This window comes from Salvia splendens, chromosome 11 (genome assembly GCF_004379255.2).
Source record: "Salvia splendens isolate huo1 chromosome 11, SspV2, whole genome shotgun sequence".
NCBI classification, from domain to species: domain Eukaryota; kingdom Viridiplantae; phylum Streptophyta; class Magnoliopsida; order Lamiales; family Lamiaceae; genus Salvia; species Salvia splendens.
In genome coordinates this window covers 5,629,483-5,680,739 of record NC_056042.1, presented here as the reverse complement: position 1 = coordinate 5,680,739, position 51,257 = coordinate 5,629,483, and the positions used below count along the sequence as shown (strand labels likewise).

The 51,257-nt window shown below is 37.1% G+C and overlaps 5 protein-coding genes across 5 annotated transcripts; 2 read left to right on the top strand and 3 right to left on the bottom strand.

Annotated features, from left to right (window-relative positions):
* Window positions 1-10,279: 10,279 nt before the first annotated feature.
* On the top strand, window positions 10,280-15,147 carry LOC121753980. The gene is made up of 5 exons (XM_042149293.1): window positions 10,280-10,465; window positions 12,382-12,443; window positions 13,250-13,340; window positions 13,980-14,073; window positions 14,146-15,147. The coding sequence occupies exons 1-5, from the start codon at window positions 10,365-10,367 to the stop codon at window positions 14,764-14,766; spliced, it is 969 nt and encodes a 322-aa protein (XP_042005227.1). The 5' UTR covers window positions 10,280-10,364; the 3' UTR covers window positions 14,767-15,147.
* Window positions 15,148-17,717: 2,570 nt separating this feature from the next.
* Window positions 17,718-20,190, top strand: LOC121753566 (beta-amylase 3, chloroplastic-like). The gene is made up of 4 exons (XM_042148777.1): window positions 17,718-18,271; window positions 18,388-18,598; window positions 18,810-18,920; window positions 18,998-20,190. The coding sequence occupies exons 1-4, from the start codon at window positions 17,745-17,747 to the stop codon at window positions 19,787-19,789; spliced, it is 1,641 nt and encodes a 546-aa protein (XP_042004711.1). The 5' UTR covers window positions 17,718-17,744; the 3' UTR covers window positions 19,790-20,190.
* Window positions 20,191-20,685: 495 nt separating this feature from the next.
* Window positions 20,686-23,994, bottom strand: LOC121755901 (probable serine/threonine-protein kinase PBL19). Its single transcript, XM_042151342.1, has 5 exons — window positions 23,348-23,994; window positions 22,574-22,834; window positions 22,094-22,216; window positions 21,071-21,547; window positions 20,686-20,985 (listed from the first exon to the last, which is right to left on the bottom strand). The coding sequence occupies exons 1-5, from the start codon at window positions 23,711-23,713 to the stop codon at window positions 20,974-20,976; spliced, it is 1,239 nt and encodes a 412-aa protein (XP_042007276.1). The 5' UTR covers window positions 23,714-23,994; the 3' UTR covers window positions 20,686-20,973.
* A 14,519-nt stretch (window positions 23,995-38,513) lies between these two features.
* On the bottom strand, window positions 38,514-42,362 carry LOC121756243 (novel plant SNARE 11-like). Its single transcript, XM_042151737.1, has 10 exons — window positions 42,002-42,362; window positions 41,775-41,867; window positions 41,036-41,129; window positions 40,893-40,930; window positions 40,677-40,765; window positions 40,038-40,117; window positions 39,506-39,562; window positions 39,320-39,412; window positions 39,158-39,232; window positions 38,514-38,922 (listed from the first exon to the last, which is right to left on the bottom strand). Exons 1-10 carry the CDS (start codon window positions 42,061-42,063, stop codon window positions 38,833-38,835), a joined length of 771 nt encoding a protein of 256 aa, XP_042007671.1. The 5' UTR covers window positions 42,064-42,362; the 3' UTR covers window positions 38,514-38,832.
* Window positions 42,363-43,414: 1,052 nt separating this feature from the next.
* LOC121756057 (novel plant SNARE 11-like) lies at window positions 43,415-48,252 on the bottom strand. The gene is made up of 10 exons (XM_042151515.1): window positions 47,876-48,252; window positions 47,594-47,686; window positions 46,469-46,562; window positions 46,361-46,398; window positions 45,827-45,915; window positions 44,991-45,070; window positions 44,478-44,534; window positions 44,292-44,384; window positions 44,059-44,133; window positions 43,415-43,823 (listed from the first exon to the last, which is right to left on the bottom strand). Exons 1-10 carry the CDS (start codon window positions 47,935-47,937, stop codon window positions 43,734-43,736), a joined length of 771 nt encoding a protein of 256 aa, XP_042007449.1. The 5' UTR covers window positions 47,938-48,252; the 3' UTR covers window positions 43,415-43,733.
* Between the last annotated feature and the right edge of the window lie 3,005 nt (window positions 48,253-51,257).

Genomic DNA, 51,257 nt, shown 5'->3' with positions numbered 1-51,257 from the left:
AGAAGTCATTTCACTAATTGAGTTTCTTTCCCATTTCTTTTCATTTTAATTTCTTATTGTAATGAGATAAAATTATTTTGCAAAAAGAATTAAACTACATGATTTATTTCCCTTCGTTCTACTAAGTGATAGAACTCTTTTGAGCATATAATTTAAGAAAATAAGATTTTTCATGTTAATTGGAAAAAGAATAAAGTAAGTGAAAAAAATAGTTAAAATAAATAAATAATTTCTTCGTCCATGATTAAGTGTCTCGAGTTTGTTTTTTTGTCTGTCCACAACTAAGTGTATCATTTATTTTTTACTTATGATAATGGACCACACATTCCAATAACTCATCACAATCACATTTTATTTTAAAACTAATGTACTCCATAAAAGTATGACTCACACTCCACTAATTTTTTCTACCCACTTTCTGCTATTAACCTCTGTCTCATAAAAATATGGGAAAATGATATGATACGAGAATTCAGACAAAATTAGTAAAGTAATAGAGATGAAGAAAATGGTAGTTAACGTAGTGTTAGTGGATAATGAGACTCATATTATTAGTAGTGTTTAATGGTGATATAAATTGTAAATAATGTTAATGTATAAGGGTAATAAATTATGATAAGTTTCCAAAAATAAAATACACATATTTTTGTGGCACAGATGAAAATGGAAAGTGTACATATTTTTTATGGGATGGAGGGGGTATTATATTTATTAAAACCCGTGTCAAGTCAACATTACACATTTAATCGTGGACAGTAGGAGTACTAATTAAGGTAGAAAATAGTAAATGAGTTTTTTTTGCTAAAAATGAAAATTAATCGTTTGTAGTTCAACAATCGCAAAAGGAATATCAATCATTTGCAATAGAACGGATGAAGCATTTCATTTTTTAAACTTTATGGCATGGACAAAATTTTGTAATTTAAATTGTTATTATATTTTTTATGAGGATATTGGTCGAAAATATCATACTACAATAAATTTTAGCCAAAATGTGATATCTTCAATATCATGATTCATGACAATATGACTGTATTATTAGATAAGGGTATGTTTTGTATGAGTGAAAGTTGAGAGAGAAGTAGATAAGATGAAAGGAATTAAGCCCCAAACCATACAAATTGAGAGGCACTTGGAACTCACGTCAACCTATCCTATTCGTACGGACAATGTGACTTATTGCTTATCACTTGGCCCCATCTACAACTTGATCAATATATGGGGATTACATCTGTGTTCATTTTATCACCTCGCCTTTTCTTTTCTTTTCTTTTCTTTTTGTTAAGTTAGGATGTGCATGTCCAAGGACGAAACTCGTTTGTATAAGATGTGGCATTATAAACTCATTTTTTAGAGCGAACCACGTAAGTAATACCTAATCTTTCACTTTCGCACATAAACAGTATCTGATCTTTATTTTATATTGTTTTTGGTACCTTGACGTTGAGGTATAAACTTATGCCAACTCGACCATCAATAATAATTGAGATATCTTGCGGGGCACATGTCAAAGCAATGTTTGCATATGCTAATCTTGATGCACGTAATTCTTCTACGATTTGGTTTATGGTGTGCAACAAATCGTCGATAGTGATGGGGATGGATCAAATTTTTGTCAAACAATAAAAAAATTCTCTATCTAGATTATAAAATTGATAATTTCGAAACCATTCAGATTTCATGTGATCGACCAAGACAACCACATACCATAAATAATTAACGATATATATAAGTAAAAAGATGAACCAAAATGGAGTATTTTTTAACACAAAGAAATTCAACTTGTGGAGTCATCACTAAAGAATCAAGGGACACCCGATCACGAGTTCAAAATTAAAGAATCACTTGATAATCTAAACAATGAGATAGGTAAATTTAAGAGAAGTTTTCGTAATCTATTTTATCATTTATTAGTTCTTATCGACATACTCTACCACATTACTAACTACCATAAAAAAAATACTCATGTACTTTTAAAAAGTAATCACCAACAACCATAGACCATAGTAAATCATAAAATATAAATAAAAAATACTTTATCAGTTTAAAAAAATAATCTTATTTATAGATGGTGCAGAGTTTTAATGAAAGATTGATAAATTAAGACAAAATGAGAAAAAGTGATAAAATGAAAGAGATTGAGGAATATGAGAGATGAAAAAAGGAAGTAAATATGAGGGAAAAACTTTATAAATGTGATTACTTTTTACTAGCCGAGATCGATCTATTTCTATTTGATTTACTAGGACATGTGTCGATCATATACATGCTGTCTCCTTATTTGCTGGTGATCCAGCGGTCACCGTTTCTCGTGCTTTCTCTGTATTTATGCACGTTTCAACTACATGCTCCTAAAGGCTGCTAAACTATATAAAAATAGTATTCTTTCCGATCCCACTGGCTTATTATTTTTGACGTTACACTTCAACAGTATCAGTTGGAATATACTCCTATTGATGCGAATCAAATTGTACATTTTTATTCCCCTAACTTTACATGATTTATATAGTTTGATGCTTGTAAAAGTATATTTTATGGTGTAGGAATGAAGCTCGAATGGTGAAAAAGTTGTGCAAGACTGCCCAATATGACAGCAGACTGCCCAGTTTGCGTTGTGAGTCCAGAAAGCTCTCAAAATGAGGCACCCGGCCGGGTGTATTTTATGCCTAATAAAATACCCGGCCGGGTATGATGTTTAGAACACGAAAATTCCAGCAAATCCTCAAAATTGGGCACCCGACCGGGTGAATTTTATGCCCAATAATCCACCCGGCCGGATGGATCAATTATAACCGCAATATTGCAGTTAAGTGCGGCAGTTTCCTTTCCCAAGAGAAAGAGGGTGGCAGAAGAAAATAAAAGGGGGGACGACAGAGAAGGAAGAAGAGAAAGAGAGGAGGAAGAAGAGAAGGAAGAAATTCCGACCAACATTCCGACAATCCATCTCCATATCTCCATTCCACTCAACAAGAGCATGCTTCCTACGGTTTTAATTGTTATTATTACCATGTGTTTAGGCTAAGCTCTTTACGTTGCTCCTAATTTATGAAAGATGTGAATTAAGTTTGGATTCTATGGATTAATATTAATTTATGATCTTTTCTACGGTGTTTTTTACATTGAATTATAATTCCGGCCTGATTTATGATTCGATCTTGTCTTTTAGCCAATGTCTCTTTAACTTGGTTAAAAGGTGGAAACATAGATAAAGAGTTTGAGATTCGTATCGTGTTCAACGTATGAATTTTGGATAAGTTAATTTACATGTCGTTACAATAATTGTTGGATATTTACTATGCTTTTGTAGGAATGTTTAATTGATTTTGTAAATGAATCATGTACGTTGGAGCGTAGAAGTTGGATTAGAGCTGACTATGCGTCTGTAGGAGTGATAATCCGACGAGTACGAATTTGATCTTAGTGTTCAGCAAGGTTAAATTCAAGCATCTATGAACATGTTCAGTGTGAGTAGAATGAACGAGATTATTACAACTTTCATTAGATTAATCGTTAATCCATAAGTTAATTGGTCCGTTAAGTTAATTCACATCTGGAGCATATTAGGAGCAACGTTCTCTATCTCTTGAGTTTCTCTATTTTCATTCTTTAGTTTTCAATTTGTTTATTAATCTTATCAATCTCGAATTAAATAGCATACGCCTCCCTGTGGATCGACACTCGAAGTACTACAATCGGCTCTGTATTCTTGCAGATTCGTTGTAATATTAGAGTCAATTTATTAAACTTGTGTGAACTGTAACATTAATATTTGAACTCTAAAATTACACATCAGCTATAAATGCTAATGGACTCTATATTTCATTAATCTTTTTCACTCACATTTTATTATAAAAGTAAGACTCATATTTTACTATTTTTTTCATCAACTTTCCTTTATAGAAGTATTTCTTAAAATGAAATCCATATCGAACTCAAATGAGACTCCTAAAGTGAGACGGAGGGGAGGGGGTTCTGGGATGTGGATTTTATTTCGTTGAAAGACGAATGTGTGACATGCGTCTCTTATAGAAACGCATGACGCTCATGCGTCGAAAGGAAAACGTGTTTTACTAATGCGACGTCAAATCAACGCATTCGGCACATGCGTCTTACTTGAAAAACGCATGACAGGCGTTTCATTAACAGCAACGCATGTGCGTCATGCGTCACTCCCTTTGTGGAATCAATAAAAAAACTACCCCTTTTATGGAATGTTTAAAGTTCTCTAAAAAAAAGAATTTTCTGGTGGAATGAGTTAGTAGAATGTGGGACTCTATTACCATTTATGGTAAAAGTAAACCGAGACTCTTATTCGCGGATGGACTAAAATGGAAAAACGGGACACCTATTCGCGAATGGAAGGAGTATATAAATGATTGACATCTCATGTTTGGACTATGGATTTTTTATGTGTTTTAGGATGAATACATCTAAATTAAGGATGCTTACGGATGATGATCAACAATGTGAGCATATTATAGCAGTACTATGGTTGTAATTAATTTCGAAACATCTTGGTCATATTATGGCGGTATACTATGCTACTGGCAATATATTACTCTATCCATTCCACGATAGGAGACACATTTGGCGTAGACACGGGTTTAAAAAATGTAAAGAATAGTGAGTTGAAAAAGTTAGTAGAATATGTGGTCCACTTTTTTATATTAAATTCTATCGTATGCATATTAGTAAAATAAAATACAACAAACAATCTAACAAACACCCGTCGCACAGTTGTGTTTTGGCTGCATATTAGTAAAATAAAATACAACAAACAATCTAACAAACACCCGTCGCACAATTGTGTTTTGGCGTCCGATGCTCCGTCCACGGTGTTTTTATGTCACAATTAATTAATCGGTTCAGAAGATAGAGCAAATACACAAGTGCATCTTGATCATTGCAATAGCACTAGCACTAGCACTAGCACTAGCACGTTGTAAAGACATAACAATGAACTGTTGCTATAGAAAATTATCATTTTTTCCACTCAGATTATTTGTTGTTCTCTTCAGAGTTGATGAGCATCTTACATATGTACGTGTATGTGATATTCATCAATTTTAATTGAATTGAACTAAATAAAAAAAAAAAAAAATTGTCACCTTGTTAATTGTGTTTTTTAGTTCAGTAAATTATACAACGAATTCAATAATTTTATACGTTCCTAGTTTATATTCAGTAAATAGGTTCTATGGTGAGGTAAATAGTGAACATAATATTAATGCAAAATATGAACTAGCTATTGAATTTAAATGAAGCGAATGGGTATATATAATAGTGAACTAAATGACACATTATGAACCACATCAATTTTCTACAATTGCTCATGAACACTTGAAGTTTACAATAATTCTTTCTACATCTATGTCCATGTTTTTGCTACTAAACATATCAATGGACTTTGTTAGAACAATCACTAAACATAAGGATTAGTTAGAATGACTAAGAAGTCGAAAACTCTTAAGAGTCTAGCCATGTAGAGTGGCTAGTTCCACACAACTTCTTTCTCGGTCACATGGGAACTTTGTCCAAACCAAACACACCAGTAATGTAACAAGCAACTCGAATGCCTCACCAAATTAATAAGTTGATCACTTTCCCAAAAAAATTACTTTCGCTATGTCATATTTAAACTGATTTCGAAGTGAAAAATATAAACAAACACAAATTCTCAGATATTAAAAGTAATCAAACTGACTTCCAGATTCCATACCAAACTTCTCCATAATTTTCCATAATATGCATCAACGCAATGTAATTTAAACTCATTTCCAATACCAAACTTTCCCATAATTCACCATCATTTGAGAAAAAATAATATACTACTCCAAACAAACAACACATTGTACTTAATTAGTGAGAATTTGAATAATTTAATAACATATCTAACCCAACTTCACAATCAACAACAGAGAACCAGCAAAACCCAAAATTTTATGGAAACTGAAAAATCAAAGCTCCATACTGTTTCTTCAATTTTCTTTCCATGCAGGTCTTATAGAATATCAAGAAAACAATAGAATATCAAGAGAACAGTACAAGAAATCATCTACGATCAATATAAATGTTGGAACAATACTCGTATTTAACAAGAAAATATCCACAATTAATATTCTATCTGACCAAAGAGAAGATAAAATCTAATGCAACCTTTAAATCGTAGATACAAGTCGCATGCCAAAGTTGTGCAATGCCAGATTGTAGCACTGACACTGGTAGAGGTGGGTAGGTACGATATACCCTACCAAAACCACCATACCGTATATCTTACCGTAAATTCGGTATGAGAAAAAATCATACCTTTACCTTACCAAAATTTTCGTTATACCTTATTTTTGGTATAGCGAATTTCCGTACCGATACCGTACCTCATTTTCGGTATACCGTACCGAAAATAGAGGGATACTGAAAATTCGGTATTTTCGGTACTATAAGGCCAGTATTTCGGTATTTTTCACCAACCATAGGCACTGGCAGCTCCTTGCAGTAGAATAGGGTATAACAGAGGTTGCTTCTCAAGTGTACATCACAATCCACTTCCGAGGCTTATAGTGAACAACAATAATTAGTTTTAAAAATCTGCAATAAATAAAACAACAGGATACAAGTGACTACTCACCGTTGAATCATTAAAGCAGTACCATGTCTTACGGACACGGACAAAACTCAAGTAGTGGTCTAAATGGCACGTGCACAATCATGCCAAATAGGGTGTACTTTGTGTCCACATGCAAAACGATAGACAAGGAATTTGATAACAAATCAAAACTACCATGACTTTAAAAATGAACAAACTACAAAACTTATATAGGAATTGTCAGTGACTCAAAACTTGAAGTGAAATTCTTCAGTACTATGAGATAGAGAAATGAAAATATTTGGTACATGCATAGTCACTTCTTGGACAATTTTGCTCTTGCCACAATGATCACCAGTACACGTAGAAAGCCGGGAGGACCTTGTGTATGAGTTGAGGGCATCCGGCAGAGTTGCATCCTTGAGTGGGAAGTGATAAACTAGAAATTCACCGTCCCTTGTAGACAACTTTTTACAATGTTTGCAAGTGATATGCAAGGAAGAAAAAACCTCTTATACATGGTTATTATCATAAAGTAAGCTAGGAATGCAAGTATGCAAAAAATAATGAAATAATAGTTTTTACTGTGTAGGTTGACAATCCACCAAACACCCGTCTCACGAGGGTGTTTTCGCGTCCAATGCTCCGTCCACAATGGTTTATGTCACAGTTAATTAATTGGTTCAGAAGATAGAGCAAATACGCCATTGCATCTTAATCGATATCCATGGAGAACTTATACTTTAAAAGACACGACAATTTGTTTGCATCAGTTTCAATGTTTTCATTAATCAAAATGAACAGCGACTTGAGGTAGCATCTCATACATGAAGAATCTGTATCATTGTAAGATTTTAGTTAGTCAAATATATAAAGCAACTCAAAATTAACAATTGCGATACGACTTACCATAACAGAACTTGGAGGAAATGATATTAATGAAGAAATCATCCGTATGGATCATACATTGGTTCACAGAGTTAGTAAAACTAGAACTTCTATCTTACTTAAGCTTACTGTGCCATGATAAGCTTCAATGACAAGCTTCAGGTCATCTCTTAGTTCGGCAAGGCACAAGATCTACTAACTTGACATTTTTCTGCAATAATAAACATAAAATTAATAATAGAATAGGAAAATAGAATTAGGAGGTAATCCACACAAATTTAGAAGAATTAGAAAATGTAATTAAATATAATAGAAACCAGCAATGTAAATTGAACCTGTTCAGTAGCTCCATCCATCTCACTTTTCAGTAGCTTCATCCGTCTTACTCTACACTTTAGCATCATGTATCGCAATTTCAATAGCTCCAACCAGGTCACTTCCCTGGTAGTAGAATAGAATACAAGGAGGTTGCTTCATAATTGCATCACAATCCACTTTCAAGACCTATACTTAAAGAAAAATAATAATTAGTTTTAAAAATCAGCAATAAATAAAAATAATGAGATAACAAGTCAGTACTCACAGTTGAATCATCAAAGCGGTACCATGTCTCACGGACACGGACAAACTGAAGTAGTAGCTGGACTCAGTGCCAAAAGGCACATGCAATATCATGCCAAATAGGGAGTAGTTAATGTCCACTTGCAAAATAATAGAGAGGGAACTTAATACCAAATCAAAATTGCCATGACTTAAAAAATAAACACAATAAAATGAAAACATAAATCCGGAATTGTCAGCGATGCAAAACTTGAAGTGAAACTCTTAGGCACTCTGAGATGGAGAATGAAAATATTTGGATACTGCAGAGTCACTTCATGGACAATTTTGTTCTTGCCACAATGATCACAAGTACCGGAGAAAGTCGGGAGGGACTTGTATATGACTTGAGGGCATCTTGCTGAGAGATGAATCATTGACTGAGCTAGAAATTCGTCTTGGTTTGTATAGATTTTACAATCTTTGCAAGTGATCTGCAAGTAAGAAAAAAACTTTAGGACACGTCTACAATCAGAATGCAAGCTTGGAAAACAACAAATAATGATATACTAATAGTTTTTACCGTGTGGGTGGAAATCCACCAAACACCCGTTGCACGAGGGTGTCTTGGCGCCCAATGATCAATCCACTATGGTTTAAGTCACAGTCGCAGTCGCAGTCGCAATGGTTTAACCCTAAACCCTCACTTAGCTGGTTCAAAAGGTAGATCAAATACTCATGTGCATTTTGGTCGATGCCCATGGGGAAAATATCGTTTGAAAGGGCAGCAAGTATAGTAGCATTAGTTTCAACTTCTCCATTCATCAATGTGAATAAGGATTTCGCTACATCTTATACAAGAAGGATGTCCTCCATTTTCATAATCGAAAAAAAATAATGTGATCAAATATCAGTTTGTCAAACACTAAAGCAACTAATTACCATAGCAGAACTTGGAGGAAATGATATCAGATAAGAAATCCTTCGCATGGATCATACACTGGATCACAGAGTTAATGAAACAAGATCTTCTAACATTCCTTAAGCCTAAATTTGTCATTTGTCGCGCCTCCAGCGCGCCATGTAGAATAAGTTTGTGTCGGAAATCTATTGGGTTGGGTCGAATGGGAAATGTACACAATTCAATAAAATTCATGACTTTTTATGCAACATTTAACTATAAAGATATTTTTCACATAATGGTGTACCAATATCGTGGACTTCGATCGTCCACCATTCACCTTTATCCATTTACAAAATTTGTTTTAAACTTTAATCACACTTCTTTGGCAAAACGCATCCTTAAGTCTTTGTACTTTGATTGTTTATTTCAATAGACCCTTTTAATTTTTTCATTTTAGTAAGTCCTTGTATTTTTATATTTGATATATTCCATCTAATATCCTAGTTGGAAAATATGAACATAACATAAATATTAAAAAAAGATAAAAATAAAAACAAAAATAAAAAAAACTAAAGAATTCCAAATCGTTAAAAGAAATTTGTTGTTTGACTATTTGAAGAATTAATATTCGAACTTCAAATAATCAAACAACACATTTCTTTCAATGATTTGGAATTCTTCAATTTATTTTGTTTTCATTTTTATCTTTATATATATATATATATATATATATGTTATGTTCATATTTTCAACTAGAATATTAAGTGGAATATATTTAAATAATTAATATATGATATGTTATTTTATAACGGAAAAGTTAACGGTTCCGTCAAATAAGAATTGAAATATATCGAATATAAAAGTACAAGGACTTACTAAAATGAAAAAATTGTACAAGGACCTATTGAAATAAACAACCAAAGTACAAGGATTTAAGGATGTGTATTGCCCAATTCTTTAGAATATAGTATATATTTTTTAATATTTTATGAATTAGATCAATTTTACAATCAGAAGTAAAATTAAGGTGTTAATTGAAATATATTTAGACCTCCTCTCATACAATTGACAGAATAATTGTTCTTAAAATCACGAATTTTAATTTATCACACGTCATTTAAACTTTAAATAATAAATTACAAAATTACAGTTTTTTGTAATTGTCTAGTAAAAATTAATTTGATGTGACGAAATCAAATACTAAAGTGATAACAAAATGTCTTCTAACTAAAAAAATACACCATTTTAATAACACCAAAAGTGAAAAAAAATAAAAACCTAACTCACACTCTTATAATTATCTCATAAGGGCTGATAATCTATAAGATTAGGATTTATAATTTTGGGTCATCAATTTTAATTTTGTGTATTATAATAATTTCTTATTTAAATTGACAAGTCAAATTTAATTGGAATTTCGAATTCGGAAAGAATCGACCGCCTGATTTGATGGCGGCCTCATCCCCAGTCAAGAGCAGCGGCGGCGCCACCGACGTCGCCGCGCCGCCCTCCCCCAAGTGCATCAAGTGCGGCAATGTGGCGCGTTCTAGGTAAACCCCTTCCCCTTTTTCTCATCGCAACCTTCAATGTAGGGATTTCTGCGTTCGCTTTCCAGATTCCAGTTCCTAAATCAGTCTAGTGTTGTACCCCGCGCTCCTAGAAGTTGTACTTCGTTCTGTTTCTGTGGCATAACTCTGCCCCGATTCAAGCACACCCTACTTCATGTTAATCAATGTTTTCCCAATTGCCCCTCTTTAGCACCTTCATACGTGAATTGCAATCAAGGGAATATCAGTGATTAGATTTTGTTGACTAGAAGGAGGTCAGTGGTTAGAATCTTATATTACCTCATATGTTAAAAGCTCTGAACTTTAATTGGTGTAAAAGATTCTCATGTACATAGGTGAGGTGACACTATTCGCACCATCACTATATTGCTTGTCAGGCCTAGCACGATGGTACGAAAAACCTAGGGAATTTTATACATGAACTTTGTGTTTCTATTTGCACAGTTGCACTCAGTCACTCTTATTAGGGAATCTAAGTGTTTCTGAATCTGAAGTATGCCATTCTATATGTGCAGTTAGTAGTTAATTATAGGATTACATATGTATGTTGTAAAATAGCTGTAGTTTTAGTCTAATAGTGCAGTTAAGAAACTTTGCTGTTGATTTTATTTAAATAGAGCTGCTGACATGTAGTAAGTTCTTAGATTTGATGTTTTGAAGATTATGTTGCATAATGGATTAATGGTTCATGTAATACATGTCTTCACTGAAACTCCTAAAGTTGTTATCACCAACTACTGCACCTTGTTTTCATCTATGGGATCATTTAATAGCTTATGTCTCAATGTGTTAAGTCATAATTGTATCTGAGTCAGCTTTTTCACCAAATTTCAATCTTTAGGAATCGTGCTTGAACTTTTAATTTTAGGATTCTTGGTTACTGAGGACAGAAGGCGTAATTGACTAATTGTTGCATTCGAACTCAAGGTGTTCCAAATAAGAATAGAAGAATGAAAAGTGATTCTAGTATGCCTGTGCCAGGGTTCTAGAAAATCGTTTGATGCATGTCAGGAAATGAAACACAATTAGCATTATAATTTAATAAGAAAACTCTAAGTGGATTTGCCTCTATGGATGTTTTGTTTATTTATCCTTGTCCAAGAGGCTGCTTCACAAACATACTTAAAAATCTAACAGACGTTGTCATATGTAGTATGTACTTTGTTCTCCTCTATGACCCCCCTTTTGCTTTACTGATAGTACTCTATTAGTTTTTGAGAAAAATGTTCTTTGATTCTTATTGAAAGAATATGTGCAGCCTTTAGTACAAGAAAATAAAATGTGCCTTTTCGAAATACTGATAGGCAAAGAGAAATTTGGTATTCTAATCAATTAGATCCAAGCTAAACAAGAATAAAGATTTTATAATCTGATGCATATCATTGATATGAAAAAACTATAGAAAGTTAGAAACCATCGCAATTTCTCACATATCAGGTTGGATCTTGACCCATTTCCGAAAAGAATGATGTATATAGGAAATGTCCATAAGATGTGCCTTTCTCGAGTCCCAACGGATGCCTAGGTGTCCACCTCTAGCCTCTATGATGCTCCTTTTAACTGCTATGGAACTATTATAGTAGGAGACTACTTATCTCATAAATTATACAACCCCTCGATGCATGATTGACAAGCTGAGGTTTTTGTCCCTTCCCCAAGGACCCCAACTATAGATGCAAAGAGTTGCAGCTTAAAATTTAGTTTGCTATCGCAGTAAATTTCTTCCCTTTGAAACAAAGATTGGATAGATGTGGTTGACTGTTTACATATATGAAAATATCATTTTCAAGTTTGCTCCGTGTTTGCTGATGTTGCATACAATTTTCTATTCCATCTATTGAGTTCATAACTGATTCCCGTGTCCTGGCTAATATTCTTGATGTGTGTCAAATGTGCAGATGTCCATACCAGTCATGCAAGAACTGCTGTGCAAAGGCACAAAATCCTTGTCATATACACGGTATGGTAACCCAGTCTCATGCTACAATCTACAATCCTTTGATTAGGAATTTAATTTTTGTGTGTCCCTCACAACATTTAAAACTGTAGTATCTCATATCTAAGAAAAAAATTAGTTGAATATTGACTTCCTACAATCCTAAACTTAAAAAAAACACTCATCAGAAAGATGAATGTTCATGATTCCCTTCTTCACTATGCATCATTTGTTAAGATTTATCTCATCATTAAGACACTAGAATATAAAGCTTGGTTTTTGATGTTATCTGAATGTGGTAAGTATTTAATATTACTCTATCTAAATACTTTTTCGTTAGCACTGGACTGTGCCTGATACCAAATTAAGTAATTTTCAAACCGGTGAACAAAACTCTTCAGCACTGTTCACATTGATAGAAATGTGATAGGATCACAGAAGATAGTATATTAAGAGATTTTTTCCAAATGATCTAGGGTTTATGTAGTGGATTTTAATCTGTATGGATATGCTTATACTCTCATGGAGAGAAGGTGATGTGCAAATTAGTGGCTAAACCAATGGAGGCAGATAGACAGCCATAGGTTCTTGGTGGATCTAATACCTAATTGCCTCCTCGAGGAAGCCTCTTCTACGGTGACCATTCTTAGCTACCCCTTAAAGATCCACGAAAGTATAGTACCTAACCTAGGTCAACCATGAATCATATTGGGTGGGGTTCTCTTTCTCATTCTGGCCAGAGGGTTAGTTGAAAACATTGTTTCTTTTCTCCAATACTTACAAGCTCAACTATACCTACTCAAGTCATTGAATTATAATTGTATTTGCAGTGTTGAAAGGAAACTCATCCTTTCCAGACAAACTGCCCTCTACCAGCTCCCCTCTCTTTGACCAGCAATCGTCTGATGCATCTCATTCAGGGTAAGTTGCAAAGCTAGTTGTTCAGCATAATCCATGTAGAAGATTTCTTTGTATGTGTCATTGTGTTTTATCTTTCATGTTTATTCAAGATGCATCATAATTACTGCAAGTTGGCTGCCCTTGTCAGCCCTTATATTTGATCTATTTGTAGATATATTTATACTGAATATAGATCTTTAGTACTCCCTCTGTCCCATGGAAGATGACCCCTTGGGCGGCACGGGATTTTATGCAACTTTATTTTGTGTGTCAAGTGGAGGGAGTAAAGTAAGAGATTAGGAATAAAGTAGTGATAAATGTGTTTCCATTTTTAGTAATGGGTCATCTTGGTTGGGACAAACCAAAAAGGAAAATGGGTCGTCTTCAGTGGGATGGAGGGAGTATTATATTGCTTGATATTACCATAGTAAGAAAGATGAGATTACCTCATTGTCTATTTTTCTATGTTTGTTTGATACTTTATCATGCATCTCCCACTTCACATTGTATAGCTCTTTTTTACTTATTTTTTTAGTTGCTGGAAGCCAGGAAGTTGTTAATCATGGGAGTTGAAGTTTGAAACTGTGTAGCTTAGGCTAACCGACTTAGTCTTTAATCTTCTATTGAACATCCTTAAAACTAGTAATTTCCTTATTACAGGAATTTTAACAGGCTTCGCCAACTTTCTAACAACTTTGCGCAGTTCAGTAACGTACAGACACCATTTCGATCGAGGAAGCCATTGACTAAAAAGGTGAGAAACTTTCTCCATTGAAATAATCTATTCATGGCCTAAAATCCTTTCGTATTTTCTTTACATGGTCAGGATGCACAAGTCATCAACCAATGGAGGTTCTCGAAGTTGAAGGAATTTAGGGATGAAAATATTGAAGCAGAGAGTGTAAGTTTTGATCGATACATGCAAAATGTTGGTTTACAGGAAGAGGTTTTCCGGGTGAGCTCTGAGTTTGATGAGCAGTCTTCTAGTGAGAAGTTGAGTTCCAATGGTGATAACAATGACACGATGGCTCGTGTCTTGAAGTTGAAGCTCAGATCAAATCCAGCAACAACTGACAACTTGAGAAAAAGGATTCAACACATTGTAGATCAAGGATTGAAGAAAGTAAGAAAGCGGGGAGACGTCAGTGATACAGAAGGAGAGGGCGAGAAAGCCACAGACTTAACTGATCTCATTGATAGGTTAAACAAAGCACAAAATGGGGATGAGCTGAAAGTGTGTCGGGAGAAGGCATCTCAGGTGGTTCCATGGAATACGAAAAAGAACGAAGCGGAGGCTGAAGGCGAGCGGGAAAATGATGATTCCTGTATCACACAAGAATCCCATTTCCCCACACCGAAGTGGGTAAATCAACTCACAATTGATCAAGAAGCTCTTTGCCGAATCGATGCACAATTTTCTTCACTTGAGGAGGTACAAGATTTGTAGGTTGAATTTGATTGTTTTCATCCACATTGGGGGTGTTCGGTTTGCAAGATTCTATCCGATATTAAATTTGTAGTGTGTTTGGTTCATTAGATTCAACCCTTCAACTTAATCCTAGATGGATAGTCTCATGATAATTAGTCATAGCCTCCCCCTCCAACTAAAATAATCCCACAACTTAATCCTAGACGGATAGTCTCATGATATTAGTCATGGCAACCGAACGTCACCATTGTACACTAGCTGATAGATAGTCAATGTGATTGATATTTTTTCTATCCAATTTTTTCAAAATGAAGGGATTAAAACTAGGGTTGTTAATTTTCTTTAATAGGAATGTATTAACTTGAAATACTAATGAATTTTTTGTATGATATGTGTAAACTTATTGTATACCAATTTGAAAATATTGGTGAAATATTTTCTGTATGTATAACCTAATCACCACCAATTTGTCTGCAATCATTCGATGATAAAATTGATATTAAGCTTCGAAATCCCTCAATAATTGTGAATCTTAGCATTGAAGTGAATATCCAAATCTGGACTTCAAACAATCAAACCCTATGCAAGCAAGCAAACACTGAACGGTCAATTTTCAAATTAAAAGAAATTTAAAACATATTGTAGTTCTCTAAAATTTTGAGTCTGGTTTACAACAAATTGCAATTTATACATTCATGCTGTCAAATTATACTTCAACCGCATAGACAACACACATATGGGTGCAATGTTTATACACAAATGGAGAAAGGAAATACTCTCAATCTAAAATCAATAATACAATTGGTACCTAATAATTTGCAATACAATACAAAATTTATACACAATCACATATGAAATTAATTGGTTGGGCTAAGTATTATTAGGCTTCGTGTTCTTATTGGGTTGACCCGTTAGAAACCTTATAATATTGGATTGGGTTTGTGTAGGGTTGAGTTCGGGTGACCATGAAAAATAATATTACTCCCTCCGTCCCCAATGAGTATGCACTTTGAGTTCGGTACGAGTTTTAATGTAAGAGAGAGATAGATAGAGAAATTTTTTAAGCATTGTTAGTGGAGAATGAGTCTCACCACATTAGAGAGAAGAAAGTTACAAAATTAGAATGTTCATACTCTTTGGGGACGGACAAAAATGGAAATAGTGCATACTTTTCAGGGATGAATGGAGTATTATTTTTATTCTTTAAAAAAAATAATTTTAGTTTCAGGTTTTGAAAATCAAGTGTAATCATGTAATATCAGGTTTTAATCACGTAAATCGAGTTTTAATAGTGTGATATCATATTTCAATCATGTAAATCAGATTCGGTAGTTAGCGGGTTGTTAGCATATCCTGTCAACCCATATTATGTCGTGCCGTTAATAGGTCCGTAACGTGTACGTGCCGGGTTTGGGTTTGAAGGTAGTAGGTCGGATTTAGGTTCAGGTCGGATTTAGGTTGAGAGTTTTCTTAACAGGTCGAGTTCGTATTAAACTTTATTAGTTTGGATCGTTATCAGGTTTATCCGATAACCATAGGCGAATCTAGCATTAAGCTAGGAGGGGCAAATGCCCCTGCTCGTATTTCCCTGTGTATGCATAATTACATTTAACATTTCACTAAATGCATATATGAATTCCTTGCTCCACTCCTACCGATAAGAATCCTACTCGTACGATTTGTCAGTGCTAGACTCCTGGGTAAAATGCAACTTTCTGCTCCACAAAATATAGCAAATGTTTATTCTTTATCATCAAAGTTTCAACACTAAGAAAATAATATTTGTCACTTTCTATAAACAAGAAAATGAATCATTGAAAAAATAGCAATTACGGGGTGGAGAAATTTTTCTATAAAAGCGAGTGGGAGGAAATTTCAAAATAAAGATAAGATCCTCTCCTACCACTAAATAAAGTCATGGTATACATTGCCACACCATTTTTGTTGCTAACATCCAAAACCTAAGAAATAATCCCACCAAACTGTCAATGTTAGGCAGCTGGCCTTAGTTTATTTTCTTGTACAATCAAATTGCTAAACTATGATCACCATTCACCAACAATATCTGCACACTTTTTTCATTTTAATTCACTTTTTGGAACACACTTTAATATGCTTTGATGTTGGTCTATATGAGCCACTTTTAGAGTTGTAAATGAACCAAGCTTAGCCATCCCCTGAGTTATTCCAAGTTTGGCTCTATCTTATAAGCTTCGAGCTCATTTAATGCAGCTCGGTTAAAGGCACACGCAACAAGTGGTTGTCCAACTCAACTACGTAGACAAACAAGCATAGACTTTGGCTAGAGCCACAAATTCCAGCCCAAAGGAAGATCCTTTTTTTCATGCTTATCCTAACACACAATTTAACAAACAAAATTACAAAATGTCAGATTATTCTCACCCACTCATATTCAGTGTCTTGTTTAACAAAGCCCACAAAAAGAGAAAGCCACTCATTAGTCATCCCACAGATATGGCTGAGACTCAAAACACCTAATTTTACTTCAACACTTTGGTTTAACCTCTTCCACATAGATTCCTCAACCAAAAATATAAATAAATATCTGGAGGCACTAATAAATATCTTTCTTGATATCATTTGAGGAAGTAAATACACTCAGGGTTAAAATATAGTAACAAAGTTAAAGCAAAGTGATTAACAACATTTTATGTGTATGATAGTTTCAAGGGCAGAGTGCATTGTAATATAACTATGCAACTTTCTTACCACATGATCAAGTCAAACAACATGTCTGCAATCATACATCTAATTATGTAGGAAAATCATGAAATTACAGCAGATTCTTTCACCCTGTATGAGGTGTGAAAAGTGTAAAAGAATACTTTGAAAAGGTTTGATCTTTTGCACTTTTTTTCTCTTCAAACTAGAGCCCACCAAAATTGTCTTGTTAGTGTCAGCAATAGGTTATCTATCTTCATATATAAACACCAGCACCCTTCATACTTTCCATACCTCTTTTCTCAGGAAAAAAAATGGCTTTAACACTTCATTCTTCCACCTCATTTATCAAATCCAAAGATAACAGAAGTTCTAGAGCTTCTGATGAATTCACTAGTGCGGTTAGCTTTACTCAGATGAAACCGCCTTCAAGCCAGCACCGAGCAATGCATGTAGCCCAACTTTCACCGGCAGAGGGAATCTCCTCACGTTCAGAAGAAATGAATGATCTGGTGGAGAAACTTCATGGAATGACAGCTCCTCATAGCCACAGCAATTCGAGGGTGCCTGTTTTTGTCATGCTACCGCTTGACACGGTATCTGTAGGTGGGAACCTTAACAAACCAAGAGCAATGTTAGCTAGTTTGATGGCCTTGAAAACCTCAGGAGTTGAAGGGGTCATGGTGGATGTGTGGTGGGGACTGGTGGAAAAAGATGGACCTCAGAAATACAACTGGGAAGGCTATGCTGAGCTCATGAACATGGTCAAGAAGGTCGGTTTGAAGCTTCAAGTCGTCATGTCTTTTCATCAGTGTGGAGGCAATGTTGGAGATTCTTGCTCGTAAGTCTCGTATTACCTCTTTCTCTGATATGATCTACTTACTATGCATAAGTTTAGCAGAAGATATAAAGATGAATATTCATGAGTAACACTATTATCTGGTTTTGTCATTGCAGTATTCCTCTACCACCATGGGTGCTTGAAGAGATTAGCAAAAATCCTGACCTTGTCTACACGGATAAATCAGGTCGTCGCAACCCCGAGTATATATCCTTGGGTTGTGATTCAGTAGCTGTGCTTAGAGGAAGAACACCAATCCAGGTCTATTCTGACTTCATGAGGAGTTTTAGAAAGAGATTCAAGGACTACATTGGAGAAGTTATTGTGGTAAGGGTTCTAATGCTTTCTAGCTGTATTACCTTTACCTCATCACTTATTAATGAATCACTCAATGATTAAGACTTCCAATGGTAGTGCAAAATGAAATAAGAGACAAGCTATTGGATTGGTGATCTTTGCTCAAATAGTTCCTATGATATAACTAGATCATACTAGGCTTACGAAAATCCTTAAAATCCAATTTGTTTTGTTTAATCAGGAGGTTCAAGTGGGGATGGGGCCCTGTGGAGAGCTGAGATATCCTTCCTATCCAGAAAGCAATGGCACATGGAGATTTCCTGGAATCGGGGAATTCCAGTGCTACGACAAGGTAATTCCTTAACGATTATCGCACAAAATGGATTCATATTCTTCGTGTGTCATTACTGAATTATGTATCTAAAACAGTATATGAGAGCATCACTAGCAGCAGCAGCAGAGGCAATTGGGAAAGATGAATGGGGACAACGCGGGCCTCATGATGCTGGACAATACAACCAGTTTCCTGAAGATGCCGGCTTTTTTCAGAGGGACGGTACGTGGAATAGTGAGTATGGGCAGTTTTTCATGGAGTGGTACTCCAGTAAGCTACTTGACCATGGAGAAAAGATCCTCGGAGCAGCAAATATAATATTTCAAGGCAGTGGAGCCAAACTATCCGGAAAAGTGGCCGGGATTCACTGGCATTACAAGACAAGGTCTCATGCAGCAGAGCTAACAGCAGGATACTACAATACCAGGCATAGAGATGGCTACCTACCGATAGCAAGAATGATGGCAAAACATGGTGTAGTCTTCAACTTCACTTGTATGGAGATGAGGGACGGAGAGCAGCCAAACGAGGCTAACTGCTCGCCGGAAGGTCTAGTCAGGCAAGTCAAGATGGCAACTAAACTTGCAGGAACAGAGCTGGCAGGAGAGAATGCACTGGAGAGGTATGACGGAGGCGCATTTTCGCAAGTGTTGGCGACTAGTAGATCGGATTCAGGAAATGCATTGAGTGTATTTACTTATTTAAGGATGAACAAGCGGTTATTTGAAGCAGACAACTGGAGGAATATGGTTGAATTTGTCAGAAGCATGTCCGAAGGAGGTAGAACCACAAGGCTTCCGGACAGTGACAGGGTCGGGACTGACCTGTATGTCGGATATATCAAGCAAAAAAATATGAGGAAGGAAAGTGAAGCAGCTCTTGTATAGTTGCACACATGTATATATGTTTAGGTGCATAAGTAAGACAAGCATGTATTACAAGAATATACAGATCCATGTAGATTAAGCATAAGCCAGACAATGAATATGGTTGCAGGACTATCTCGGTAGAAGATGGGAAAGAGTTATGAGCCCTCGAAGCAAGACATAACTGTTGCAAAAGGGCTTCAGCTAAAGGCAACTACCAGAAGTGTCCAGTGAGAACTGGAGAAGTTCATTTAGCTTTTGCTTATGTGCATAAAGCATTTCTATTTGTTCTTTCTTTATGCCTGTAGACTTTTGTTAAATGTGTCCTATTTTTGGGATTATATGAATAATTGTGATCATAGTGATTCTGATTGTCAAGAAGAAAACAAAGCTCATATGTCAATCTAATGATTAATTGTTTACATACTTTTTGTACTTTCTGAACAGCCTAGAAGCAACAGCACTTGATCATTATGGTAATGGTTCTTTCCATATTACAATAGCATAGAAATAACTTCTTTCCTAACATAATTACTAGCAACCAATGAATCAAGTATGGAGTTGTGGCTGTTTCAGAGATGGTACATCGAGTATTGAGTAGGAACTGGCCTCTTAGGAGGATAAACGTTGTCAAGTTGTTTCTTTATTTTCTGCAATTCAGTTTGGGATTTCGAACTTGCTCGGTAGCAACAAGAACTGCAAGGGATCTATGGCCGTGCAGCTTCACTTTCGTTCTCACAATTTACTTTTATGAGAAAGAAGATGCATGTGCAAAGTTGATGACAAAATGGCACTTAGGTAACGGTCCGAAATGATGATAGAAGGTGATTCTCAGTTTGCAGATGGTTAAAATCATCTTCAGTAAAGTGTACATCGAAAATATGTACCAATATGGGTGAGAAGGAGCGAGAGAGTAGTTGCAGGGCAATAAAAGAAATAAATACTAATGAATATACTTACAATCAATCAAAGAGGTAGTTGCTACAAGAATGAGCTTAACTCTTCTCTCCCCACTTTCTAATAATAACACTCTTCTATTATATGAGCAACAAAAATGAATGCAAATTGTAGCCGCACAGACTGGCAGATTCTGTCGTATTTACTAGTAAAACCCCTCAACTTCGACGGAGACTGACTCAACCTCTACATATATGTAAGAGAAAAAATGTTCTTCATTATGTATTTTGCATCAAAACATCCATGAATCAACCTTTAGCCTGTCCGGAAAAAACAGAGGTGATTTAAGTTTACGAGGACATATACTGTAAATTCTTTAGCTTAACCAAATCATGAATGACTTACCTTAGCCATTTGAGGCACCTGTCTGGAAGTACCAGCATCTCCGCTTCTTTTGAATGGCTTATTCAGGGCAGATGGAGTAGGTAAAGATGAAGGGGAGTCTGTTGGAACTGAAGAACTCCTTTGGGATTCTTCCAGTGCTTGCTTCAAGATCTCCACTACTTGACTCATACTTGGCCGATCTTTTGGAGTCTTGTTCAAGCAGCTATCAGCTAATTTTGCGATTCTTCTCGCAGCGGGTAGGGAATATTGGTTTTGGAGACGTGAATCCATGATCATGCTAAACCTCTTACCATCCACAGGGAACTGTTTCACCCATCCTAGTAGTTTCTGTTCTGCTGATGGGAGGTTTCTGTCAAAGGTCCGTCGCCCTGCGAGTATCTCATATAGGACAACTCCAAAGCTCCATATATCGCTCTTGACTGACAAATGGCCGGTCTCAACATATTCTGGAGCAGCATATCCACGTGTGCCTACAGGCTAACATCGAAGGAGGCAAAATCAAGAAACATGAGATCTAATGAGAAAAGACATGTACGCTAAATTAACTTCGGGTATATGACTTCTGCAACTGAAGCACTTAGTATGTCAGGAGTATTAGATAAGGAGCATATAGTATTGATAACTGTAGCCTCAATAAGAATAAAATTGCAAATATCTAGAAAAGTGGAAAATTACTGAGCAATCTACGAATTTCATTAATGTATCTGTAGAATAACATTAAAGAGATATCATATATGTATTGGAGAGAAACATATTCTGTCATAATATTGCTTCACTTAATAGATAACACAGAGTCATTACAAGATATGTTCTATTTAACATAAATATAAACAAACTCTTTGACAGTATCAAACTTTTCCTTGTCCAGCGACAAAAAGAAACAGAACAATGCTTTCAGACTACAACATTGAGATTGAATTTACCCCCCAAGCAAGGAAGTCTTTAAAATCAATGGTTTTCAATAGTTTCTAAAAAGCAGTATCACAGTCTACTATTCAACTGTTAAGCATTCCATCCATTTACCGCAGTAGAGACATGAGTTCGGTTTCCTGTAGGGCCTTCTCTTGCTAGACCAAAGTCAGAAAGTCTGGGATTGAAGTCCGTGTCCAGTAGAACATTAGATGATTTGAAATCTCGATAAATCACCTATACATGTACGCGTAAAAATAAACTAAGAAATAGTTATATGAAAACAAACTGTGAGACATAGTATACATGGACATTAGACACCCTGTTAATGCATGTCTGCCTCACCAAGTGATCTATGTCTAACATTTGAGTACCTTTTATATTTATGTTATGACGTAAGAATCCCAAAGAGTAATATACATATACAATGACACAGCATATGATGGATGTGCTACACTAGAATCTTATAGAAACATTATAAGATTGAAGTTCAATATCTTCAGGATTATACATGGATTCAAGCAACTCAAGTTCAATAAACACGTCTAGCCTACAAAACCTTCTACAAACCCTGTATTTTTTCCAAATACGTACCTGGACTTCCAAACCCTCGTGCAGATACGCCATTCCTTGAGCAGCTCCAAGGATAATACTTAGTCGCCTTATCCAAGGAATCGTTGGCACAGACCTATTAAAAAGATGGTCTTCCAAGCTTTTATTTTGCATGTACTCATAGACCAACAGACGTTGGATGCCTCTTTCGCCATTGACTGCACAATATCCCAAAAGCTTGACTAGATTGGGGTGATCTAGCACTCCAAGGAATTGTACCTCTGCAATCCATTGCTTATGGCCCTATAAGCCAGATGAAAACAGAATATCAGCTAAATAAAGCTTAAGTCTGAGTTTGATATTCTCATGGTTCACGCCTAAAATCCATACAACTTGAAGTGGTACTTTTCTCTAGTCTATTCTATCATACTAACAGAGTCGAATTCATTCATAATGCTAAAGAGATGTCGAGCTCGAGCATTCGGGAGATCATAGAAAAGTCTCATCACTAATTCTCCATTCCTACATTCTGCAGATGTCATAGCAAGTTCTATCGGAATATGAATATTCTCAGGAACTAAGGGTTGAAGAGTATAGATAAGTTTCGTTACAATGTGGCATGTATATATTTATATATCTTGTAGCTGCTCTAGTTGATGAATTTCTGGTAAATAAAGACGATTGAAATTCGAAAATTCACTCCCAACAATAAATTAAGCTCCAGAATAGTTAGTCGTAAATCAAACTCTTGTAAAGGCTACAATGCCTAATTCTGCGAGAAGCAGAGGTGAGCAGCATATGATAATAGAATAATACCTGCAGGCCCTGCGTGTTGAGCTTCTTGATGGCAACAATGATGGGAGGGCCGTCGCCTCCATCAGCGGGCATGATCGAGCCCTTGTACACGCTCCCGAACCCGCCCTCTCCGATCTTAAGCAGCCTATTGAAATTATTGGTTGCTTCTCTGAGCTCCGTGAGAGAGAAAACCCTCAGGCTCCCTTCCCTCTCTCTATACATTTCCGGTATGCTCCGAGCGGAGGGAGACGGCAGAGAGCCAGTAGATTTAGCCGCGCGATTAGTGCCTGCGCCTGAATTGTTGTCTCTATTACTGGTGGCGCCTAATTCAGGCGCGGAATTCCCGCCTCTTTTGCACTTACGTTTGAATATGTCGAAACAACTCATGATTTTGCGATCACAATTCACAAGGGCTCAGCTCTGAAAATCGGAAAGGAGTGAAGATTATGATGGTGATGAAGGTAGGATTGAAGAGTGGGAAACACAAAAAAGGAAAAGAATTGCTCTGGATTTCCGATCAAAATGGTGAAAATTCCGCATGTAGAAAATAAATCAGGATTATTACTTATTAGATAAGTGAATATCAGGCTGAGAAGAAAATTAGAACTTCATAGAAATGCAGTGGCAAAAGAAACGTATGTGACAGGTAAAAGCAACTGGATAACACAAAGCGCAGCTCTTTCTCTCAGGGAGAGAGAGAGAGAGAAAAAAAAGCGCGTAAAAGGAATAGTCAAATGAATAGTGGAAACGGTAAAATTGTTACTCGTTTTTCTATTTTTAAACGTTTTCTCATGGCAGTAAAATTGTTTTCGAGTAATATTTCATATTTTTCAGTTATAATGGAACGAAAGAGAATATTTTTATAACAATATATAGAGTTGATGAAGCGGCGAATTTTTGATGTTTGTAAATGCAGGAAATAAATGAAGATCAACACAGAGATTTTACGTGGTTCGATTTACTGAGGTAAATCTACGTCCACGGGGAGAAATGGGGGCAGGTTTGTATTGCTTGATCTGCGAATTACAGCTTACAACACTGGCCTGCTTTATGATATTCTCTCTAGAGAGCTTTTTCGAATTTAACAGAAGAAGACGTTATCTATCTGACCTAGGTTCTATTTATACAGTGAACCAAGATCGTGGCATGCAGCATTTATTAGGTAGTGGATGTCGTGGAGATCGTGGCGACCTTGCATGGGTCCACTATCCTGCATGAGTTAATGACTGCTTGACACCACTAAATAGATCGTCGGTGTAGTGGAGGTGGAAATCTTGCATGAGTCCACTATCTCCTAGTTCGGTCGAATACTGAGACCGAACTGCTGAATTATTGCCGAGCAGCTTTTGCCGATCTGAGAGTAGAGCTTGATGCCGACCTGAGAGCAGAGCTTGATGAGTTGGCTTTCACCGAGCTGTAGGCTGGGGCCGAACTCTTTGGTTGTGCCGAACTGAACTCTTTAGTCACGCCGGACTGATACTCTTTAGTCATGCCGAACTGATACTCTGTCTTGGGCTTTACTGCTGTTGGGCTTGTTTAGTACGTACTCCATCACTACCCCCCCCGAAAAGCGAAGTGAATCACTTCGGCATTCTGGATAAAAGTATGGGGTAAGTTGATGTTTGTCCACGGTCTCATGAAGTGAACTCTTCTTTGACCGGACTTGGTTTGTGTTCTAATTTGGCGAGTTTTATCGCTCGGATCGAACTTTCCGTTGTCCTAATTTGGGGATCGGACTTTCCCTTGTCCTAATTCGGCGAGTTTTATCGCGTGGATCGGACTTTCCCTAGTCGTAATTCAGGCAAGTTTTATCGCGAGAATCAGACTTTTGTTGCAGTTCGTTTCAGACGAAGTGCTTGATTCTTAAGCCGAATTGTGGTCTTGTATCTTCTGTAGAAGCTTTGACTCGCAATCGTTGGCTTGTTGCAGCTCGTTTCAGACGAACTGCTTGTTTAAGCTGAATTGTGGTCTTGTATCTTCTGTAGAAGCTTTGACTCACAATTGTTGGCTTGTTGCAGCTCGTTTCAGACGAACTGCTTGTTTAAGCTGAATTGTGGTCTTGTATCTTCTGTAGAAGCTTTGACTCACAATTGTTGGCTTGTATATGTTCTAAGAAGGGGATCAGCCTTCGAAGAACAAGATACCTCAGTAACATTTGTAAGAGACGACACGCACAGAGACAGACAAAACATACAGACAAAACGCACAGAGACAAATAAAGACTAAGCAAACCAAATAAAGCACATTGAGCAAACAGGACTCAAGACTGACTGACCGGACTGTCTCTTACAAATGGAACTTTTTGAGGTTGGAAATGTGCCATGTTCGGGGTACCTGTTCTCCTGACATGTGAGCCAATTTGTAAGACCCTTTGCCGAGGACTTCTGATACCCGATACGGACCTTCCCATGTGGGTTCGAGCTTGCCCAGCTTTTCTGCTCGGCTTACTTCGTTGTTCCTCAGGACGAGATCTCCCACTTGAAATTGCAGCTTCTTCACCCTTTGGTTGTAATACCGGGCTACTTGCTCCTTGTACTTGGCTGCTTTTATGCATGCCAATTCTCTTCTTTCTTCGGCAAGATCTAGCTCGGCTCTCAGTCCGTCGTCATTCATTTCTGAGGAGAAATTTAGAGTTCGGGGACTGGGTACGCCGATCTCCACCGGAATCACGGCTTCAGTGCCGTATACCAGACTGTACGGAGTTTCACCGTTGGAGGTTGTGGGTGTAGTTCGGTAGGACCATAGGACTTGAGGGAGATTTTCTACCCATTGTCCTTTGGCTTGTTCTAACCGAGCTTTTAACCCTTTCACCAGGATACGATTTGTTACCTCCGTTTGTCCGTTTGCTTGTGGATGAGAGACCGAAGTGAACCGCTGTTGAATATTCAGCTCTTGGCACCAATTCTTGAACGTCTTGTCGGTGAACTGAGTCCCGTTATCCGAGATGAGGATGTGGGGTATGCCGAATCGGCACACTATGTTCTTCCAGACGAAATCCAATGCCTTCGAGCTCGTTATCGTAGCTAATGGTTCAGCTTCCACCCACTTCGTAAAGTAGTCCACGGCAACGATTAGGAATTTCATTTGCCGAGGAGCTTGAGGAAGTGGTCCCACTATGTCTATGCCCCATTGCATGAAAGGCCAAGGGCTTTGCATAGTGGATAGATCGGTCTGCGGCATTCTTGGGATATTTGCATGGATTTGGCACTTCGGGCATGTCTTGACGAGCTGCACTGCTTCTTGTACCAAGGTTGGCCAATAATATCCCCATCTTAGAACTTTTTTAGCTAAAGCTCTAGCTCCGATGTGGCTGCCGCACGATCCTTCATGAACTTCTCTGAGGATGTAGTCCGTCTCTTCTGGTCCTACGCACCGCAATAACGGCTGGAGGTAAGACTTTCTAAAGAGGACTCCTTCATGAAGTTCGTACCGAAGTGCTCGGCACGTGATCTTCCGAGCTTCTCTCTTATCCTCGGGCAACTGTCCTTGATCCAGATACTGCAAGATCGATGTCATCCAGTTCGGCGAGCTGGATACTGAATGTACCTCGGCTTCATCAATGCTTCGATGCATTAATTCTTCCGCCTTTGAGCTCGGATCTGAGGCCAACTTACTTAAGGTATCTGCTCGGCTATTTTCCGCTCTGGGAACGCGGATTATCCGAAAATAGGAGAAACTTCGGCTGATGCTTTGCGCTTTGTCCAAATACTTCTTCATTCTCTCGTCACGAGCTTCACTTGTACTCAACATGTGATTTACTATGACTTGTGAATCACAATGGACTTTGAGAGATTTGACGAGCAGACTTTGCGCTAACTGGAGTCCGGCAAGGAGGGCTTCGTACTCGGCTTCATTATTAGTAGTGGGGAATAGGAACCGAAGTGAGTAGGTTACCTCGTGTCCGTCGGGAGCGACGAGTAAAATACCAGCTCCACTTCCCATCTTGTTTGAAGCTCCATCTACGAATCCGCTCCAGCAGTCTGGCGGCTCTACTTCGGATTCCAAGGGCTGTGTTAGTTCGGCATTGGCAGAATTTTTTTGTTCGGCAATAACAGGGATTGCTTGATCGAACTTGGCCTCTGTAAGAAAATCTGCCAAGGCTTGTCCCTTGATGGCTTTCCGAGGTAGGTACTCGATTGAGTGTTCTCCCAGCTCTATGGCCCATTTGGCGATTCTGCCTGATGCTTCTGGCTTGGTCAAAACTTGCCGAAGAGGCAGATCGGTTAAGACACATACCTTGTGAGCATAGAAGTATGGCCGCAGTCTCCTTGCTGCATTTACTAACGCCAGAGCAATTTTTTCCAGAGGTTGATACCTTGTTTCTGGACCTCTTAATGCTCGGCTTGTAAAGTAGATGGGAAACTGCTTTAGGCCTTCTTCTCGTACAAGCACCGCGCTGATGGTTTGATCTGATGCCGCTAAGTATAAGAATATTACTTCGGCTTCGGTTGGAACAGAGAGAATAGGAAGCTCGGCTAGATAACTTTTGAGCTCGTCAAAGGCCTTTTTCTGCTCGGCTCCCCACTCGAACTTTGGTGCTTTTTTCAACACCTTGAAGAACGGCAGTTGCTTTTCGGCTGCTTGAGAAAGGAATCGATTCAGTGCGGCTAGACATCCGGTTAGCCTTTGCACGTCATGTATGGACTTCGGCATTGCCATGTTCTGAATGACTTGAACTTTTGAGGGGTTTGCCTTGAGTCCGTCCTTTGAAACCAAACAACCCAGAAACTTTCCCGAATCTACCAAAAAGGTACATTTTTGGGGGTTGAGTTTGAGGTTGGCTTTTCGGAGCACGTTGAGAGTGGATTTGAGGTTGTCTTCGTACTCCGAAGTGCTTTTGCTTTTGACAACTATGTCGTCGACATACACTTCAACCTGTTTTCCGATTAGGTGCCGAAAAAGCTTGTCTACCATCCTTTGATAAGTGGCTCCGGCATTCTTTAAACCGAATGGCATCTTTTTATAAGCGAAAATGCCGAAATCGGTAATGAAAGCTGTTTTCGGAGCGTCACTCTCATCCATCAACACTTGGTGATATCCTTTGTATAAATCAAGAAAACAGAAAATTTCGAAGCCGATCAAAGCTTCTACTTTTTTATCTATATTCGGAAGGGGATAGCAATCTTTTGGACAGTGCTTGTTTAGATCGGTAAAATCTATGCACATCCGCCATCCTCCTCCTTTTTTCTTGATCATCACAGGATTGGCCACCCAAGAAGGATATTTCACCTCGAATAGTACATCCGCTTTTAGTAATTGGCGGACTTCGTCATGGATGACTTGGCTTCTTTCTGCCGCAAAGAGTCTTTGCTTCTGTTTTACTGGCCGGATTGAAGGATCAATATTTAACCGATGAGTGATTACCTCGGGGGGCACTCCGGTCATGTCCAACGGAGACCATGCAAAGACATCTTTGTACTCCTTGAGGAGCTGAATGGTCTTTTCCCGGAGTAGAGGCGTTCCTGCGAAGCCGACCTTGACCGTTCTGGATGGATCATCTTCGTATAACTGAACGGTCATTGAGTTCGGCTCTGAAGTGACTTCGGTCATCTCGCTTGCCTCTGACTTCGGTTGCTGTGATTGCTATGCTTGATAGTGCCGATCTGACTGCTCGGCATTTCTAAGCGCAATTTGTAGACATTCCTTTGCTCTCTTTTGGTCACCTCGGATGACCGCTATCCCTCCTTTAGTAGGGATCTTGATGGTGAGGTGATAAGTAGAGCAAACGGCCCGAACTGTGTTGAGCCAGTCTCTCCCCAGGATGATGTTGTACGGAGACCGAGCTTTTACCACAAAGAACTCGATCATCGTATTGGAGCTTGTAGGCGCTTTTCCCACCGTGATCGGAAGGCTGATAATACCTTCAGGGCGGGTGTCCTCCTGGGCGAAACTTTTCAGAGGAAGTGGAGCCGGACTGAGCCGAGCTGGATCCACTTCCATTTTATCGAAACATTCTTTAAAAAGAATGCTGACTGACGCTCCTGTATCCATAAATACTCTGTGGACCAGTTTGTTTGCCACCCCGGCTTGAATGACAATAGCGTCTTGGTGAGGAGAGATGGCTGGGACGGGATCGGCATCTGAAAATGTAATCACTTCGTCTTTCTTCAGCCTTTTATGTGTTGGCTCCTCTTGATTGGAACCTCTGCGTTCTGCTTTTAGGGACGACTTAGTCTTCCCGGCAGGGAGAGCATCAATAGTCAGGATTACTCCATCATATTGCGGCTCGTCGTCGTCTTCGGGATCCTCATGCCTTTTCGGATCCTGAGGATTGCAGTTCGCACCTCTCTGCTTTTTGTTCTTTTTCGGCTGCTTGCTTTGGTATTTTTTTAACGTTCCTGTTTTCACAAGAACATCAATACCTGCAGCCAAATCTCGGCACTCCTCGGTATCGTGACCGTGGGTGTGATGGAAGGAGCAATATTGATCCTGAGGTCGCCGCGCGGCTGATTTCGTCATCCGCTTTGGTCTTTTGAACATATCGGAATGTAGTTCGAAAATTTCCGCTCTTGACTTGTTCAGCGGTACGAACTGAGCGGGCGGCTTCTCGGGGTTGAGACGTGGTCCCAATCTGCCTTGTACCGGTGCCCTTTGAATTCTTTCAAAAGGAGTTCGGCGAGGAAGCCTCTGATCGCTATGATCGGGCTTCTTTTCGTCTCCTCGGGATGAGCTGTCTAAAGACCGTTTTCGACGGTCTGCCTCATCCGCACGGGAAAACTGGTCCGCAATGTCCCACATTTCTTGAGCTGTTTGCGGACCGCACTCCACGAGCTTTCTGTAGAGAGCTCCGGGCAGGATTCCATTTTGGAATGCCGAGATGACAAGTAGATCATTGAGATTATCTACTTGTAGGCATTCCTTATGGAATCTCGTCAGGAAGTCGCTGATCTTTTCGTCGCGACCTTGACGTATAGAAAGCAGCTGAGCCGAAGTGATTCGGGCTTCCGCTTTCTGAAAGAACCTCCTGTGGAAAGCATCCATGAGATCTCGGTAGGATCTGATGCTGCCTTGAGGAAGGCTGTCGAACCACCTTCTGGCGTTCCCGATGAGTAGCTCGGGGAACAGCTTGCACATGTGGACCTCATTGAGACCCTGGTTCGCCATATTATATTGATAGCGTCCCAGGAAGTCATGAGGATCCTCCAGCCCGTCATAAGTCATTGACGGTGTCCGGTAGTTCCGCGGCAAAGGAGTTCGGGTGATATCGTCCGAGAACGGAGTCTTTAATGCTCCGTACATGGCGAACCCGACATCTCTTCGGTACGGAGGAGATGGAGTTCTCCTGTGGTTCCGGTACCGAGGAGGAGCAGGAGCATGTTGAGGTTGAGGATTCTTTCTCCTGGAAGACACGTCACTACTGCGGTAGTGACTTTCATGTCTGGATGAGGAGGGAGAATCCGCCGTTGTCTTCTCCGGCTGTTGGCTCTTCTGCAGGAAGGTTAAGAACTCCTCCTGCTTCTCGGCCAAGAACAGCTTGACAGCTTCATTTAAATTGGGCTGCTGGGAAGACTCGGTGCGATGACTCCTGGAGTGGCTTGCTCCTTCTTCGTGAGAACCGGAGGTAGAAGTCTCCCGAGGCCGTTTTTCAGACCTGCGAGCTGGACTAGCTTCCTCACGGTTATCACGAACGGTATTATGAGTGTTATGTGATCTGGTATGCATTTTTTGGGGTGGAAAAGGGTCAAAAATTCGCTTTATCACAAATTTTGTTCTCTGATTCCCACAGACGGCGCCAGTGATGAAGCGGCGAATTTTTGATGTTTGTAAATGCAGGAAATAAATGAAGATCAACACAGAGATTTTACGTGGTTCGATTTACTGAGGTAAATCTACGTCCACGGGGAGAAATGGGGGCAGGTTTGTATTGCTTGATCTGCGAATTACAGCTTACAACACTGGCCTGCTTTATGATATTCTCTCTAGAGAGCTTTTTCGAATTTAACAGAAGAAGACGTTATCTATCTGACCTAGGTTCTATTTATACAGTGAACCAAGATCGTGGCATGCAGCATTTATTAGGTAGTGGATGTCGTGGAGATCGTGGCGACCTTGCATGGGTCCACTATCCTGCATGAGTTAATGACTGCTTGACACCACTAAATAGATCGTCGGTGTAGTGGAGGTGGAAATCTTGCATGAGTCCACTATCTCCTAGTTCGGTCGAATACTGAGACCGAACTGCTGAATTATTGCCGAGCAGCTTTTGCCGATCTGAGAGTAGAGCTTGATGCCGACCTGAGAGCAGAGCTTGATGAGTTGGCTTTCACCGAGCTGTAGGCTGGGGCCGAACTCTTTGGTTGTGCCGAACTGAACTCTTTAGTCACGCCGGACTGATACTCTTTAGTCATGCCGAACTGATACTCTGTCTTGGGCTTTACTGCTGTTGGGCTTGTTTAGTACGTACTCCATCAAGAGTGTACCTTATAAATATTGGTAATTAACAAAGCTAATAATATAGTGTTAGTTCATTCGCATGTACTCTCAAACCAATTTGATTTCGAAGAGCTGGACTCTTACAATATTTTAGTTTTTTTGGTAAATTTTCTTCAATGATGATAATTTCATTTATTTTAATTTTGAAATATTGTTTAGAAGTTATTACAGTAGTATTATTTTGTTTTAATTTAATACAGAAATGATTAAAAATGTATATTATTAAATTATAATAGTAGTATATTTTTTTAGTACGTATGTCATTGAGCTAATTTATGAATTCATAAATAATGTGTTGTTGAGTATGAATTTGTTGCGCTGTGTTAGCGATGTTGAAGTTGCAATGTGCTGATTTTATTTGCATTTAATAAAAATTGGCAACGTGTATGACTATGATACATCATTATAATCTAAAATCACACTAAACTACAACGAAATAAAAAAAAAAAAAAACTTGTGTGAAGACATTAAATTATTATGGACTAGAAGTGAAGAAGAAACCGTGGCCACACAATTGTTGTTAAATGTATGTGAGCTGACTGAATATGTTTCTTGGTCAATTCTATTTACTTCCGTCTCCCAAATATTCAATGCCTCTTTCATCATCTTTCATTCTCCTTTGTTGAATAGTAGTATATCACATTATTTATGTTTTTTCTAATTTTCCAAGATGTTAAAATGTAGAGATTTAGAGTTCATTCACTACCCCCACCTCAAAAACTACAAATTTAGTATCACCAATAGAAAACATCTTATAATTAAATAAGTGTGTGTTTTTTCGTATCTCCATCACTTCTCTTCCACTATTTAAAAACCTCGTTCCTTATTTATTTATCCATTTCGTACTCTATATAATTGAAATTATATAATTAAAATCTTAAAATACCTATTTAACTAGTTTAATAGTATAATATACGTAAAAAAGATAAAATAATACAGCACGTGAGCACATACAAACAAATTAATAAAGAGACGGAAAAAATAAAATTATAGTAACAAAAAGGAATATAGACACTCACGTAGAAAACACAATATATGCCTAGGTTGTCTTGTCTTGTGTATGTGAGTTGGCCTAGTGGTAAAGTAGTTAATCCCGGAGATCAAAGGTCTTGAGTTAGAGTCCACCATGAAACGATCTTTAAATTTCTATTCATTTGCCTATAAACAAAATACATACATATCTGAGCACACATTCAAATAATTGGAATATGATTATTCCTTTCACACCTCAATTTGAACTTAAATCTTTATAGTCATTTTTTGATATCCAAATAATTGGAAATTAGTTTCCTTCTACACTCCCTCAACTTGAAATTTGAAAATTGAGATCATTGATACCTTTGAGCTTGACCAATATGTTGAAATGCCTAATACTCGAGGTCCCTCAGTTTATTAAGTTTGACCATTTTAGTCGTTAAGCTTGATTGCTGATTAAGTCTTACTATATACAATAAAAAAAAAAGTGTGGGGATGGGATGTCCATAGACTACATCATATTTTTATTATTTTTCACTTGTAGATTACATCATGATGTGTAATTTTCGAGCTTTTATATCAATGAATTACTTACACACAAGCTTAATTAAATAGCTCTAAAATTACAACTTTCTGCAAGAGTACAGATGTAGTTGTAGTAAAAGAGTGTCGAACCACAGGGAGGCGTAGGTTATTTAATTAGAGAAAGATAAAAATAAAGAAAGGATAAAACAAACAAAGATAAATAAAATACAAAACTAGAAAATAGGATAAGAAGAAATCATTGCTCCTATATGTCTTGGGCATACGAATTGGGATACTTCGATGGATTACTACGATCAAGACTATGCTTAAGAGGATTAAGTTTGTTTTACGCTCCCTATCCGCTGAACACTTCAAGAGAATTGTATACCTAGGAAAAGCTGAACACGTCTCCCAAGTTCTAGTCACTAACCTATCACTCCTGCTAGGTCGCGCAGTAAGCTTTAGTTTAGCTTCTATGATTGTCAAACACGATAATTAGCTCATTTTAACTTAATGCCCACGCGGAAGCGCAGCAGACACTAAACCAAAAATATAGAAGAAAACTATCGATCCACTCGAGATTATCTCCCTGAACAAGTAACAAATCTCGAGTTCCTTGCATATGAGTACGACCAAAATCTATGCTAAAGAGGCAATAGAATAATGGCTACAAAGTCCTACCTATCTAGACGTCTCAAGATTTGTAGAATAATTAAACAATTCATAAACAAGAATCACACGTAAATCAAACCATAATAATCATCTAAGTATCCAACAATTCACCCTACAACATATTCGGAGCAACGAAGGAAATCTAGCCAAACATACTAAAATGAATTACACCAAAAGAACCGTGAACCGTGAACTCCGTGGTGTTCTCCAACTCTAGATGATGGATGATCTCCTCCGGGATGGAGTATGGATCCTCCCTTCCTCTTCTTCCTTCTCCTTATTTCTTCCTCAGCCGTCCTCTCCTGTTTCTCACGACCTCTTCCTTATTTAATTGCCCAAAACTCCCGAGAGAAAACTGCCAAAATGCAGTTACAGCACCAAACGCCCGACCGGGCAGAATTAAAAGAGAAATTCGCCCGACCGGGCGAATAATCTGTACTCCTCATGCGAAACTGAAAACGCCCGACCGGGCGTTTTGCAATACGAAAATCGCCCGACCGGGCAAAGTCTCTGGACTCCGAATGCCTTCTCAGCTGTGCATTTCCGACGACTTTCCAGCTTCTAACACCCAAAACTACACTCAAAGCACGACTTGGTGAGTTACAATTCACATAAAAGTGTGTAGTCTAAGGGGAAAAACATAGAACATATGCTTCGCATCAAATACCCCCAAACTTAAGCTCTTGCTCGCCCCGAGCAAGATACATTTTAAGCACAAAAACTCAACCAAGTCTAACCCGCAAAGAGATTTTCATCAACAAGAATCATGTAGGGACGTGAGTGACAAGATCTAAACCCCCGACATTTCCAATCGAGATTTCTCACTCTCAAGAACAATCACTCATCCCCCTAGAACTTCAAGTCAAGGTGCACTTCAAGGTAAGTCCAAACATGTGATCATACAACTCAAACCGTCATCATTGACTCGTCAAGCATTACTTACCACATAGACTCGCGGATTTCAAACCAAACTTCTTTAACTCTACCAAGCTATTTACGTACATCCACAAGCATCAACAATAAGGTCCAAGGTCTTAATTCAAGGTTGTAATGGGGCTAGGGATGAGGTAAGATAAATATGGATAGTGAGCTCGAAGGCTACACATTTGAGTGCCAAATTCTTCCCTCCTACAACATCCAATAACAATTTTACAACCCAACTCACACTCCCCCAAACTTGAGATCTATTCTAGACAAGATTACATCAAACAAATGTCGAAGCTCTATCTTTATTTCATCAACTATTCTTTCTTTTTCTTTTTCTTTTCTTTTGTAAAGACCTCGACTTTTGCGAATTTAGAGGTCGTCTTTTTCTTTTTTTTTTCTTTTCTTTTTCTAAGAACTTCATTCTTTTCACATTACATCGAGTCTAGAGATATCTATACTTTACAATTCACCACCCCACACTCAAACTCAAACCACAAAGCTCAACTTGTATTTAGCACCCAAATAGTAGCAAGGTCAATCGATGAGGCTAAAATTAGGCTTATTTCAGTGGCTAAGTGTTTGGCTAAGTGTTTACACAAAGAATAGGGAATTAAGCTCAAAGTGGCTTCTAGGGGATCATGTGATGGACTAGGCATGTGATCATTTGGCCATAGAGTTTATCCTAATGCCTTATCCTCCCAAATCGTTAACACAAACGAACGCAAGCACTTCACTCGATAAAGCAAATCAATCCAACATAATTTCCACAAGTCATGCGATTTTCATACTCTCCTCAACTCAAGAAATCGGATGTAATCACAACATGCTCTTTCAAATAAATTCATGCACAAATTCCATTCATCCTAGGCTTCAAAGATCAAGTAAAATCAAATAAGATTTCCCAACCAGAAAGCCGAAGATAAAGCTTGCACCCGTCAATTACATGATTCAAAACACTTTAGCATATAATACACCCAATAACATGCATCACAAATCATTCACAACCCCCCCAAACTTAAATGCATCATTGTCCTCAATGCATGCAAAGAAGAACAAAAATAAAGTAAAGGGAAAGAGAGCTCCCCCCAAACTTGGCATGATGTCCATAGTGCATTCGGGTGGAAGGGTGGGTGTAAAAATCCTTTGCAGGTGTGCTTCCTCATAAGCTCGAATGTGAATCCCATCTCCATGTTGCTCCTACAAAAAGAAAAAATTAAAAACAACAAAAAGAAAACAAAATACTCAATTCATAAAAATACATCGAAGGAAAGAATTGAGCGAACAAAACCCTCGATTTATTAAGAGAAAGAAAAAAAAAAAAAAACACTAAAAACTCATTGGGTTGCCTCCCAACTAGCGCCTTTGTTTAAAGTCGTTGGCTCGACTTAGTCGTCTAACTACAACTCTGAAACAAAGAAATAAAATGTTAGAAAACTATACAAAAATAAAAAAAAAATAACAAGAATCCTAAATTAACTAACCAGTTGCCTCCCCGGCAACGGCGCCAAAACTTGATGTGTAATTTTCGAGCTTTTATATCAATGAATTACTTACACACAAGCTTAATTAAATAGCTCTAAAATTACAACTTTCTGCAAGAGTACAGATGTAGTTGTAGTAAAAGAGTGTCGAACCACAGGGAGGCGTAGGTTATTTAATTAGAGAAAGATAAAAATAAAGAAAGGATAAAACAAACAAAGATAAATAAAATACAAAACTAGAAAATAGGATAAGAAGAAATCATTGCTCCTATATGTCTTGGGCATACGAATTGGGATACTTCGATGGATTACTACGATCAAGACTATGCTTAAGAGGATTAAGTTTGTTTTACGCTCCCTATCCGCTGAACACTTCAAGAGAATTGTATACCTAGGAAAAGCTGAACACGTCTCCCAAGTTCTAGTCACTAACCTATCACTCCTGCTAGGTCGCGCAGTAAGCTTTAGTTTAGCTTCTATGATTGTCAAACACGATAATTAGCTCATTTTAACTTAATGCCCACGCGGAAGCGCAGCAGACACTAAACCAAAAATATAGAAGAAAACTATCGATCCACTCGAGATTATCTCCCTGAACAAGTAACAAATCTCGAGTTCCTTGCATATGAGTACGACCAAAATCTATGCTAAAGAGGCAATAGAATAATGGCTACAAAGTCCTACCTATCTAGACGTCTCAAGATTTGTAGAATAATTAAACAATTCATAAACAAGAATCACACGTAAATCAAACCATAATAATCATCTAAGTATCCAACAATTCACCCTACAACATATTCGGAGCAACGAAGGAAATCTAGCCAAACATACTAAAATGAATTACACCAAAAGAACCGTGAACCGTGAACTCCGTGGTGTTCTCCAACTCTAGATGATGGATGATCTCCTCCGGGATGGAGTATGGATCCTCCCTTCCTCTTCTTCCTTCTCCTTATTTCTTCCTCAGTCGTCCTCTCCTGTTTCTCACGACCTCTTCCTTATTTAATTGCCCAAAACTCCCGAGAGAAAACTGCCAAAATGCAGTTACAGCACCAAACGCCCGACCGGGCAGAATTAAAAGAGAAATTCGCCCGACCGGGCGAATAATCTGTACTCCTCATGCGAAACTGAAAACGCCCGACCGGGCGTTTTGCAATACGAAAATCGCCCGACCGGGCAAAGTCTCTGGACTCCGAATGCCTTCTCAGCTGTGCATTTCCGACGACTTTCCAGCTTCTAACACCCAAAACTACACTCAAAGCACGACTTGGTGAGTTACAATTCACATAAAAGTGTGTAGTCTAAGGGGAAAAACATAGAACATATGCTTCGCATCACATCACATTCAAGGAGGAGTAATTGTTCCTTAATGCTGGGAGATTAAATTAAATAATTAAATTTTACTAGCCGTGTGATTATTGTAAGTTTAGGTACTCCAATTCAATTGAAGAGTCAAGCAAAATAACTTGACAAAAATTGGAGACAATAAACATATTCTAGCCTTTCAAATAAAATTGTATGTAGACATGTAGGATAAATGGATTGAATTTTCTTTATCATGATTCGAACAGAAATACTACAAAATACTAACAATATTATACACACATATACTACTTCCAACATCTCTTAACAATTATTTTGCTTAAGCAAAGTGTGATTCTATCAACAAAAGTAATTAATTATAATCAATTTCATAGTGAAGATACTACTCTTCTGGTTAAGTTTTTAACCCATTCTTTTGTCGTTTGAATGAAGGAATTTATTTTTTTTGGGAAATCTAATATTAAAAATGACTGGTACTAAAGTGTGTGTGTACAACTTCATTAGTTGTATATGTTTGCGAGTAGTTATCTCTGTTTGATCATTAATTCGTCTTTTCAACTTGATGTACAAATGCTGTAGTATTCGAGTCCAGATCAAATGTTGTTTAACCTGAATTAGGCTTTATAAAATTGATGATTTGGAGGGAATTCACTATGTTTCCAAATCAAACATTGAGCTTGTCTTGGGCTTTATAACGTCGACGCAACGGGCACATGTCGTGTTTATGGATTGAAAGTTGCAAGTAGCCCTCACAGGAGACCAAAATAGACTTTGAAAAGTTGGACCTTCACTCACAACTCACAAGTACTCTTTCATAGAGACGGTGTTGTTTCAATACTCGATTCATCATCTAACAAAACACATGAACAAATACATATATAAAGATTAAAGAATGCCAGCTGCATATACACCGAATATTCCTCATCCAAATGTAAAAGAATCGACTCTTTCAGAAGATACAAGGTAGAAATTATGTTGTTGACAATTATGGTAGCCGCCTCCTAAAAAATATGCGATTGACGAACAGAAGAAGATCACACTCATATCAATTGATCTATCTGTCGAACCCTGACTTTGATGAACTCGACCCCTCAGCTACCTAGCCAATCAAATTTCGTCCATTCAAACTCCAGATAGTCGATATTTGGTAGCCATGAGATTCTGCATTCATCAATCAGAAATCCATAGAAGTTTCCGAGCAGGTGCAGGAGGAGCTAATCCTGGTATATCTCGAATATCTTTGTTATTTGGGTTCACAATCTGAAAATTGAGTCACACCAACATCTTAGAAAAGCCCCACCACATACAAAATCATAACACACCGCTAAAAAAGGAAACCATATCAGACTGCATTGCTCATACAACTTATAAGCAAACATAAACAACTCAATAAGAAGACATGTTACAAATGTAACAGGTGTTCAATGGTCAGAAAAATCGAGCTTTTTAATTGTAAGCCAAATACAAAATAATGAAAAGCAAACAGGTATCTGACCTTTACTATAATGACAGCTAAGACACCAACAACAATAAGGAATAGGAGAGCCATGATACACCGATCAGTTGCAACCTAAATAAGAAACCAAATTAGTTTCACTAGTATAATGAAAAGAGTTCGACATATCAAAGCAGACCGGTGATCATTTAAGATATTCACCTGCCTACCAATTTCCTTTACTAGCTTAGAGGCCTTCTTAATTGAAAAATGGATGGAGTCCAGCTCATTCACGATTCTGCTCATCTGTTCAGTCTGAAAATAACACAAGATGCAAAAGCTTATCGGCAACTATCAGGTATAAGATTTTTCCTGGAAAAGTGAACCTCTTCTCAATTCAAAACACACCTGTGCTTTGAGTGCGGCAGACGTCTCTGTCCCCACATTAATGGTCTCATGAACAACCTAAAAAAGAAGAAGAAAATGGAACTTAATAGGGATTTATGATTCAAACTTCTAGTGGATACTGAATTAACCTCATATGCTAATTAAAAGTAAGTAGCAGACAATGAATACTGATATAGGAATGACTTAGCAGGTGGCGAGATTTTTTCGTATTACTGATCTTTCTGAAGGAGGATCAAAATGAGAAGCTTTACTTATTTTTAGATTTATGAAGAGACATGAAACAAAGTTGTTAATACTATTAAAACTAACTTTTCAGATGTTACAGCTTACTAGCCATACAGGAAAAAACTAGGATATACACAGTACAACTAAAATGTGTCTAAATGGCAAGATGCCGACCTCCACTTATTATTGTTGTCAGAACTAGTAAAAGGAATTTTTTACCTTGTAGATCATATAGCAGGAGAAGTAATGAATCATCATACATAATAAAAGAATCTAGAAATGCAATTGTGCATTCCAATTTATAGACCTTTTGAGCTCTGTCAATTGCTTGATCAGTCTCATCCATCATATTATTTCCATGATCCATAAGCTGCTGATTTGTCATATCTGCAATACAAAAAATCCACATTCTTCTCAGTCATAAATATTTGCTAGAAGGAAAATAAATGGATAAAAATGCATTGAATTGTTTCTTCCAGTGTAAACTGTGTCCAGATTTTAAACATAAGAATCCAAATGAGGTTGTGTTCTTTGCCACCATGAATCACCACGAGACCAGATTTTAAAAATAACAATCGAAATGAGGCAAACTATTTTCAACAAGCTGAAAACAGGTCATACATGCCCAGATACTACTCTTTTTACCCTTACTTCTTATGCATTGGATCAAAGCGATATATTCGTAGTGAAGGATAACAAAATGATGACAATAATATCATAATAATCATTTATAACCCAATATTTTTGTTTTCCCGTAGGATCTCATAGTGTTTGCTACTCACTCCTTGGAGCATCTTTATCCATGAACCATCAAGAAATAACTGAACCCGACCAAATTGCAAGTGTGAATCACTATAATCCCCTTTTCTTGTCAATTGATTCTAGGATCATTAAAGATATTTTCAAGCATGAATGGTCTATCAAGCATCTGATGGATAGTTCTTACTTGAAGCAAGCAACACATTATCTTCTGCAAACCCTTCACCCGGGCCCTCGAAGAGATCCACTCGCTTATGTTCAAGACTACTTGAATACCTACGGCATTGTAAAAGAAAAACGGTTAAAATTACAAGTCCATACGTCTGTTATACTAAATTGTACGGAGTATTAGAATAACATACGAATGTCATGGTCCAATTCCGATTATCCTGAAGGAACTTACTGTTTCTTGAGAGCGACGTATGAGTTCAACTCTTTGATCTGCAAGATAAGGCAGGGAACTTCAGAGGTAGTATTTTTTAAGTAAAAGAAAAGTGGCCTCTAGGAAGTACAGAAAAATAAAAGGTTCCAGAGAGTAGAACTCACCATTGATTGTTTTTTCTCATTAAGGATCTTGTTTGTGCTAGGGTCATTTTTGTAGTCTGAGTCCTTGAGTTCTCGGTCATAGTCTTTAATAAGCCTGAGGTAGCAAAAAAAATCAATTCAGACTAATAGTTTCTCAACATGTATATATACAAGCATATTTCCCTGGACCCTGGATATGATTCTATAAGGCTCTGAACATAAACACATTTTCAACCGTAAGCCTGTGCTAATGATTCTTCGAAGTCATATTTAAGCGATTAATGAAATGTGTAAGAGCACTTTTAACACCGTTATTTGATTTTCCACAGGCTTATATTAGTGATACATCAAGCATCTCTTGTTTTCTTAACTGTTGAAATCCCCTAAGTTGATCAATATCTTCTACATCTTAGTATCGGTGTCAACGACTCAACCAAGTTCATCAGGTACACCAGGTACACGGGGAAGATAAGAAACCACTGCAATCGATTCTACCCCATAAACAAGATTCAATACCCAACCGACTCAAGTGATAACAACAAGCATATTAGAACTCGCATCAAATCCTGGCATATATCTTTCAAGCAATGCACATTCAGAAAGTGGATCACCACCATCCACAATCTGGCACCTATTTCAAAACACATCCATCCATTTACCACACAAAATCCAATACTAAACTCAGACCACCTACTTGTAATTACAATTAAGCTCACTCAAAGTCAACAAGAAGAAAAGCAAGCATCTTCCAATCCATTACCTCTTACATTCGCGCATCTTATCGGTAAGCTCCTCCAGCTGCCGGCTTCGCCGGGTGGAGTCCTTAATTTTCTCCAATTTTTGGAATCCATTCCTTCACAATGCAATCAATAATAATCAATACATCGAATGGCAATAAAAGGTTCAACATCTATTTAAACCTTCTAGCAACCACACTTTCAGAAAATCAATCAGAAAGGGGAAAATTAATTGAAAATGAAAGCTTACGATAGAGCTCGAAATATATCTTGAATCTGGCCCTCGATCTCCGCGAGCGCTTCGCTCACCATCTTTTGCAGCGAGTCAGTAACAGGATTGCGAGTCGGAGATCTTCAAATCAAAGACAAAATTCGACCGCAAAAATAGCCGTTAAAACTATCACTCTGATAAAAAATTCAAAAACGTAAAGATGGATTCAAAACGGCCGCATCAACGGTGGAAGAGTTGGAATTTGGAGCAATGTGGTGGTGGATGGATCTGATTGGAAATTTTAGGGGGAGGATGAGAGAGAGACGGCCTCTGCTATGAGCTGGCGGTCTCGACTCTCATGATTTTCAAACATTTCTGTCATTGTTTAACCTCAAAAATCATCCAAAATAATCAAAAAAACTATACCTATTTTATTCCTTTGCAACGGAGTAAAAGAGGTACTCTAGCTACGTTTGAAATTTCGATTGCATATTCAAGTAATTAATAAATTTAATTGCTTAAGATTCATATAATCTTGAAAAGAGCATACATAAATGCATAAAATTTAGTGATAATAATGGCATAGATATATTTAAGTTCCATTTAAAAAATTGCAAATGTATCCCTCATTATTGATCCAAATTCCTATGTCAAGTCTAGCATTTTAGCAATCCATAATTTTATGTATATCAATTTTAAAACTACTAGATGTCCTTATATTAATATATTTTACTTTATTAAGTCCTTCTACAATTTTTTTTGTTTCATTAGATTTATGTACTAATACATTTGTTCCATTATAACTTTTTACATTTTTTTTATTTTTTTTCATTAGGTTCATATACTATTGTATTTTAATTTAAGGGGTTCTTTGATTGAATAATTATTTTATGGACTTCATTATTTAATTAAATTTTCTTGTTTTAATCAAATTGGTACTCCTATTTAATTGAAGAGGTAGGCAAAATAACTTGACAAAAAAATGGAGACACGATAAACATATTCTGGCCTTTCAATAAAATTGTGCGTATGTAGAGATGTAAGATATTGATTCGATGTATTTTGTCATCATAAATACTACAAAATACTTACAATGTTATACACATATACTAATGCCAACCTTTCTTAATAATAATCATTTTGCCTAAGCAAAGAGTGATTCTATCCACGAAGGTAAAATTACGCAGTATTCATTCTAATCAATTTCATCGTAAAGATACTACTCTTTTGATTAAGCTTCTAACCCACTCTTATCATTTTCCAACTATGTAAGTGAAATTGCAAAAAGGAAATTCATTTTTCAATGAAAGTAAAAAAAACGGAGTGTTAATTATAATCAATTTAACACCCTGTCTTTAATTTCTCACTTTGCTGCTAGAGGTGTGACCATCCATCAAAGTGAAAGGTGGTGGGCATGGTGTTGTTTCGACACTTAGATTCATCATCATCATCTAACAAAACACATGAACAAATACATATATAAAGATTAAAGAATGCCAGACGCATATACACCGAATATTCCTCATCCAAATGTAAAAGAATCAACTCTTTCAGAAGATACAAGGTAGAAATTATGTTGTTGAAAATTATGGTAGCCGCCTCCTAAAAAATATGCGATTGACGAACAGAAGAAGATCACACTCATATCAATTGATCTATCTGTCGAACCCTGACTTTGATGAACTCGACCCCTCAGCTACCTAGCCAATCAAATTTCGTCCATTCAAACTCCAGATAGTCGATATTTGGTAGCCATGAGATTCTGCATTCATCAATCAGAAATCCATAGAAGTTTCCGAGCAGGTGCAGGAGGAGCTAATCCTGGTATATCTCGAATTTCTTTGTTATTTGGGTTCACAATCTGAAAATTGAGTCACACCAACATCTTAGAAAAGCCCCACCACATACAAAATCATAACACACCGCTAAAAAAGGAAACCATATCAGACTGCATTGCTGATACAACTTATAAGCAAACATAAACAACTCAATAAGAAGACATGTTACAAATGTAACAGGCGTTCAATGGTCAGAAAAATCGAGCTTTTTAATTGTAAGCCAAATATAAAATAATGAAAAGCAAACAGGTATCTGACCTTTACTATAATGACAGCTATGACACCAACAACAATAAGGAATAGGAGAGCCATGATACACCGATCAGTTGCAACCTAAATAAAAAACCAAATTAGTTTAACTTGTAAATGAAAAGAATCAAAGCAGACCAGTGATCAGTTGCAACTTAAATAAGAAACCAAATTAGTTTAGCTTGTATAATGAAAAGATTTAGACATATTGAAGCAGACCGGTGTTCATTTAAGATATTTACCTGCCTACCAATTTCCTTTACTAGCTTAGAGGCCTTCTTAATTGAAAAATGGATTGAGTCCAGCTCATTCACAATTCTACTCATCTGTTCAGTCTGAAAATAACACAAGATGCAAAATCTTATAGGTAACACTCGGGTATAAGATTTTTCCTGGAAAAATGAACCTCTTCTCGATCCAAAACACACCTGAGCCTTGAGTGCGGCAGAAGTCTCTGTTCCCACATTAATGGTCTCATGAACAACCTAAAAAGAAGAAGAGTATGGATCTTATTAGGGATTTATGAATCAAACTTCTAGTGGATACTAAATTTACCACATGTTGATCCAATTAAAAGTAAGTAGCAGAAAATGAATACTGATTTTTTCGTATCACCGATCTTTCGGAAGGAGGATCAAAATGAGAAGCTTTTTCTTATTTATAGAGTTTTGCAGAGACATGAAAGATGAAACAAAGTTGCTAATATTCAAACCAACCTTTCAGATGTTATAACTTACTAGCCATACAAGAAAAAACCAGGAATAGACAGTACAACATCAAACTAAAATGTTTCTAGATGGAAAGATGCAGACCTCCACTTATTATTGTAGTCAGAACTAGTAAACGGAATTTCTGACCTCATATCATATAGCAGGAGAAGTTATGAATCATCATACAGTAAAAGAATCTTGAAATGCAATTGGGCATTCTAATTTATAGACCTTTTGAGCTCTGTCAATTGCTTGATCAGTCTCATCCATCATATTATGTCCACGATCTAGAAGCTGCTGATTTGTCATATCTGCAATACAAAAAATTCACATTCGTCTTAGTCATATAGATTAGCTAGAAGGAAAATAAATGGATAAAAATGAATTGAATTGTTTCTGCCAGTGTAAACTGTGTCCAGATTCTTAAACGTGAGAATCCATATGAGGTGGATAAAATACACCTTAGCTAGAATAGAATTATTCTTATTTACAGAGAAGCCAGAAGTTCTAAAGTACAGCTTCTTGGTGGATAAAATACACCTTAGCTACCAAACAATGTTTAGTAAAATAGAGAATAAGAAAGGATAGAAAGATAAAGAGAAAGCGAAGAAATCACAAGATGATATATCATCAAGCTCACAATTCAAAAAATGACATCTTAGTAGGAGTTGGATTATTAGGCTCTTTAGTGATTGGCTCTGAGTTTCTTCCTTGAGGCAGATCATTTTCAACAAGCTAAAAACAGGCCATATATGCCCAGAGAGTACTCTTTTCACCCTTACTAATTAAAGCGATATATTCATAGTGAAGGATAACAAAATGTTGACACTTGACAATAATATCATATTATATCATTTATAACCCAATAGTTTTGTTTTCCCACGGGATCTCATAGCGTTTGCTACTCACTACTTGGAGTATCCTTATCCATCTAGAAATAACTGAACCAGACCAAATAGCAAGTGGGAATCACTATGGTTCACCTTTTCTTGTCAATTGATTCTAGGATCACTGGAAATATTTTCAAACATGAATGGTCTATCAAGCATTGGATGGATGGTTCTTACTTGAAGCAAGCAACACATTATCTTCTGCAAACCCTTCACTCGGGCCTTCGAAGAGATCCACTCGCTTATTTTCAAGACTACTTGAGTACCTACAACATTGTAAAAGAAAAACTGTTAAAATTACAAGTCCATACGTCTGTTTTACTCAATGCCATCATGCCTTCAAGACAACTCTCTCTTGTTGCTTTATTAGAATCACTGTATCCAGTGAATCAGATACTCATAGGGAGGATAATTGTTCATAGATTGAACATTGTTTGTTGTAGTAATTTCAATAAGATTTAATTTACTAATCAATACCCTTTCATATCATTACTTATCATCTTTGTCTTGAAAAGAAACGAGTTGATGAGCTTAACAAAAGTAATTATGCTAAAAATACTATAGGAAGTACATCAGTAATTTACTGCCATGAAAGACATGACGATAAGAATTTATTATTGCTAAACAGCAATGAGTTGAGTTGAGTTAGAAACTTAAAATAACATATAAAATGTGTCATTGTCCAATTCTGATTATCCTGAAGGAACTTACTGTTTCTTGAGAGCGACATATGAGTTCAACTCTTTGATCTGCAAGATAAGGCAGGGAACTTCAGAGATATTTTAAGTAAAAATAAAGGTTTCAGAAAGTAGAACTCACCATTGATTGCTTTTTCTCATTAAGCGCCTTGTTTGTGCTAGGGTCATTTTTGTAGTCTGACTCCTTGAGTCCTCGGTCATAGTCTTTGATAAGCCTGAGGTGGCAAGAAAAATCATTTCAGACTTATGGTTTCTCGACATGTGTATATGTACAAGCATATTTCCCTGGATCTCTGGATATTTTTTGTGGGTGTGCACTTCGACATGTGTGTGTGTCAGTGTGCGAGAGAGAGATTGAGGTCGGTATATCAAACTAAGTAATTAATTTTCTAGGTAAACTAAAAGACAGTTAAGTGGCTTCCCAAATGGTTATGTTAGTTCAAAGTTAAAAACTACTTTTTCTTTTACATGATAACATGTACAGGATTACACCACCATGCCTCTATAAACCTTACCAGGAAAAGTGTTCAACCTTAATGTACAAAGAAATTTTTTACTCGGTAGTTCAATTTTCTACGGGCTTAACAAAACTTTACCACATCAAGCAAAAAAACTACACGTCTCTGAACATAAACACATTTTCAACCGTAAGCCTGTGCTAATGCTTTTTTGAAGTTATATTTAAATCACCTTTGATTAATGAAATGTGTAGGAGCACTTTTAACACCGTCATTTGATTTTCCACAGGCTTATATTAGTGATACATCAAGCATATCTAGTTTTCTTAACAGGTGAAAAACCCAAAAGGAGATCAAATCTTCTACATCTTAGTATTGGTGTCAATGGCTCAACCCTGTTCATCAGGTCCACGGTGAAGATAAGAAACCACTGCAATCGATCCTACCCCATAAACAAGATTCAACACCCAATGGTCCCAACCGACTCAAGTAAAAACAACAAGCATATTAGAACTCTCTAATTGAATCCTGGCATATATCTTCCCAGCAAATAGCAATGCACATTCATAAAGTGGATCACCACCAGTTCCACTACCTTACCATGCACAATCTAAACACCTAATTCAAAACACATCCATCCATTTACCACACAAAATTCTATACTTAAACCACCTACTTGTAATTGCAATTTAGCAAAGCACTTTCCTGCTAAAAGCTAAGTCGAAAGCTCACATATCAACTCAAGTCAACAGGAAGAAAAGCAAACTTCAAAGGCTCCAACCCATTACCTCTTACATTCGCGCATCTTATCGGTGAGCTCCTCCAGCTGCCGGCTTCGCCGGGTGGAGTCCTTAATTTTCTCCAATTTTTGGAATCCATTCCTTCACAATGCAGCAATCAACAATAATCAATACATCGAATGCTTAAACAAAATGCACAGTAGTTCCAATTCAATACCTTTAGGCAACAAAAGGTTCAACAAACACGATGCAAAACATCGATTTTACGTTCTATCACCCTTCCAAAAAATCAATCAGAAATGGGTAAATTAATTGAAAACGAAAGCTTACGATAGAGCTCGAAATATATCTTGAATCTGGCCCTCGATCTCCGCGAGCTCTTCGCTCACCATCTTTTGCAGGGAGTCAATAACAGGATTGCGAGTCGGAGATCTTCAATTCAAAGACAAAATTCCACAGCAAAAATAGCCGTTAAAATTAATTATCAGTCCGATCAAAAATTCAACAACGTCAAGATGGATCAAAACAGCCGCATCAACGGTGGAAGAGTTGGAATTTGGAGCAATGTGATGGTGGAGGTGGGTGTTGATGGATCTGATTGGAAATTTTGGGGGAAGATGAGAGAGAGACAGCCTCTGCTATGAGCTGGCGGTCTCAACTCTCATGATTGACAAATATTTCTGCCATTGTTTAACCTTAAAAAATCATCCAAAAATAATCAAACAATAATATGTAAACTATTTTCATATACATATATATTAATCCCATTTTGCCAATGGAGGGAATGAGGTGGACTCTGTCACGATTTACTTAATTTAGATTTCTTGTCCGATTCAGCCTACGTTTTTCGATTAGATATTCGAATAATTAAAAAAATTAATTGCTGATTGTAGGAATGATCTCATGCCGAGAGAAAATTGAAAAACAACTTTTTGTCTTAATAGATAATTAAGATTATAATATAGGGGATGTGATCCTATAATATAGTCTTCAAAGCAGTGGCGGAGCCAATTAATAACAAGAGGTACGATTGTGTCTCCAAAACCTTGTCTGACGTAGTGATAAAAGGTTCACATACCAATGTGTTAAACCCATGTTCGATTCCTAACATGCGCAACTTTTGCTATTTTGCTTGCATTTTTGTCTTAATTTGTTAATTGATATGAATGTATGATTGGCTTAGTAATGCTTCGAACTACCGCATCATTAAATATAACAATTTATTATTTGTCTTCTAATTTGTGTGTTTGAGTATATAACAAACTATTTTTAAAAAACAATTCAAGCCTTAAACAATTAAAAAATATATCTATATAAAATATTCATAATTTTAAAGCTCTAAGTCTAAACAATTAAATTTTGCACCCTCGAAACAAAATTTCTGAATCCGTCATTGCTTCAAAGAGAGTACCTAAATGCATAATATTTAGGAATAATAAGGGTACTACAACATACTCACTCTCCATACGTCAAAACTCCCATCTAAAACCACAACTCCTATAATATAGACCCTCTCCCCACATGTTTTTTCAGGCTAGAATATTTAACTTAGGACATATTCACTAGGTAAGAATTGGGCAATTCTTGGTCCAATTAGAGGAATTATGGTTGTTCACCTTCCACTAATTATTGTTGGGGTCTTACAATTGAGGTGGGGTCTGCACTATTCATGTCAATTGAGGAAGAATTGAAATCTTGCCTTATAGGTAAGATTTGTTTGTGCATTGAAAAGTGCGCCAAGAAATGGACTTGGTTTTACACATTTACCTCACTTTTCCACATTTTCACTTGAAGGGATAAATTTGTCAATCCATAATTCTATTATGTCAAAGTCTTTATTTTGGGTAATTCTTGGGCCAATTCTAACATACTAAAACAATGGGGCAAAGAATTATATATGTGGCTAATTATGGCTCAATTCTTGGAAGATTTAATTCTTCCAAATGTTAGAAATGGAAATCTCCTATAGTGAACATGCCCTTACTTTATAGTTTATTCATTGTTTTTACATCTAAAATTAAAATAGAAAATATATAACAACTCGGAATAACTTAATTAAATATTTAAAAATAAAAAAATTACTTTAAAAAAATAAAGGAAAAAAGGAGGAAAAAAAGATACGTCGGTGCTGGAAAACATTTGTGCGTGCCACATCACTTCGATCAAATCATCTTGGATGTTGTGAATGAAGTGGAATGGGATGGAATGAAAAGTGAAATGTATTTATACAAATTAAAATAAAAAATAAAAAAATATATTCCAAATCACATCCTCCTAAAACCAACCCCACCCCCACCCCCTTTCAGTGCAGCTCCCCCATCTACAATGGGCATTGGGGGTAGGTCGTGCCTCTCCCGACGCCTGTCGCAGTAGCCCTACATTGTCCCTACGCCCGTCCCTGAGATCGCCCCCGACACATGGGGAGCCCTAAATCATCTCAAGCATTCTCATGATGTTCGATTTGGCAACATACAAGTACTTATCGAAAATATCATTAGTTTCGTCAGTTGCGAGTTGTTTGGTCGTTGATGCACATATTTTGATCATCGAAAGGCATTTTTGCACGAGTCGTCCAACCATTGCTGGAAGAACTCTTCACGCACTGTCAATGTATTTTTTATGCGCATGAATAATTGTCTACACATTAGAAACTGTCGACGACATATACATGTACACTTTGTAGATGGTCGGAGAAATAATGAATCATTCACGATGAGTCCAACAATGACTTCTCAATCTCACCCATTTCTCGTCATTTTATATTTATAGTATAAATTTCTAATTATACATCTATGATTATACTATATACTTTTCTTAAATACTCATATATACTACTTCCTCATTTCCATAATAGTGGAGTCATTTTATCATTTTGGTACGTTTCATAGTAGTGGAGTCATTTCCCTTTATAGTAAAATTAACACATTTCTTCTCACTCACTTTTCTCTTTTTCTTACTTTATTCTCTCACTCTTTTTCCTCTCTTACTTTATTATCTTTTTATTTAATACATTACATATCATTTTTTTAATCTCTGTGCCGTAGAGAAATACCTACACTATTATGAAATAGAGAGAATATAAATCTTACGTCTCCTAAAATGATTTTTTTAAGCTCTTGATGTTTTTCAAACGCGGAAACACATGAAATAAAATTACATCTACAAAATGGGGTTTGTGCATCATTGAGAATCTGAGATTGGTTGAAGAGTGGCTACTTCACATGCCACATGATATACTTTATACTATTCAGCCACAAACACTATAAAACTTTATAGCGTTTGTGGCTACATTTTATAATATTTGTAGCTGAATGTAGCAACTAGCAATCATACATTACGTTATGGCAATAGTGTGAGTTGTGTTGTTTGACTTGTTCCTTGCTTTGTCGATCGATGATTCCATGGTTCATTTCTTATGTGGCTTTGGTCTCTTAATTGATGAAGATGTGCCTCTATTAATTGGCATTAGGTTTTTAATTAACTCCACAGTTAAATTAGGTGCCTATTCTCAGATTATAAATTAAAATGGAAGTTGGTGGTGAATTTGACAATTACAATTATGCTAGGTAGCTTACTATTATTGACAGTGGTTAGCTACCATTATAAGATGATCAGCAGGCTTGTTTTATTCCCATACTCGTGTTTACATAAGAAATCTTGTTGGCATATATCCTTATTATAAGAACATACTACCATTTTAACATTCTCATGT

Bases quoted from the DNA above. Each gene is read 5' to 3' on its own strand.
- LOC121753566 (XM_042148777.1), top strand. From the start codon at position 17,745: ATGGCTTTAACACTTCATTCTTCCACCTCATTTATCAAATCCAAAGAT. The intron at 18,272-18,387 runs GTAAGTCTCGTA...TTGTCATTGCAG, and splicing joins AATGTTGGAGATTCTTGCTC to TATTCCTCTACCACCATGGG. The intron at 18,599-18,809 runs GTAAGGGTTCTA...TTGTTTAATCAG, and splicing joins ACATTGGAGAAGTTATTGTG to GAGGTTCAAGTGGGGATGGG.
- LOC121755901 (XM_042151342.1), bottom strand. From the start codon at position 23,713: ATGAGTTGTTTCGACATATTCAAACGTAAGTGCAAAAGAGGCGGGAAT. The intron at 22,835-23,347 runs GTATTATTCTAT...TCTGGCTTATAG, and splicing joins TCAACACGCAGGGCCTGCAG to GGCCATAAGCAATGGATTGC. The intron at 22,217-22,573 runs GTACGTATTTGG...GTACATGTATAG, and splicing joins ACGAGGGTTTGGAAGTCCAG to GTGATTTATCGAGATTTCAA.
- LOC121756243 (XM_042151737.1), bottom strand. From the start codon at position 42,063: ATGGTGAGCGAAGCGCTCGCGGAGATCGAGGGCCAGATTCAAGATATA. The intron at 40,766-40,892 runs GTAAGTTCCTTC...ACAATGCCGTAG, and splicing joins TACGTCGCTCTCAAGAAACA to GTATTCAAGTAGTCTTGAAC. The intron at 38,923-39,157 runs GTCAGATACCTG...CTCAATTTTCAG, and splicing joins TAGCTGTCATTATAGTAAAG to ATTGTGAACCCAAATAACAA.
- LOC121756057 (XM_042151515.1), bottom strand. From the start codon at position 47,937: ATGGTGAGCGAAGAGCTCGCGGAGATCGAGGGCCAGATTCAAGATATA. The intron at 45,916-46,360 runs GTAAGTTCCTTC...ACAATGTTGTAG, and splicing joins TATGTCGCTCTCAAGAAACA to GTACTCAAGTAGTCTTGAAA. The intron at 43,824-44,058 runs GTCAGATACCTG...CTCAATTTTCAG, and splicing joins TAGCTGTCATTATAGTAAAG to ATTGTGAACCCAAATAACAA.
- LOC121753980 (XM_042149293.1), top strand. From the start codon at position 10,365: ATGGCGGCCTCATCCCCAGTCAAGAGCAGCGGCGGCGCCACCGACGTC. The intron at 10,466-12,381 runs GTAAACCCCTTC...TCAAATGTGCAG, and splicing joins GGCAATGTGGCGCGTTCTAG to ATGTCCATACCAGTCATGCA. The intron at 14,074-14,145 runs GTGAGAAACTTT...TTACATGGTCAG, and splicing joins GGAAGCCATTGACTAAAAAG to GATGCACAAGTCATCAACCA.